Genomic DNA, 72089 nt, shown 5'->3' on the forward strand with positions numbered 1-72089 from the left:
GCTGCATAATGGCCACGTGTTCCTCAGATGCGAATCGCCAGGGGCACCTGTGTAATAACACTGAGCCGCCCCTGTCCCTATAAATACACGCCTCACCACAGTCATTATCTCTTCTTCCACTCTCGCACGAACCCTAGCTCCACCGCTAGCTCTCGACGACGCCGGCGACGAAGCGCTTAGCTGCCGCAACCTCTCCGACGCCGTCTTCACGCCGACCGCGGACATCGTCCTCTCCGCCGTCGCCGTAGGTGTCCTCTGTCGCCAAGTTAGGGCATGGACGATCGAACTGCTCAGCCTCCTCTTCCACTCCGTCTATCAGTTCTGTGTGTGGTAAATAAAACTTCCTTTTTACGGCCCCTTTGATCCTACAGATTCGTCACTTTCTACCAGAAGTAGTTTCTGTTCACACATGTTGGATCCACTTCACACTGCATCTCATATTATGCCAGGTATGTTCACTTATGCTTCACAAAGCAGTTAGATTCCTCACTTGTACTGATCTCTGGATTCGTACAAATCTGGAACCAACTCCTTATCTATGAGTGAATGTCTTCGCACGATGAGGTCAATATCTTCTAAACTGATTTATCTTCAAAATCTTTTGAGAATGCATATGACCTCTTCCCCTTCCCTCGCACCTTAATGCTGTCACAGGTACATGTCCGTGGGAGAATCCCTTGGTTCTCATAGTCTGCATTCATTTGCAGAATTCTTACAGCATCATATAAATTCTCCCGAAGCCAGTTCATGTTTGTTCAGCAAGCGAAAGCCTCTAAAGCCTTTGAACGTGTTGAAGCCATTCAGGTTAAAGTTCATGGCTACAGAGAAATCTGCAAGGAAGGGGGGCAGACAGCGTCATGGGGGAACATCAAGAGATTTGCCTGATGACCTCTCAGAGCTTTACAAGACAGATCCTAAAGAGGATTACAATCAGCGCAAGACAGGAATCCAATGGATTCGACGATATTGGGCAGAACAGTGGTTCAAGTACAGATTTGTGACAAAGGAATATGCTGAAAAGAGTGCCATCAAGCGACCATGGGGAGACATCCTCTACAAAAATCTTCAACCCAGGTCCAGAGATGAAGCCATTGAACAAGGCTTCTATCGCTGCATGGTCCGTGGACCACAGCCTGCGGATGCTGACCCATCATCACTGCTATGGTGTCGTGACGACAATCTGTTCAAGCGCAACTTCCAGTTTGCCCAGAACTCAGCGAAGCAGAACAAGAAGTCTTTGGGATTAGACTTCAACCCTGGTCCCTCTGCTCCCCGTGCCGATGGAACTCGCGAAGCTGAACCCAATCTTCTTGGGCCCTTCTACAACTTGGAAGGTCTCATCACTCATATCGTGGTTTAAGGGACAGCCGTGAATGAGCCTGCAGATGACGCTGAATCAGATGAAGCGCCTGCAGCGCCGAAGCCAAAGAAACTGAAGTAGCCAAAAGCTTCAAAGCCTGCCTCTGCACCAAAAATCTCACGGGCGAAGCCACTGGCCACTGCACCTCCTGAAGACAGTGTGTAGTCTGAAGACTTGTCACGCATCTCCAAGCCCCAGAAGGTCAAGATGCCTCTGCCACACACCAGCCAAGAACTGACAGCTGCTGCTATTCTGTGCAACGATGCCATTGATCTGTCCAGTGATGAAGATCTTGCAGATGACACTCTTGAGCAACTAATCAAGAGCAAAGAAGAAGCAGAAATCTTCAACAATTTGCCTCTATTTGACGTGGCAATCATCCACGACTTCATTGATGAGTGGTTTGAAACACCCAACCTCAGCTTTGAAGATCTGCAACTTCCCATTGGTCTTAGTGTCGCCTTCCATGGCGCCATTGCTTCAGAGCTAGCTCTAGCTCAGCGCATCGTCGAACTGAAGCAGAAGATTGACTTTGAGAAAGCTCAGTTCAAGAAGCATATGGCCAAGCTCAGCGTGCAAGAGGTCAAGAACTTCAAGATCATGCTGCACGAGCTTAAAGAAGCCTTTCTCAAGAAGCGTGAAAAAGCTCAAGGTTCTCGTGAGCGCATGAAGAGCCTGGCTGACAAGTGTGTGCAAGCCTACAATGAGGCTGAGAAGCGCAAGGCCCTTGGGCGTCCTGGCATCGACCCCAGGATGGCTGCAAAGAAGAAGAAGAAGCCCGCTATGGCCGAACCCGACGCACCAAGGCAGGAAGGAGATCCCATTGTCTTCCCAACTAGCATGACTGGCTCGAAGCCAAAGGCCAGGTCAACCGCTTCAGAACTGAAGAAGACGAGGACTGCTGAGGCTGAAGCCAGAAAGAGGAAACATCCTGAAGCCTCTGCTACTGCTCCCTCCAAGAAGAAGCGGAAGACCAAGAAGGAACGGGCTGCTCCCACAGAGCCCTTGATTGTTGAACCCATCTCCATGGTTCGCCCAACCACTGAACATCAAGAGCTCCAACTGACTGTCCATGAGCCTGCTTTCACAGAGGCTCATGAAGCTGAAGACTTTCCAGCAGCTGATCCCATCGCTGCTGAAGACATTGGTCACCATGACCATGTTGAAAATGATGCAGTTCTTCCTCAGCTCGAGCACCAACAGGTATCATCGCCTGTGCTAACGCACAGCGAACTCATCAGCATTGGTCGTCCTCTGACGCCAATTGCTCAGGATGCATCATGGGCTGATCACCCACAAGCACAAGAGGAAGATGACTTTGAGGCCCAGCCAACTCCAACTCCACAGGCGTCGCCAGCGTTACGCAGGCTTCGCAAAGGACCAAGGCCTCCAGTCTCTGAGTCTGAAGCTAAAGTTGCTGAAGACATTCCGGCTGCATCAGCCGATGAAGAAGAAACCCAAGCACTGCTACACCCCCGTCTCACCAAGAAGCTGTTCTCGAGGAGAATGTGACTGTGACCGACCCTCCAGCTCATCAAGTGGAGGCTGAGAATCGTGAGGCTGCCACCACCAACACCAATGAAGCCACTGACGCTGTCATGGCTGAAGCCAATGTGGAGCCTACACCATCAAAAGCACCAGAAGTCAGCGAAGCCAATGATACTACTGCTTCTGTTCCTGTGCCTGCTGCTGGTCCTCAGTTTGACTATCATGTTGAGCACAGGCCTCAGGTACAGAAGCCAATCCCAAGATTGCCCAGGTTTCTAGGACCTGCATCAGCACCTGGATCCTTCAATGTCAATGGCTTCAAAGCAGACAACGCCTTCTTCAATAGCTCCAAGAACCCCTACTCAAGGGAAAGAATATCTTCTGGTCGGTTCTGGAGCTATCCACAGCAAAGCTATTACTCCTGCATTCTGTACAATCAAGGTCGCATCTTCCCACATAAGCGTCTTGACATCAAAGCAATAGCTGGTCTGCCCTGTCTGGAAGAAGCTCTGGATTGCTTCAAAGAGGTTGGATTGCTGCCGTTTGTCACCGACCAAGAGCACTGGAATGAAGAGTTGCTACTCCAATTCTATGCCACACTTCACATCCGTGGGTACAACAGAGATCCGAAGACTTGGGTCCTGGAGTGGATGACATGAAATGTTCATCACGAAGCCAAAGCCTTTGATATCATTGAGCTCACTGGTCTGCCCACTCCTGGCGATCTCTACGAACCTGGCTGTCAGCTTCACAGTGAAGCTATGGAGAGCATCTTTCAGAAGCCTGAACCAAACATGATTCAGATGCTCAGTATGATGAAGCCATTGCCACAAGATGCTGCATATCCTAAGGAGTTTCTTGTTGAAGACCTTGAGTATCTGCCAAGGACTATTTATCACATCATAAGGCGAACTCTCTGGCCTATCAAAGGACATTCTCCACATGCCACGATGGAAGGTGCAATGAAGACTTTGGTCTTCTATATTCTTCATGGCAAATGCTTCAATACACAGGACTTCTTCATCCGCCAACTTGCTGCATCAGGCTCTGATCTTTTTGGCTTGAAGTTCTACGCTCCATGGATAATGCGGCTGATTAAACTCCACTCCGCTATCTCATATCAGCCATCTGCTCGCAATCATCGGATCTTTCTGCCTGATGTGGATATGTCCGTTGAAGCCTTTTATCCTGAGCCTGCCAAGGAGCCTCTTAGTCTTCAGAATGCGGAGCATCAAAGTTTTTCTCAGAACATTGAAGGAGTTGAAGCAGTCACTCATGTTTATCCTTTGGCTGGAACTACACGTGCACCACATCCTGCCCTTACTGAAACCACCGATAGCACAATTGCCAAACGACCCAAGAAGCGCACTCATGTCCTCAATGACCGAGAGCTTCTGGTGGCTCTTCATCAGAAACAGGATAGGCATCATGACTGGCTGAAGCGCCAAATGCAAAGCCTCTTGGTGGATGTCAACCGCATTCGCAATCTTGCCACCAAGAATGCCTTTGTTGCCCATGAAACCTCTCGACGCACCTGGAAAGGGCTGACACTTATGTGCTCTGAAGATGATCTTCAAGAGGATGGTTTCTCTGAACGCTTCAAGTTTGACTCCACACCTCCTCGAAGGGCAGTGCTGCGACGAACTCCATCTCTTGAAGACTCTGAGTTCTCTTCCTCTGCTGCAACTGTGAATGCCAGAGTGATCGAGGACGAAGACGATGCTACTTCACCGCCGCCTCCTTCAGCACGCTTCGACACTGCTCCAAGTTCTTCTGCACCGCCAAACACCACCGACAACCCTGCTGCTTCACCTACTCTTCATGGGAACGAGTTGATGCTCTATGTCTTCAAACCTTTTTGGTCCTTACTGACAAAAGGGGTAGAAGCATATGAGTTTGATAGTCTTCAAGCAGGTCCACATGGGCGTTGCTTTATTTTTTGCCTCGTGTTTACAACTCTCGTTTTGATACATTTGGTTCTTTGAGTTGTAACACCTAAACTCGATGGTCGTCTGCTACTTATTTGCTACTTCATGATGCGACGATAAATTTCGCATGTGCGACGATAAATTCCACACTTAGATCATTTTGAAGACGTCCATTTTCCATTATGAATGTCATTATCTTCACATACCTTCTCATGCATAATGAATTGTCATCATAAGTTGAAGAGGATCTCCATGAGTACAACCTGCCATGTGCATTTGCATTCCAAAAGCAAATTACTTATATGCACATCTTCAGGGGGAGCCCTTGCAACTTATGAAGACAATTCCTTATCCTTTACAATTTCACATATTATATTCCCCGTTGAAAACTTCAACTAGTTTGTCATCAATCACCAAAAAGGGGGAGATTGTAAGTGCATCTAGTGCCACCCCTAGTTGGTTTTGGAGTATTGACGACAAAACCTAGTTGAGGGACTAATGTGTTTGTGAGAATTGCAGGATAACACAGGTAGAAGTCCCTCATTGATTCGGTTTTCCTACCAGAGATGACCCCTAAAAATGTATGAAGACATTGATGTCAAAGGTGGTATATGAAGATATTCACATTGAAGACTATGACAAGAGAAGACATCGCATGAAGCCTATGGAGCTCGAAGACTTAGGTCCTTCGTAGTTCTTTTTCTTCTTTGTTGAGTCATAGGAACCACCGTACTATTAAGTGGGGTCCAAGAGAACCAGTCAGAATGACTGAAGTGATGCTTAACCAAAACCTATGTCTTCGAGTGAAGACTATGAGAGCGAATCTTGTCTAGAGTCGGACAAGTCAGCTTTGCTTGTAGCCCAAGTAAAGTTGCCGTGTGTGCTTGAAATCTGACCGTTGGAACACGTGTCAGTTCCTTAGTGACCCAGGGTCATTTCGGACAAATCAGGTCGGGTTGCCCAGTGGCTATAAATAGCCCACCCCTACAACCATAAACGGTTGGCTGCTCAGAGTTAGAGTACGGCTTTTGTCGTTTGAGAGCAACCCACCTCGAAGCCTTTGAGAGAGAATTCCTTGCGAGGATAAAGCCCTAACCACCCAGAGCCAAAGAGTGTTAGGCATCACTTAAGTCTTCTTGTCTGTGTGATCTGAAGACTTATTACACTTGAGGACTGTGAATCCTCCAGCCGGTTAGGCGTCGCGTTCTGAGCATCCAAGAGACATTGTGGATCGCCGGTGAACGAAGTCTGTGAAGGTTTGGGAGTCTACCTTGAAGACTTACCAGAGTGATTCGGCGAGGTCTGTGTGAACTTAGCTCAAGGGGATTACATTGAGGACTGGGTGTCCTGAGCTGCGTGTTCAGGACTGGGTGTCCGGGACTGTGTGTCCTCAGGTTTAAATACCTAGCCGCCCTAACCAAACGTATAGTTGTCACAGCAACTGGAACTGGTTCAACAAATCATTGTCTTCAACAAGTCACTGGTTTCATCCTTCCCTTCCCTTCACTTACTGTTGGTCCTGGTGAAGTCATTGTATGATTGCACTATCTTTTGTCTTCACTGAGTGACTGCGTGTTCTGTTTGGCTTCATAATATCTTCCTACCTGATCCTTACTACATTACTGCTATTAGTCGTTGTACTTTCACTTCATTGAATACTTGACTATGGTTTGCCTAGTGTAGTCTACCTTCCGCTGCATGGTAATAGGTTTATTTCTATCATTTGTCTTCGAAACCTCCACATTCGAAGACTTCCATAAAAATCGCCTATTCACCCCCCTCTAGTCGATATAACGCACTTTCAAGTCGACGTACAGATCATCTATATTTCTAAGACATCCGGTGATATCTATCTTTGTCTATTTTGTTAGTACATATTGTCTTCATCAAGAAAGATCAATTACTTTGATTCATATATGTTGACATGTAGGACAATTATTCATTATAAACGTGGTTTATACCATGGGTACGGAGTACGCGCTGGAAAACGTCCCGCCCGGTGTTCATCCGTGCCACAATACCTAGTAATGGACGCGTGCAAGACGCTGCCTTGACGGCCTGGTTTACACCAACTTGCTAGGACCGTGCCCGCGACCGACTCATCTATCTGTGTTGCCTGCACCGGCTTATAAAACTGCGACCGACTCATCTATCTGTGTTGCCTCTGAAGCCGTGGTCGTCTTTGCCGTCCGTCTCTCGCGGCTAGGTCTACATCAACACACCGGGGCGCACTTGTCTGCATGAGCTGTTTATTGAGTATGAGCAAGTCACTGCTTGGGTAGCCCGGTTTTCTTCTGACAATTTGAGGGAAAATTGTCATGTATTATCACCCGCCGTCTGCACTGGGTGGATCAATGGGCATGCGCACAAGTAACCGCCACTACAGTTTGGTTAATTTTAAGCAGCCGGTTGGAAGGAACCATTGGCCGAGTTGCTGACATGGCTCATATGGGATCATTTATAACCCGCCGCAGTCACCTCAACCTTATGTGGATTTACATCGCGTTACCAACACCAATGATATATACCTTCTGCTATGGTCATGTACGGAGAATCTCAAGACAACTCCTTGAGTCATTTTAAGACTCGGGGGCTACGATGATATGACTCAGCAAGTCTTGCCAGTTTCAGCAAATTCAAGTGCCCCAGGATGTTGAAGGGAAAGATAACCCGGTCCCGGAGGCTACTGTTATATTGATGAAAATTTAAAGGCCGTTAGAAATATTCTGGCTCACAATGATGCTTCCGGTTTATAGTCCGGTTTAAGGGAAATCCCTTATCCCACACAGTGCTGAAGCCCTTGTATCTGGTTTAAATCCGGTTTAAGAGGAAACTATCTCTTGCAAAGCTCTGACACTCCCAATATCCGGTTCAAAATCCCGGTTCAAGAAGAATTTATCTCTTTCAAAAAGTTAAAGGTTGCCGAAGAGGACCTGTTGCCATGATGCGCGGTTCAAACATGGGTATCCTGCCTTATTGGCTTATCATATTATTGATCACATGGGAGCTTTCCTGCTCATTGAAGCGAAGCTATGATTACCCTTTAATCTGGCTATCAAGCCAGTATTATCATAAGATCACAACTCTGGTTATTTCCGTAATCCGGCTATCAAGCCAATATCGTCACAAGGGGCCAAAGAGAGTCTGTTCCACAACACAACTCAAACATAGGCACCCACTGAGCACAACTCAAAATATTGCTTGGGGATTCTTTGCTATCACAATGAACAAAGAATCTGCAGTTGTAATAGGCTATCAAGCCACGGCTTGGAAGCCTGGTGTATACACCTAAAACCCCGGGTTAGCCTGCGTTTTTTAAGTAAGTCACTCCGTCCAGGTAAACCTGGTATGACCCGCCGAACTTTGACAAGTCAATCTCATAAGACCATGAACTTCTCAAAGTTAAAGCGATGATTGGTTAAAGATTGAGGTCCATCGTGAAAGGCTTTGTAAAATGGTTTAACTCAGTGGCATGGCAGCCCATGAAAAGCCTCGAATTTGGGGCCTTGCAGCCCGTGAAAAGCCTCGACTACAAGTTTTCATATGCTTTTATTTGCCAAATTTTTTCCTCCTTTGATGAGATTTATAACATTTTTGATAAACCGACGTTTATTGACCAGGCTTGGCTTTCAACTACAAGTTGTCAGTACCCGATCAGTTATAATCCGACGTTTATTAACCCGGCCTGGTTTCGACTATAAGTCGCCAGTATATATTTGGATTGCGCCATTGGAATCATGCGCTTATAAATCATTGGGTATGTTATTCAAATCTTTAATAGCCAATATGGCTGGATTTTTATTATGGTTATCAATAACCAGTATTATGATTAAGGTTTTCAAAGTCACTTTAGCGCAATGGCTATTATATTATCAATGAATACGATTTATTCTATAATTGAAGGAATAGTCCTGAGTCACCGCAGGCTTACGACCCGGCACTTGGGGGCTACATTATTCAACTTGAGATTATAACAAATATGCAAGTCTCATGTCGCTGCAAGCATGCACCATGACACTTGGGGGCTAATGCGAAGTCATTTTTTCATCACCTTATTGAAGACCCGACTCATCACACTGTAATGAGCCGGCCTTTGGGGGCTACCAATTGCTCATGTCAACAATTCAAGGCAATTTCAAGTCCCAGGTTGCTGCAAGCATGACAACCAGACACTTGGGGATACATATGTGGAATACTCAGTTCTGACTGGTGATTGAGATGAACAACCTAGATTTCTTCAAGCTTGTGACATTCATATTGAAGCAAATCTTAAGATGTTACTACGTTACCTTCTTAAGACTTGGGGGCTACAAGTGATAGGCGTATAAGAGGTTCTACATCCTTAAACCGGCGGAAGATCAGAATGTTAGAAAATTGATTATGATGCTGGCCTAGTGACTCGAATTTTCTAGAAGGAAATGACAAGGACTTAAGGATGATCAGAATCAGTTTAACATGGATAAATCCAAATTAAACTAGGGGCTAATGTCGGGGATATACCCCGCGGTATGACCCAGCCAGAGTTATAACCCGGCTGGTACTTGGTAAACCGGCAGGAGTTAAGTCAGATGATAACCCGGCAGGAGTTAAGTCAGATGATAACTCAGCAGACAATCATAAACCGGCAGACCATCATAAACCGGCAGACCATCATAAACCGGCAGACAATCATAAACCGACAGACCATCATAAACCGACAGACGATCGTAAACCGATAGATAGTGATAACTGGTTGACAGTCATAACTTAGCTGATAAGTCGCCTAGAGTTATGAAGCCCGAGACGTTATGAAGCCCAAGACGTTAAGAAGCCCATGAAGAGAAGTCAGAATAGTTTAATTCTTAATCCGAGTTGGACTCTACATGTAACCCTCCCCTTCAACATATATAAGGAGGGGCAGGGCACCCCAAGGGGAGAGAGGAATAATCTTAGGGCTAGACATAACTGGGAGAGCCGGTTTACGGCTACTCCCTCGTGATGATAATGAGACCTAGCCTCAAACAGCATGTAGGGTTGTTACCGGATGATGTTTCCCAGGGCCCGAAGCTGTCTAAATCCTTGTCTTGTGTTGCGTCTCTCGATTCCGCTGAACCCCTCTCAAGCTACCACATAGATGCGTTGGCCTCACGACTAAGTCCTCACACTAGGACATCTGCCATGACAAATCCACGACACGCCGGGAGTGCAGGGGCATTTCCCGGCGGTCGGGGAACTTCTTGGAAGCTTCCTTCTTCGCATGCGGGCACCCGGCGCGGCGGGTCGCACCGAGGGGCCGCGCGCCTTGGCGCCAGGATGCCGTCTTGAGGCGGTGATGGAGGCGCTCCATGAGCTGCGTCGCCCGCAATTGGAGGGGGGCGAGGTAGCGAGAGAGACGGTGTCGGGGAGCCTCCAGCGGCGCTGACGAGCTCGGCAATGTGGTCTAGCTATTCTTCGTAGAGGTCGTCGACCAGGCGGTAGAGCAGGAGCTCGCGGCCATAAGCAGCGCGGCCTGCCTGTCGGCAGGTGCGCAACGCGCGTGTGACGATGAGCCGGCCGGAGTCAGCGACGGGGTGGCGGTGCGGCCGTCCCGCCGCACCGAGGGGTGCAGCGAAGATGCTTGCTGCTCGTTTCCCGTTGGTCCGGTGATGGCGTTGGCAGCGGGTGATGGAGAACGATGGGGGGGGGCGCCGATAGGGGTTGTCTGAGCGACATGCGCGGCCAGGGCAGCCCGGCACTCGGTGCGAGCTCGACGCGCTCTGCCATGGACATGGTGGAGCGTGGATCGATGGAAGGAAAGCTTCGGCGCACCCCTACCTGGCGCGCCAAATGTCGGATTTTGGGTTCCGGCAAAACCCTCAAGGTTCGAACTCTAGGGTGCGCATGAAGATCTCTCCTCCGCCCTAGCTCACCCACTCACCACGATCTCAAAGCTCAACTCGTCTAACTCGAAGAACAAGGGACACAAGAGTTTATACTGGTTCGGGCCACCGACGTGGTGTAATACCCTACTCCAGTGTGGTGTGGTGGATTGCCTTGTAGGCTGAGGATGAACAAGTACAAGGGAATAACTACCTCCTGAGGAGAGGTGTTCTTGAGCTCAGTGAGCTTGTGTGGTTCAGGATGATCTGAATGATTCGTCCCCGGATGAGCCGATCCCTCACTACGGTGGTGGCTAGTCCTATTTATAAAGGCCCTGGTCCTCTTCCCAAATATTAGGCGGGAAGGGATCCCACAATGACCAATTTGAAGGGGGACAACTAGTACAAGCTATCCTGACAAAAGGTGGTCTTCGCCTGCCAAAGGCTCTAGTGGTGACGCCGTCATGGGCTCCGCGATGACCTCCGTCCTGCTGGTCTTGGTCTCGTTGCACCGATATGGAAACCTATGTCTGATGCCTTGGGACTCCTCGACTGCATCTGTTCCTTTAGTAACAAAGAGGCAACTGGTGCTCTGCGTCCACTGGCGTCCGCCTGGCACCCGCCTGGCCTTGGTCGTCATGGCTCACGTCACGGGAACCTCACGAGGTGCCCCTCACCTTGATCTCCCCGCTCCTCGCGAGATAGACTAGTGAGGCTGCCCCCGAGGAGGTCTTGTGTCGTCCACCTCGCGAGGCTTGGCCCCTCGCAAGGGTCTTGAGTGTTTGCTGGTGAAGATGGGCCATACCAGGCCGCTAGAGGAGCCATGTGTTGGGGAACGTAGTAATTTCAAAAATTTCCTACACACACGCAAGATCACGGTGATGCATAGCAACGAGAGGGGAGAGTGTGTCCACGTACCCTCGTAGACCGAAAGCGGAAGCGTTAGCACAACGCGGTTGATGTAGTCATACGTCTTCACGATCTGACCGATCAAGTACCGAACGCACGGCACCTCCGAGTTCTGCACACGCTCAACTCGATGACGTCCCTCGAACTCCGATCCAACCGAGCTTTGAGGGAGAGTTCCATCAGCACGACGGCATGGTGACGATGATGATGTTCTACCGATGCAGGGCTTCGCCTAAGCACCGCTACGATATGACCGAGGTGGATTATGGTGGAGGGGGGCACCGCACACGGCTAAGAGATCCAAAGGAACAATTGTTGTGTCTATGGGGTGCCCCCTGCGCCCGTATATAAAGGAGTGGAGGAGGGGGAGGGCCGGCCCTCTCTATGGCGCGCCCTACGGGAGTCCTACTCCCACTGGGAGTAGGATTCCTCCTTTCCTAGTAGAACTAGGAGCCCTTCCAAGTAGTAGGAGTAGGAGGGAAGGAAAAAGGAGAAGGAAGGAAGGGGGCGCCCCCCTCCCTAGTCCAATTCGGACCAGCCCATGGGGAGGGGTGCGGCCACCCTTTGAGGCCTTTCTCTCCTTTCCCGTATGGCCCATTAAGGCCCAATACGAATTCCCGTAACTCCCCGGTACTCCCGAAAATATTCGAATCACTCGGAACCTTTCCGATGTCCGAATATAGTCGTCCAATATATCGATATTTACGTCTCGGCCAATTCGAGACTCCTCGTCATGTCCCTGATCTCATCCGGGACTCCGAACTCCTTCGGTACATCAAAACACATAAACTCATAATATAACCGTCATCGAACTTTAAGCGTGCGGACCCTACGGGTTCGAGAACTATGTAGACATGACCGAGACACGTCTCTGGTCAATAACCAATAGCGGAACTTGGATGCTCATATTGGCTCCTACATATTCTACGAAGATCTTTATCGGTCAAACCGCATAACAACATACGTTGTTCCCTTTGTCATCGGTATGTTACTTGCCCGAGATTCGATCGTCGGTATCTCAATACCTAGTTCAATCTCGTTACCGGCAAGTCTCTTTACTCGTTCCGTAACACATAATCCCGCAACTAACTCATTAGTTTCAATGCTTGCAAGGCTTATAGTGATGTGCACTACCGAGTGGGCCTAGAGATACCTCTCCGACAATCGGAGTGACAAATCCTAATCTCGAAATACGCCAACCCAACAAGTACCTTCGGAGACACCTGTAGAGCACCTTTATAATCACCCAGTTACGTTGTGATGTTTGGTAGCACACAAAGTGTTCCTCCAGTAAACGGGAGTTGCATAATCTCATAGTCATAGGAACATGTATAAGTCATGAAGAAAGCAATAGCAACAAACTAAACGATCAAGTGATATGCTAACAGAATGGGTCAAGTCAATCACATCATTCTCCTAATGATGTGATCCCGTTAATCAAATGACAACTCTTTGTCTATGGCTAGGAAACATAACCATCTTTGATCAATGGGCTAGTCAAGTAGAGGCATACTAGTGACACTCTATTTGTCTATGTATTCACACATGTATCATGTTTCCGGTTAATACAATTCTAGCATGAATAATAAACATTTATCATGATATAAGGAAATAAATAATAACTTTATTATTGTGTCTAGGGCATATTTCCTTCAGTCTCCCACTTGCACTAGAGTCAATAATCTAGTTCACATCGCCATGTGATTTAACACCAATAGTTCACATCACCATGTGATTAACACCCATAGTTCACATCGTCATGTGACCAACACCCAAAGAGTTTACTAGAGTCAACAATCTAGTTCACATTGCTATGTGATTAACACCCAAAGAGTACTAAGGTGTGATCATGTTTTGCTTGTGAGAGAAGTTTAGTCTACGGGTCTGCCACATTCAAATCCTTACGTATTTTGCAAATTTCTATGTCAACAATGCTCTGCACAGAGCTACTCTAGCTAATTGCTCCCACTTTCAAAATGTATCCAGATTGAGACTTAGAGTCATGATCTGGATCAGTGTCAAAATTTGCATCGACGTAACCCTTTACGACGAACCTTTTGTCACCTCCATAATCGAGAAACATATCCTTATTCCACTAAGGATAATTTTGACCGCTGTCCAGTGATCTACTCCTAGATCACTATTGTACTCCCTTGCCAAAAAAACAGTGTAGGGTATACAATAGATCTGGCACACAGCATGGCATACTTTATAGAACCTATGGCTGAGGCATAGGGAATGACTTTCATTCTCTTTCTATTTTTTGCCGTGGTCGGGCTTTGAGTCTTACTCAATTTCACACCATGTAACACAGGCAAGAAATCTTTCTTTGACTGTTCCATTTTAAACTACTTCAAAATCTAGTCAAGGTATGTACTCATTGAAAAAACTTATCAAGCGTCTTGATCTATCTCTATAGATCTTGATGCTCAACATGTAAGCAGCTTCACCGAGGTCTTTCTTTGAAAAACTCCTTTCAAACACTCCTTTATGCTTTGCAGAATGATTCTACATTATTTCCGATCAACAATATGTCAATTACATATACTTATCAGAAATGCTGTAGTGCCCCCACTCACTTTCTTGTAAATACAGGCTTCACCGCAAGTCTGTATAAAACTATATGCTTTGATCAACTTATCAAAGCGTATATTCCAACTCCGAGATGCTTGCACCAGTCCATAGATGGATCACTGGAGCTTGCATATTTTGTTAGTACCTTTAGGATTGACAAAACCTTTTGGTTGCATCATATACAACTCTTCTTTAATAAATCCATTATGGAATGTAGTTTTGTTTATCCATTTGCCAGATTTCATAAAATGCGGCAATTTCTAACATGATTCGGACAGACTTAAGCATAGATACGAGTGAGAAACTCTCATCGTAGTCAACACCTTGAACTTGTCAAAAACCTTTTTGCGACAATTCTAGCTTTGTAGATAGTAACACTACTATCAGCGTCCGTCTTCCTCTTGAAGATCCATTTAATCTCAATGGCTCGCCGATCAATGGGCAAGTCAATCAAAGTCCATACTTTGTTCTCATACATGGATCTCATCTCAGATTTCATGGCCTCAAGCCATTTCGCGGAATATGGGCTCATCATCGCTTCCTCATAGTTCGTAGGCTCGTCATGGTCAAGTAACATGACCTCTAGAACAGGATTACCGTACCACTCTGGTGCGGATCTCACTTTGGTTTACCTACGAGGTTCGGTAGTAACTTGATCTGAAGTTACATGATCATCATCATTAGCTTCCTCACTAATTGGTGTAGTAACAGATTTCTGCGATGAACTACTTTCCAATAAGGGATCAGGTACAGTTACCTCATCAAGTTCTACTTTCCTCCCACTCACTTCTTTTGAGAGAAACTCCTTCTCTAGAAAGGATCCATTCTCAGCAATGAATAACTTGCCTTTGGATCTGTGATAGAAGGTGTACCCAACATTTTCTTTTGGCTATCCTATGAAGACGCACTTCTCCGATTTGGGTTTGAGCTTATTAGGTTGAAACTTTTCCACATAAGCATTGCAACCTCAAACCTTAAGAAACGACAACTTTGGTTTCTTGCCAAACCACAGTTCATACGCTGTTGCCTCAACGGATTTAGATGGTGCCCTTTTTAACGTGAATGCAGCTGTCTCTAATGCATAACCCCAAAACTATAGTGATTAATCGGTAAGAAACATCATAGATTGCACTATATCCAATAATAGTACGGCTATGACATTCGGACACACCATTATGCTGTGGTGTTCCAGGTGGCATGATTTTGTGAAACTATTCCACATTGTTTTAATTGAAGACCAAACTCGTAACTCAAATATTTGTCTATGCGATCAGATCGTAGAAACTTTATTTTCTTGTCACGATGATTTTCCACTTCACTCTGAAGTTCTTTGAACTTTTCAAATGTTGCAGACTTATGTTTCATCAAGTAGATATACCCATATCTGCTCAAATCATCTGTGAAGGTCAGAAAATAACGATACCCGCCGCGAGCCTCAACACTCATCGGACTGCATACATCAGTATGTATTATTTCCAATATGTCAGTTGCTCGCTCCATTGTTCCGGAGAACGGAGTCTTAGTCATCTTGCCCATGAGGCATGGTTTGCAAGCATCAAAATGATTCATAATCAAGTGATTCCAAAAGCCCATCAGCATGGAGTTTCATCATGCGCTTTACACCAATATGACCTAAACGGCAGTGCCACAAATAAGTTGCACTATCATTATTAACTTTGCATCTTTTGGCTTCAATATTATGAATATGTGTATCACTACGATCGAGATCCAATGAACCATTTTCATTGGGTGTATGACCATAGAAGGTTTTATTCATGTAAACAGAAGAACAATTATTCTCTAACTTAAATGAATAACCGTTTTGCAATAAACATGATCAAATCATATTCATGCTCAACGCAAACACCAAATAACATTTATTTAGGTTTAACACTAACCCCGAAAGTATAGGGAGTGTGCGATGATGATCATATCAATCTTGGAACCACTTCCAACACACATCGTCACTTCACCCTTAACTAGTCTTTGTTCATTCTGCAACTTATGTTTCGAGTTACTACTCTTAGCAACTGAACCAGTATCAAATACCGAGGGGTTGCTACAAACACTAGTAAAGTACACATCAATAACATGTATATCCAATATACCTTTGTTCACTTTGTCATCCTTCTTATCCGCTAAATACTTGGGGTAGTTCTGCTTCTAGTGACCAGTCCCTTTGCAGTAGAAGCACTAAGTCTCAGGCTTAGGTCCAGACTTGGGCTTCTTCACTTGAGCAGGAACTCGCTTGCCGTTCTTCTTGAAGTTCCCCTTCTTCCCTTTGCTATTTTCTTGAAACTAGTGGTCTCGTCAACCATCAACACTTGATGTTTTTCTTGATTTCTACCTTCGTCGATTTCAGCATCACGAAGAGCTTGGGAATTGTTTCCGTTATCCCTTGCATATTATAGTTCATCACGAAGTTCTACTAACTTGGTGATGGTGACTAGAGAATTTTGCCAATCACTATCTTATCTGGAAGATTAACTCCCACTTGATTCAAGCGATTGTAGTACCCAGACAATCTGAGCACATGCTCACTGCTTGAACTATTCTCCTCCATCTTTTAGCTATAGAACTTGTTGGAGACTTCATATCTCTCAACTCGGGTTTTTGCTTGAAATATTAACTTCAACTCCTGGAACATCTCATATGGTCCATGACGTTCAAAACGTCTTTGAAGTCCCGATTCTAAGTCGTTAAGCATGGCGCACTAAACTATCAAGTAGTCATCATATTGAGCTAGCCAAACGTTCCTAACGTCTGCATTTGCTCCTGCAATAGGTCTGTCACCTAGCGGTGCATCAAGGACATAATTCTTCTGTGCAGCAATGAGGATAAACCTCAGATCACGGACCCAGTCCGCATCATTGCTACTATCATCTTTCAACTTAGTTCTCTCTAGGAACATATATAAAACATAGGGAAGCAACAACGCGAGCTATTGATCTACAACATAGATATGCTAATACTACTAGGACTAAGTTCATGATAAATTAAAGTTCAATTAATCATATTACTTAAGAACTCCCACTTAGATAGACATCCCTCTAATCATCTAAGTGATCGCGTGATCCAAATCAACTAAACCATAACCGATCATCACGTGAAATGGAGTAGTTTTCAATGGTGAACATCATTATGTTGATCATATCTACTATATGATTTACACTCAACCTTTCGGTCTCCAGTGTTTCAAGGCCATATCTGCATATGCTAGGCTCGTCAAGTTTAACCTGAGTATTCTGCGTGTGCAAAACTGGCTTGCACCCGTTGTAGATGGACGTAGAGCTTATCACACCCGATCATCACGTGGTGTCTGGGCACGATGAACTTTGGAAACGGTGCATACTCAGGGAGAACACTTATACCTTGAAATTTTAGTAAGGGATCATCTTATAAAGCTACCGTCGAACTAAGAAAAATAAGATGCATAAAAGATAAACATCATATGCAATCATAATATGTGACATGATATGGCCATGATCATCTTGCGCCTTTGATCTCCATCTCCAAAGTACTATCATGATCTCCATCATCACCGGCATGACACCATGATCTCCATCATCTTGATCTATATCAATGTGTCTTCACATGGTCGTCTCGCCAACTATTGCTCTTGCAACTATTGCTATCGCATAGCGATAAAGTAAAGCAATTATTTGGCGCTTGCATCTTATGCAATAAAGAGACAACCGTAAAGCTTCTGCCAGTTGTCGATAACTTCAAAAAAACATGATCATCTTATACAACAACTTATATCTCATCACGTCTTGACCATATCACATCACAACATGCCCTGCAAAAACAAGTTAGACGTCCTCTACTTTGTTGTTGCAAGTTTTACATGGCTGCTACGGGCTTAGCAAGAACCGTTCTTACCTACGCATCAAAACCACAACGATAGTTTGTCAAGTTGGTGCTGTTTTAACCTTCGCAAGGACCGGGCGTAGCCACACTCGGTTCAACTAAAGTTGGAGAAACTGACACCCGCCAGCCACCTATGTGCAAAGCACGTCGGTAGAACCAGTCTCGCGTAAGCGTACGCGTAATGTCGGTTTGGGCCGCTTCATCCAACAATACCGCCGAACCAAAGTATGACATGCTGGTAAGCAGTATGACTTATATCGCCCACAACTCACTTGTGTTCTACTCGTGCATATAACATCTACGCATAAAACCTGGCTCGGATGCCACTATTGGGGAACGTAGTAATTTCAAAATTTTCCTACGCACATGCAAGATCTTGGTGATGCATAGAAACGAGAGGGGAGAGTGTGTCCACATACCCTCGTAGACCGAAAGCGGAAGCGTTAGCACAACGCGGTTGATGTAGTCATACGTCTTCACGATCTGACCGATCAAGTACCGAACGCACGGAACCTCCGAATTCTGCACAAGCTCAACTCGATGACGTCCCTCGAACTCCGATCCAGCCGAGCTTTGAGGGAGAGTTCCATCAGCATGACGGCATGGTGACGATGATGATGTTCTACCGACGCAGGGCTTCGCCTAAGCACCGCTACGATATGACCGAGGTGGATCATGGTGGAGGGGGGCACCGCACACGGCTAAGAGATCCAAAGGATCAATTGTTGTGTCTACGGGTGCCCCCTGCGCCCGTATATAAAGGAGTGGAGGAGGGGGAGGGCCGGCCCTCTCTATGGCGCGCCCTACGGGAGTCCTACTCCCACTGGGAGTAGGATTCCTCCTTTCCTAGTAGAACTAGGAGCCCTTCCAAGTAGTAGGAGTAGGAGGGAAGGAAAGGGAAGGAAAAAGGAGAAGGAAGGAAGGGGGCGCCCCCCTCCCTAGTCCAATTCGGACCAGCCCATGGGGAGGGGTGCGGCCACCCTTTGAGGCCTTTCTCTCCTTTCCCGTATGGCCCATTAAGGCCCAATACGAATTCCCGTAACTCCCCGGTACTCCCGAAAATACCCGAATCACTCGGAACCTTTCCGATGTCCGAATATAGTCGTCCAATATATCGATATTTACGTCTCGACCATTTCGAGACTCCTCGTCATGTCCCTGATCTCATCCGGGACTCTGAACTCCTTCGGTACATCAAAATACATAAACTCATAATATAACCGTCATCGAACTTTAAGCGTGCGGACCCTACGGGTTCGAGAACTATGTAGACATGACCGAGACACGTCTCTGGTCAATAACCAATAGCGGAACTTGGATGCTCATATTGGCTCCTACATATCCTACGAAGATCTTTATCGGTCAAACCGCATAACAACATACGTTGTTCCCTTTGTCATCGGTATGTTACTTGCCCGAGATTCGATCATCGGTATCTCAATACCTAGTTCAATCTCGTTACCGGCAAGTCTCTTTACTCGTTCCGTAACACATAATCCTGCAACTAACTCATTAGTTGCAATTCTTGCAAGGCTTATAGTGATGTGCATTACCGAGTGGGCCTAGAGATACCTCTCCGACAATCGGAGTGACAAATCCTAATCTCGAAATACGCCAACCCAACAAGTACCTTCGGAGACACCTGTAGAGCACCTTTATAATCACCCAGTTACGTTGTGATGTTTGGTAGCACACAAAGTGTTCCTCCAGTAAACGGGAGTTGCATAATCTCATAGTCATAGGAACATGTATAAGTCATGAAGAAAGCAATAGCAACAAACTAAACGATCAAGTGATATGCTAACGGAATGGGTCAAGTCAATCACATCATTCTCCTAATGATGTGATCCCGTTAATCAAATGACAACTCTTTGTCTATGGCTAGGAAACATAACCATCTTTGATCAACGAGCTAGTCAAGTAGAGGCATACTAGTGACACTCTATTTGTCTATGTATTCACACATGTATCATGCTTCCGGTTAATACAATTCTAGCATGAATAATAAACATTTATCATGATATAAGGAAATAAATAATAACTTTATTATTGCCTCTAGGGCATATTTCCTTCACCATGCCATGGGCCGTAGGCAGGCAAGTCTGGGGACCCCCGTTCCCAGAACACCGACAGCCACCACCGTAGAGGGGATCCGATCCGTTTCACTCTCACCACCATAGCCCCCGCAAGGGTGTTCATCAACTCTACCAGTTCATCCTCAACCCCTTGTGAGGCCAATCCACCACAAAGCAGGAGTTGGGTTTTACACCGCAAGGTGGCCCGAACATGGGTAAACTGTCGTGTTCATCTTCCTCTCTCACGTGAATCCGGGTAGGCTAGGCTATGGGGCAACGAGCTTGAAGTTTGAGAGGTTGAGATCTTCGCCCACACCCCTAAGTTTGAACCTTCTTGGGTCTGTGGAGCCCTGAATCCGAAACAAATATGCTCCAATGTGTGCTCCAAGAAATATAGGATCTGAAGGGTATCTTACTGGAGATGAAGGATGCATCATCAACTTCATCATCACCACCTCCTAAGAAGGAGACTTGAGTACATGGGTATCGGCACTCCCCTTGGCTTGTACCAAGCTTGGGGGAGGTTCCTTGGTATCGTATCACCATCACATCTTTATCATTATCATCTATTTTAGTTCGATCCTTTTGGTTAAATCGTGATCTAGTAGAATAAACGTTTTAGTATGACCTAGTCTTTAAGTTTTTGCTTCGTGTCTATCTATGCAATCGAGTATGAGAGTTATGTAATAAAGATTAGTTTTGAGTTGAGTGTTTTGCTTTCTTGCTTTGATCTTAGAGATGAAAAAGAATAAAGAAATAAAAGATTATATAATAATCTTATGGAGAGTGATGACTTCACATATAAGAGGTATAATGCATGAAATTTGTTGAAGGTTGACGAACATAGTATTGATCATTGTTGCAATTAATGAGAACCAATAAAGAAAGAGAGGTTTCACATATAAATACACTATCTTGGACATCTTTTATGATTGTGATCACTCATTAAAATATTATATGCTAATACGTTTGTCGGGGGGTGGACCCCGGGTAGCCTCATCCCCACCCAATGACATTTCAAGATAACGGGGCTGGCCAAAGCACCTCAAGCTGACTGGCCATGCGGCCGGCTCCTTTGGTTGGCTAGGGCTATGCGGCCAGCTTCTAGAAGATGTCGCACCTCCACAAGACGGCTTCGGGGACGGGCCGGCTTCCAGCAGTCGACCACCTTTTCCTCGGAGTCTGCACTCACCTACTATGACAAGACGGAGCGTAGCTACAGTGCCGCCTGCTACCCCTGAATCCCGAAGGGGCGTGGCTATAGTGCGCGCTGAGCAAGCGGCCACCTACCCACCTGGCGCGGGACTGTAGCCATACGACTCGTGATGTGGCCCTCGTCAGCAAGGACAGAGCTACAGCAAAAGCTAATTAGCATGGCCCGCAGGCGGCGGCCCTAGTAGTCGGCCGGATTCTCGACAGTCGGCGGGGCCCTCCAAAGGCCGGTCCCAGCAGCTGGGGGAGAACCTGGCGAGCCTAGCCACTGACACCCGAGTCCTACACCCGGACATATTACCATTGTACCCCTGGGGGTCGGCTTATAAGACACCCCCGGGCTCACCCATGCAAAGGGTTCAGCCTTCATTCCACACACACTCACCATAGCTAGGAGAAGAGGAGTAGCTCTACTCTTCTTCCTCCTCTAGCAACACAGCTCAAGGAGCAACCTTGTACACACTTGATCATAGTCATCATAGCAGGACTAGGGGTGTTATCTCTCCGGAGAGCCCCGAACATGGGTACGTCTCGTGTGCTACCGAGCTCGTGCTCACTCTCGCTTCTGGAACCCGACGACGTCCTCATGGCTCCACCCACGATAAGCCACCCCCTGGCATCTGACGTGAGATTACCATGACAGTTGGCACCCATCATGGGGCCGTCCACGGCATCGGCCGGAGTTGTGTTCCGGACGGGAACCACCCTTCCCTATGGTGAGCACGTTGCGTCCGGCCTGATCAGCCAGCCCGATGCGTTCGTTTACGCATGCACCAGCGCATCGCCCAACGCGGGAGCCATCTGCCCCGCGAGCTGCCTCATCGACCTCTTCGAGAAGCTCAGCCTCTCTGACGTGGTCGCTGCCGATGTGAAAGCCATCTGCTTCGTGAGCCACCACATCAACCTCTTCGAGAAGCTCACCCTCTCCGATGCGGCCACTGCCGATAGGTTCCCCGGCGACGTGGTGGTCATCGACGACCCGCTCCCTCCTGTCACCGGTAACGCCTCCGCCAGCGTCTTCGTGGAGGTGATGGTCACTGGTAACAGCCAAGACATTGACGGGGTTGCCCAGGATCCATTGCGAGCAGTAATGAAGGACCTGGCTGTTCCTGTCGGTGCTAGCGCCGACGTGGCAGAGCTAGAGGAAATCCGTGTCAAGCTCCTCGTCAGCGCCAACAAGATGGCGGCCATGAAGTGCCGCACTAAGGCCAACCAGCGCGAGATCGACCGCATAGCGGGCGGCATGCCGGTTGTAGGCTAGCCTAGCCGAGCCGGTGGATCAATCATAGTCCTTTTGATAAGTAAGAGTGTCGAACCCAACGAGGAGCAAAAGGAAATGACAAGTGGTTTTCAGCAAGGTATTTTCTGCAAGCACGGAAATTGTTGGTAACGAGCAGTTTGATAGCAAGATAATTTGTAACGAGCAAGTAACAGTAACGGTAAACAAAGTGAAGCAAGGTAGCCCAATCCTTTTGTGGCAAAGGATAGGCCAAAATGATCTCTTATGATAAGCAAAGCGTTCTGGAAGGTACACATGAATTTCAACTAGTCACTTTCATCATGTTGGTTTGATTTGTGTTCGCTACTTTGATAATTTGGTATCTGAGTGGACCGGTGCTTAGGTGTTTTTCTTACTTGAAAAAATCTCCTACTAATGATTAACCCCCTCGCAAGCATCCGCAACTACGAGAAAAGTATTAAGATAAAATCTAACCATAGCATTAAACTTTTGGATCCAAAGCAGCCCCTTATGAAGTAGCGCATGAACTATAGGGTTTAAGCTTCTATCACTCTAGCATCCCATCATCTAATAACTACTCCAAAATGCATTCACTTAGGCCCTAATAAGGTGAAGTGCCATGTAGTCGACATTCACATGACACCACTAAGGGAATCTCAACATACACATCATCAAAATATCGAACACATATCAAGTTCACATGATTACTTGTAACAAGATTTCTTCCGTGACCTCAAGATCAAAGGGGTATTAAATAGCATAATGGATCTGAACATATAATCTTCCACCAAATAAACCATATAGTAATCAACTACAAGATGTAATCGACACTACTAATCACCCATAAGTACCAATCTAAGGTTCCGGTACAAAGATTGAACACAAGAGATGAACTAGGGTTTGAGAGGAGATGATGTTGTTGAAGATGTTGATGGATATTTCCCTCCCAAAGATGGGAGAGTTGTTGGTGATGATGGTGACGATGATTTCCAAGTTCCGCCTCAACGCTTCATCCCGAAAGTTCTCCGCTTATTTTTTTTCTAGGTCAAAATGACTTATGTACTAGAAGATGGGCACCCGAGGTGGGCCGAGGAGGGCACAACTCACCAGGGTGCGCCTGGGTGCCCTAGCGCACCTAGGTGGGTTGTGCCCACCTGGTGGGCCCCCTCCGGTAGTTATTTGCTCCAATGATTCTTAAATATTCCATAAAAAATCTCCGTGAAGTTTCAGCTCATTTGGAGATGTGCAGAATAGGTAACTCTGACGTAGCTTTTTCAGGTCCAAAGTTTCAGCTGCCAGTATTCTCCCTCTTTGTGTAATCCTTGCATATATGAGAGAAGAGGCATTAGAAATACCCCAAAAAGCATTATTATGCATAAAAACATTATAAATAACAGTAGGAAAACATGATGCAAAATGGATGTATCAATATCATTCGTAGTAGTTGCAATATTTTCAATGATAGCATTAGAAGATTCAGCACTAGAGTCAGCATTGCATCATTCTAGACATTGTAAGCAAGGAGGCATAAAGTCATCAAGAACCGATTGGATTGCTCAATGAAGAGAGAAGCATTTTATTTCGTTAGCATGTGTTATGAGACTCTTTCAGCAACGCGAGTTCTTGATTCATGTTAAGGAGTTCATCTGACAAACTCTCGTAGTCAACTGTAAGGGAATCATATCGGTTGGAAAGATCATCAATAGTTGAAGATAAAGCATCATGCTTTTCAATCAACTTTTGATTCTTATCCATCTCTTCGACCACTAATCATTTGGTTTTCCTAAATTGTTCTCAAGTCTTTCAAGTTCATTTTGTTGAGACATAACAATCTTAACCAGTTTAGCATAGGCAATGTATTTGGGAGAATATTCACTCATAGTTTTTCAGTGCTTTGTTGATACCTGATACTTTGAAGTTTTTGCCATGAGACAAAATGCGATTGGTTCATCATCACTTGAAGCATCATCATCCGTGTCTGATTCGAATTATTTCTCAGATGATCCATGAGCAACGAATGCATTGCTTCTGCCTATCCTTCTGTGAAGCTCTTCATCTTCTGATTCTGATTCAGAAGTCACTTCTTCAGATTCCAGGGTCATATCAGCACATTCTTTATTCAGTTGTGATATTCTCTTCATATTTGATTCGGCGGTTGGTCTTTCTTTCACGCCAGTGACTGGTCTCATCGAAGAGGATGAGGAAGATTCATTTTTCTTCGAGAGCTTAGTATGAAGATCCATTCGAGTGAATCCACTGCAGTGAAGATATTTCCATCTGTTACTAGGTTTTCCTTCCCAGCGAGGACAGTCTGCTATGAGATGACCGAATTGTTTCCACTTGAAGCACTTCATTTCTTTTGAAGGTAACTTCGTTGATGATTCAGGCAAATCAAAATCATCATCATTCGTGAGGCACAAGTTCTATCTTTTGAGATCACTTAACCTTTCTGTGAGCATTTCCAGTTCCCTTATTATAATGTGTTGATTCTTGACATCTTCTTCTTCTTGTGAACTGCCATAATGTGAGAGAATTTCTTCTTCAATTTCAGAAGAAGATTCTTGATCTGCATTTTCTAGTTCCATTTTTTCTTCATAAATTGACAACAGCGTCATGATCTCTACATAGTGAAGTTCTTCATAGTCTGGTCTTTGCTTGATTTCTTCTATGATGGGTTCGAAGGTTGGATCAAGAGCGCTCAGCATCTTGTTGACCACATCTCTATCGGTGATGTCAGTTACTCCTTGTTGATGAAGTCTTTCAACAATATTTGTCAACTGATCACTGAGTTCCATAGTGCTTTCCTTGCGAAGGCTTCTGAAACCAGCAAACATGGCATGAAGCATTTGAGTGTGAGGGTCTGTTCTGGCAATGAATTCTTCATGAGCATTTTTATGGCATCCCAAAGTTGTTTTGCAGTGTCAAGCATTCAGAATTGAATGAAAATGTCTTTTGAGATACTTCCACAGATAATATCTTTTGATTGTGCATTTAACCGCAGCATAGCTTTGTCATCAGAAGTTGGAGCATCAAGTTGTTGAATGGTGTATACATTTTCCACAATCTGCCACAGTTCTAGGTTGATGGCTTGAAGTCGGATTCTCATTTGCTCTCTCCAGTAGAGATAGCCATTTCCATCGAAGATAGGAAATCTTTCAGAGAGCAAGGATCTACCTGCATGCGACATACTCAAACTCCAAGGTTGTTAGACCTTTAATAAACAAAGACAGGGAGAACCTGCTCTGATACCAATTTTTTAGGACCGAGAGTATATCGACCAGAGGGGGTGAATGGGAAACTCAAAAATTCTTTCGAATGTTTAGAATCAAATCCAACCATAGCAGCAGAAATAAAGATACAAAGAAAAGATCTTAATCAAATTCGATACTGAGGATCATTTCCATCGAGATAGCGAGCAACAATAGATCGAGCATAAGTTACCACGGGTTTAACAATAACTATTGTAATGCAATAAGCTAATAGATACAGTAACATGAGAGAGCATGAGGTATGAAATATGAGGGAAACATGCAAGAGAGATAACTATGATGAGGTGAAATAAAGATGGCACGGGGACAACACACCAAATATGGCAAGTACGAATGGAAATGAATGTACTAAACAAATTATATAGAATGATGAGAATACATCAGGATAAGTAATGAAAGATAATCGATGGGAATGACAAATAAGATGGACACAAATGATATGCAACAATTATAAATAGATCAGATAAGCTATCGTCACAGAGCACGAAAGTAAACTACTGAAAATAATGCAGTAAAATAGATTGAACCAGTGGTGCTTGATGGCGACAAAGAGATTTGGTAGACCATTTCACCCTTCTGCCAAAGGACTATGTCTGGTTGGAGGGGGTGTGACTTAACACGGAAGGTAAACTCTCTTCGCCCTATTCTCCTACAACTCTGAGCTGATCAGACTCTAATTGATTTCACTCATGGTAGATACTTGTGGGTGATCTCCAAACCTTTGGTTTACCTTAGTGAACCACAATCACTCTTGGTTGTTGAAGATCTAGCTCGGTGAAGACAACAACTCTTCAACACTCGAGTCAACACCTCTCCGTCTAGAGAGTGTGGAGCTATCAAGAGTAATAGGTACAAGAACTCTAACTCAGAACTGTTGTGATGCTCAACCATTGTCTAAGTTTGGGATCTTGATTTTTATCTCGGTGGATCTTAAACTCAAATCACTCGGAGAGGGGATGCTCAGTCAATCTTCTCAGAAATCTTAAGCGGAGCAGCCAACGAGCAACGTTGGAGCAGGGTGGTTGTCGGTGTCAAAACCGGCGGATCTTGGGTAGGGGGTCCCGAACTGTGCGTCTAGGCCGAATGGTAACAGGAGGCAGGGACACAATGTTTTACCCAGGTTCGGGCCCTCTTGATGGAGGTAAAACCCTACGTCCTGCTTGATTAATATTGATGATATGGGTAGTACAAGAGTAGATCTACCACGAGATCAGAGAGGCTAAACCCTAGAAGCTAGCCTATGGTATGATTGTATGTTGTGGTTGTTGTCTCCTATGGACTAAAACCCTCCGGTTTATATAGACACCGGAGAGGGTTAGGGTTACAGAAGGTCAGTTACAAAGGAGGAGATATCCATATCCATATTGCCTAGCTTCATAGTCCGGTTGTCCGGAGACCCCCTAATCCCGGACTCCCTCAGTAGCCCCTGAACCAGGCTTCAATGACGATGAGTCCGGCGCGCAGTATTGTCTTCGGCATTGCAAGGCGGGTTCCTTCTCCGATTACATCACAGAAGAATTTGAATACGAGGAAAGTGTCCGACCCTGCAAAATAAGTTCCACATACCACCGTAGAGAGAATAATATTTTCGCAAATCTAATTTGCTGACTTGTCTTGACAGTATGACGTTATGTCATGGCCCGGTGATTATTCGAACCGTTTCCTTTAACTAGCCCCGCACATAACGCGAGGCAGTTTTTCGACACGTCTTTATCAAAGCAGAGATCGTGTCCCCTTATTACGGGATTCTCATCAATACGGACGTGGATAACCCAACCGCGCCATCGATTACGGCACTTGGGGGATAAGCAAGTTTTACCAGGCAAGTGGGGATGCTTAGTTTCGTCCGCCCATATAAAGGGATAAGGATTCACCTTTCTATCCACGCCTTCTTCCTCCTTTGCTCATCCGTTTTCGCACACTCGAGCTCTAGCGCCCAAGTCCGCACTTCCCACCTCAACCTTCTCCAACCATGTCCGGAGCGGGAGGCAGGTGGATGGTCTCCTCCGTCACGGATGGAGACATCAAGAAGCTGAGGAGAGCCGGATACCTGCCCAACGACATCGCGCACCGGCTCCCATATGAGGGGCAGCTCATCCCCACCCCCAGGCCCCATGAGAGGGTAGTGTTCCTCACCCATTTCCTCCGCGGACTGGGATTCCCTCTCCACCCATTCGTCCGGGGGCTCATGTTCTATTACGGCCTGGATTTCCACAATCTGGCCTCGAACTTCATCCTCAACATTTCGGTGTTTATCGTTGTGTGCGAGGCCTTCCTCCGCATCAAGCCCCACTTTGGCTTATGGTTGAAGACCTTCAATGTCAAGTCGAAGGTTGTGGGCGGCCGCCAGGCGGAGTGCGGAGGTGCCATGGTGGGCAAGATGCCCAACGTAACATGGCTCGAGGGCTCCTTTGTGGAAACCATAAAGGGGTGGCAATCAGGGTGGTTCTACATCACCGAGCCGCGCGACCCTGCATGGGCAGCTGCCCCCGAGTTCCGATCTGGCATCCCCACGCGGCTCACCTCCTGGAAAGAGAAGGGCCTGTCCTGGGGTAGTTCGGGAGAGCTGGCCGGACTCCAAACATGTATTCAAAACATGGTGAACAAGAAGCTCAAACTTGTCAATGTGGTACAGGTCATGCTCCACCGCCGGATCCTCCCGTGCCAACAACGGGAGTTCAACTTGTGGGAGTTCGACCCGGCGCAGCACCAAACTCTGAACAGGCTCTTCGACATGACTCACGAAGATGCCTGGAGGGTGCTGTTCAAAAGCGCCGAGGTCCCCCCTCCCATTACTAAGGATTGCGGATTTAGCACGAAGCGCCAAGCCAGTGCGGTAAGCTGCTTTACCTTTCACAGGATACTTATTTTTTATAGATTGACTCCATGCAGGATCTAAACTCCCGTACCTTTGACAGGACTGGCAGGAGACGGCCGGACAGATCGACTGTCCGTCTCCTTTGCCCGAAGGCCCAGCAGACGCTCTTCTGGCGAAGATGCTGACTCCGGCTCCTTATACGGTGCCGGAGAAGACCATGAAGGCCAAGGGAACCCGAAAGAGTTCCCGACGCCAGGCGTCGTCGGACTCACCGTCCGATGACTCTACGGCGCACTCCTCCCCCGAAGACGAGGAAGAAGAAGAAGATGCTCCCCCTCCGGCTGGGGGAGATAAGAAAAGGAAGGCCACCCCAACTGGGGGGGCGAAGGGTCCAAGAAGGGAAGGACTCTCCTTCTGGACAGTTCCACCGCTGCCGACGAAGGCAAAGACGAGTGGTTTCCCAGGGCCAAGCCCCTAGGGAGATTGTAAGTATTCGGATACCAGAGTAACTCATAGCATTCCTTTGTCGCACTGCTTTCCCTAACGCCGAACATAATTATGCAGGCCGCCACGAGCCAGTATCGATGTATCATGGAACGGCTCCCTGGTCTCGTCGGACATGGATAGCGATCCAGTCCCGACTGCCACTTCCCCTCATCCTGCCGACGATGCCGAGGTGCTGTCCCAAGAGGCACCGGATCGAGGGGAGACCGTCCCCGAGGCGCCTCAAGGCGACCTTCCGGACTCCGGGAGCCGGGGGGACGGGGCCCCTAAGAGCTCCGGGTTCAGCCCTCAGCCAAACACCGCGCCGGAACCTCTAGTGGTTCCGGGCTCGGGCAGGCGGCCTCCTTCTAAGAGGGGCAAGACGCCTGTGCCGGTGACCTCTGTCCATCCAGAGGCGCCGGACAATCTGCTGGAAGCGCTTCGCAGCGCTTCCATCAACGAGGAGCACCGAACTATTATGAGTGCGGTGGTCGAGAAGGTTCAGTCCGCCAAGAGCGGGTTGACTGAAGCCTATGCCAGCCTTCTAATAGGCTTTGAGGTAAGTGTTTTAAAATGTAGTAGAAATATTACCACATAGACAGTAGCCCCTGATGCTTTGTTCGGTGTTCACAAAGAAAAGCCGAACAGAGGATCAAATAATATCGCAGGAGTCTAATATAAGTATGCCAATATGCATATGCAGGCTTCGCTGCTGGCGTCCGCCGCACTGACTGCGGAGGTCGCCGTACTGAAGCAGGACCTCGAGGGGTCCAGGAAAGAGCTCGGCCTTGCCAAGAGGCAGCTCGAGGAGAACAAGGGTAAGTAATACCCTGTCTATAGATATGTATATATAAAAGAAGACGCGATTACAAAATGACAGGATCATCGTATATTTGCCAGGGGCCACGACCGAGGTGGCGACCCTGAAGCAAGCGCTAACCAAGGCCGAAGATAAAGCGTCCAAGGAGCGCACCGAGCGAGAGAAGCACGAGGCTCGGGTGGGCGAGGTGCAGCAAGAGCTCCAGGCTCTTGTGGCGAAGCACGAGGCATTGGAGCTTGACTCAAAGACGCGGGAGTCTGAGCTTGCCGCTGCCCTCGAGAGCGCAAAAAGTGCCAAGGCCGAAGCCCAAAAGGCCCTCCAGGAGATCGACGCAATGAAGAAGATAGCGGCGGGTAAGGCTTTCTATATGCAAAGCAAGCATGTAAAAGTAAATTACCGATTACTTACCCGAATCCGGAGCTCTCCAGGAGCATTCGCAGATTTTCCCCGCAGCGTGTCCGATGCCGCACAATTTTACCTGGCCGAGGATGGAAGCTCAACGGAGAAGCTGTTCTGGTCTTAGTATGCTGAGGCCGAACACCCGTTGCCAATGAGCGACCAGCTGAAGCAGATGGTCGAGCTACATAAGGTGGCCGATCAGGCCATGAAGGGCTTTATAGTCCGGCTGTGGCCTGGCGACGCCCTTCCGAACAGCTTATTCGGCCTGGTGAGGCGGCTTGTGGATGCCTACCCGCGGCTGGAGGTCGTCAAGCGATCTGTCTGCATTGAAGGTGCACGCCGGGCTTTCGCCCGTGTGAAATTGCAGTGGGTCAAGCTAGACGTCGTGGAGCTGATCAAGGAGGGGCCGCCGGAGGGCAAGGAGCACCGCCACCCCGAGATGTACTATGAGGGTGTTCTGCCGGGTGCCCTTCTCATAGCGGACGAGTGTTCAAAAGATGTAATATTTGAGTGAGACTTGCTCGTTTTATCCTGTATTTATGAAAACTTGTTTCATATGCGCTATGCAACGCTTGTTTGAATTTAAAATATTACCTTCTATTTGGCTGTTTATCCAATCTGAGAGATGGCTAGTCCTCGGCTTCTGCCCCCATGCCACGAGTGCTGGGGTGTTCGGGATAAACCTGAGCACTCTTGTTCCCATGTTTGGATCCTTTGAGGGAGGTGCTCAGCACAGCGAACAAGGCAACCAGACTAATAATGCTTTATCACTCTCACTTAGCCATAGAATTCTATAATTTTAAATTTTGGCGAAGCCCCTGGTATTCAGAAGGCCGAATTTGGGGCGCGATACACGCCTTTAAGCCGGACAGGGCCGGCCCCTCGCTCTAAGCGGCATAAGTCTTTAGGGACTCGAAAACCTCGCCGAACAGCGACCAGTCTCTCGCCTTATCATGACAGTCAGTTTTAGCTTTCTCTACTGAGGTGCTGAACCCAGCAGAACCGGGGCACAATCGTAGTAGTTCTCCTAGCGCTACCTTAGCCGATAGAGCGGAACGTAAGGTACCAAAACATAGGAGCCGGGCAAACCCAACATTTGATCAAAGACATGATTCGGAGCTGATGCATATAATGCTATAAGTTCGGGGTGCCGCACTTGTGAAAGTGTTCGGACTTTTCACACCGTATTGTGGGGTACGTAAGCCCCTGGTGTATTGGTTGTACCAAAGTGTATGGTTGCAAGGCATCATTAATGAACACACACACACATATATATATATAACAAGAATGCGATAATAGTCGTAATGTCATGCATTATTTATTCAAAAAATTGCGTTAAAGCAGAGTGATACAGATAGTGCGATAAGCAAAGAGTAGGACTATGTCCCTTCCAAGGGCAAGCTGAGGAATGATATTAAATCGAATATTTCGCTTGTTACTGTAATCCACCTGGAAATTCCGTGGTATGACGTAGCTGTCTGCCTCCTTGGTTGCTGCATCATGTGTTCGGCAATAGTGCTGCCGGACAGTGTTTCCAGAGATTAAGGTCCTGAAAAAAAGAGAAAAATAACCAAACGGGAAGCCTCTAGTGCGGTTTAAGCCGCGTCTTGGGGCATGCCGCAGTTGTGCCCCCCTCCCCACCTGTGCCCATGGTATTTTTAATGCGTAATTATGTACGTGTGGCACGAGTTTCGCCGTTGGGCTGGGATTGGGGTGGCCGCCGTATTGCTACGCGAGCTCAGATCGCGCCAGGCGGTCTATTTGCCGATTGCTCCGAGCGCGCTTGAAGGTGTCCAGGCTTTGAAGCGCCGAACTGGTTGATTGCCTTGAGAGGCTGCTTTGCGCTTCTGCTGCGAGGGCCACGGTGTGCTCCTCTGTTCGGAGAGAGCGCTCTGTGTTTCCATTGACTGTAATAACTCCGCGAGGTCCTGGCATCTTGAGCTTGAGGTATGCATAATGCGGTACCACATTGAATCTAGCAAATGCAGTTCGCCCGGGCAGCACGTGATAACCACTGCGGAACGGGACTATATCAAAGATTAGCTCTTCGCTTCGGAAGTTATCCGGGGATCTGAAGACCACTTCCAGTGTAATTGAGCCTGTGCAATGGGCCTCTACACCTGGAATGACGCCTTTAAAGGTCGTTTTTGTGGGTTTGATCCTTGAGGGGTCTATACCCATTTTGCGCATTGTGTCCTGATAAAGCAGGTTCGGGCTGCTGCCGCCATCCATAAGGACTCGAGTGAGGTGAAATCTGTCAATGATTGGGTCTAGGAACAGTGCGGCGAATCCGCCATGACGGATACTAGTGGGGTGGTCCCTGCGATCGAAGGTGATCGGACAGGAGGACCAAGGGTTGAACTTTGGGGCGACTGGCTCCAATGCATATACGTCCCTGAGCTCACGCTTCCGCTCCCTCTTGGGGATGTGGGTTGCGTATATCATGTTCACCGTCCGCACTTGCGGGGGAAACCTCTTCTGTCCTCCGGTGTGTGGCTGCCGGGGCTCCTCCACGTCGTCGCTATGCGGCCCCTTGTCCTTGTTTTCGGCAATTAACTTGTCGGCCTACTTGAACACCCAACAATCCCTGTTGGTGTGATTGGCTGGCTTGTCTGGGGTGCCGTGTATTTTACACGAGCGATCGAGTATACGGTCCAAGCTGGACGGACCCGCGTACTTTGTTTGAATGGCTTTTTCCGCTGACTGGGTTTAGAGCCTTTGAATCCGGCATTGACTGCCGTATCCTCGGTATTTTCGCTGTTAATGTGGTGCTTATGTTTGTTGCGACGTGACCTGCTATTACCGTCCTTGGTATCCGAGGTACCATGATTCTTTGATATGTTATTACTGCGAGCCAACCAGCTGTCTTCTCCCGCACAAAAGCGGGTCATGAGCGTCGTGAGAGCTGCCATAGATTTCGGCTTTTCCTGACCAAGGTGCCGGGCTAGCCACTCGCCTCGGATGTTGTGTTTGAAAGCCGCTAAGGCCTCTGCATCCGTATAGTCGACGATTTGATTTTTCTTTGTAAGGAACCGAGTCCAGAATTGTCTAGCCGACTCTTCTGGCTGCTGAATTATGTGGCTCAAGTCATCGGCGTCTGGTGGTCACACATAAGTGCCCTGAAAGTTGTCGAGGAATGCGGCTTCCAGATCTTCCCAACAGCTAATGGAGTCCACTGGCAAGCTGTTAAGCCAATGCCGTGCTGGTTCTTTGAGCTTTAGTGGGAGGTATTTGATGGCGTGTAAGTCATCACCGCGGGCCATGTGGATGTGGAGAAGGAAATCCTTGATCGATACTGCGGGATCTGTTGTGCCGTCGTATGATTCAATATTTACAGGTTTGAAACCTTCTGGGATTTGATGATCCATTACTTCGTCTGTGAAGCATAAGGGGTGTGCGGCGCCTCTGTATTGGGCTATATCGTGACGCACCTCGAATGGGTCTTGCCCGCTGTGTTCGGCCCGGCCAGATTTGCTTTTACTGTATCCGGCGTGACGTTTATCGTCTCGCAGAGTGGTGCGCCTTCGTGATCCGTAGATCAATCTTGCATGCTTTGCTTTGTCCTCCAATATGTCTCGCAGGTCTGGCGTATCTCCCCATGCCTTTTTATTTGAATGGCGTCGGGGTGGAGGCTGAGTTTTTGGCTGGAATGCCTCTCTATCGCGGCCACGAGGTGGCCGATCAGCCGTATCATACGCTTCTTCCTCCAGTCGGGGTAGTAACCTGCACTTTGGGTAATTCTTGGAGGGGCGCTCGAGTTTATATTCCTCGGCCGCGAGGACTTCAGTCCATCTGTCAGCTAGCAGATCTTGATCAGCTTGAAGTGCTGCTGCTTTTTCTTCAGGCTATTTGCCGTGGCCATAAGCTGGTTCTTGAAGCGCTCTTGTTCGACGGGATCCTCTGGTAGGGCGAATTCATCGTCGCCGAGGCTTGCCTCGTCTTTGGAGGGGGGCATGTAATTGTCATCCTCCTCCTCTCCGTCTGCCGCTCTCTCAGGAGGGCTGGCTCCTCCATCCTCCTGCTCTAAATCTTGCTGGAGGGGATTGTTGTTGTCTTCGGCACTATCTGGAGTGTTATTATCTCATGTGCCGGTATCACCACTTTTGCTTTGGCGGGACTTAGAGCGGCGCCGCTGACGTCGGCGCTTGGGTTGCTTCTTGGAGGGGTCATCCTCCGCTATCTTGTCGCCATTGCCTTCTTTGGGTGTATCCACCATGTATATGTCATATGACGAGGTGGCTTTCCAGTGCCCTATAGGCGCTGGTTCATGTTCGTCTCCTACCTTGTCGTCCATACCGTCGATGTCTTCGGAGTCGAAGTCGAGCATGTCGGTTAAATCATCGATAGTGGCTACGAAGTGGCTGGTGGGTGGGCGTCGAATTTCTTCTTCGTCCGCGTCCCAATCCTGTTGGCCATAGTCCGGCCAGGGCTCTCCTGACAAAGAGAGAGACCTTAGTGAATTCAGAATGTCGCCGAAGGGCGAGTGCTGAAAGATATCCGCGGCGGTGAATTCCATGATCGGCGCCCAATCGGATTCGATTGGCAGGGGCGCGGACGGGTTCGGAGTCCGGAAAAGAGTCCGGCACCTTGGAGTCACGGGCTTCGCAGAGGATTAGGCTGGTGTTCGGCTCGATCACCGTTGAGACTGCAGCCCCTGAGGCGGTGTCTAGCCACCCGTCCTCGATTGGCATAGTTGTCTCCGAGCTAAGGGTCGGAGCTGATGCGGCCGCGGCCTCTGGGGTACTGTTCGGCGGCAGAGCTAGGTCATACCCATCGTAACAATGCAGCGCGCCCAGCTGTGGCTCGAATCCAGCGAAGATCAAGTCTCCGCGGATGTCGGTCGTGTAGTTCAAACTTCCAAATCTGACCTGATGGCCAGGGGCGTAGCTTTCAATCTGCTCCAGATGGCCAAGCGAATTAGCCCGCAGTGCAAAGCCGCCGAACACAAAGATCTGTCCGGGGAGAAAGGTCTCACCCTGGACCGCATCATTGTTGATGATCGGAGGAGCCATCGGGCCTAAAGGTGACGACACAGAGGAACTCTCAATGAAAGCACCAATGTCGGTGTCAAAACCGGCGGATCTCGGGTAGGGGGTCCCGAACTGTGCGTCTAGGCCGGATGGTAACAGGAGGCAGGGGACACAATGTTTTACCCAGGTTCGGGCCCTCTTGATGGAGGTAAAACCCTATGTCCTGCTTGATTAATATTGATGATATGGGTAGTACAAGAGTAGATCTACCACGAGATCAGAGAGGCTAAACCCTAGAATCTAGCCTATGGTATGATTGTATGTTGTGGTTGTAGTCTCCTACGGACTAAAACCCTCCGGTTTATATAGACACCGGAGAGGGTTAGGGTTACACAAGGTCGGTTACAAAGGAGGAGATATACATATCCGTATTGCCTAGCTTGCCTTCCACGCCAAGTAGAGTCTTGTCCGGACACGAGACGAAGTCTTCAATCTTGTATCTTCATAGTCCGGCTGTCCGGAGACCCCCTAATCCCAGACTCCCTCAGTGGTTATTTATAGCCGCAGCCTTCCCTAAAGGAAAATGACCAAATTGGACTTGTGGAGCAGCCAATGGCCGAACGACACGAGTCAAACAGTTGGAAATTGAGCACAATGTTAACATTACTTGAAGAGCAAGTAACACTAACTCGTCAGTTCGAAAGATATCTCCTGCAGCATGAAGAACAACGTCTAATGCTGCCAAGTAATCATTCGAAGCATAAAGAGATTTCTCTCGCATCTTTCATAGGTTTTGGGCTAAGCATCATAGTGGATCTAAGCTTTGAGAAACCATACCCCTCTCAATAGTACGGAGGTCCTATGACTCAAATTAATGAAAGAGGAACAATGAAATGAATACTACGTCTTCACTTTGTCTTCGACTTCCATTCGCTGGAATCAATTTCTTCGAACAGAAACCCCGAACCAAATGCTTCATGTCAGCAATAAATTTTTGAGGGCTAACTCCTTCAAATCAATCTTTTCGCCTACATGTCTCCAACAGATATAGCTCATTCTTTTCTGCAACACAGATATCCTCCGATGAAGTTCCTCGGACTTGACACCGAAGACATAATTCTCTTCGGTTCTGCATGGACTATTTCTCTCTGCATGCACTAGCAAACAAATCAGTCCATGCCTGTTTCTATCAACAATCTCCAAAACACGGGAGGGCAATTATTGCACCAATGCCACTATTATCATACTTGTGTATTGGGCATGGCTAATATTTGAGTGTGTTTCATGAATGGATCAGTGATTGAGCATAATGGGCTAGGGATAGATTTCTTTAGCGTTGATATTTTGAATGACATGGTTGCTTATTGATATGCTTGAGTATTAATGCCCTCATGTCAATTATAGACTATTGCTTTGAATCATCTAAAGTCCAAATGTCCATGCTACAAAAGAAAACAATATAATATGAACATGTTAGGCAACACTCCACATCAAAAATTCTGTTTTTATCATTTACCTACTTGAGGACGAGCAGGAATTAAGCTTAGGGATGTTGATACGTCTCCAGTGTATCTATAATTTTTTATTGTTCCATGTTGTTATATTATCAATCTTGCATGTTTTATATTCATTTACTAGCAACTTTATATCATTTTTGGGGACTAACCTATTGACATAGTGCCTAGTGCCAGTTGCTGTTTTTTGCTTGTTTTTTACTTTGCGGAATATCAATACCAAACGAAGTCCAAATGCCACGAAACTTTTTGGAGATTTTTTCCGGACAGAAGACACCCAGGGAGCCAAAGGAGGACATGGGAGGAGTCATGTGGGGCCCACTAGGCACTAGGGCGCGCCAGGGGGCCCAGGCGCGCCCTGGTGGGTAGTGGAGCCCACTGGAAGCTTCCTGACCTACCTCCACCTCTATAAATACTCTAAAATCCCCAAAACCCTAGGGGAGTCGATGAAACACTTTTCCAGCCGCCACAAGTTCCAGAACCATGAGATCCAATCTAGAAGCCTTTTCCTGCACTTTGCCGGAGGGGGCAACGATCACGGAGGGGTTCTTCATCATCCTTGCTGCCCCTCCGATGATGCGTGAGTAGTTTACCACAGACCTACGGGACTGTAGCTAGTAGCTAGATGACTTCTTCTCTCTTTTTGGTCTTCAATACAATGTTCTTCTCGATGTTCTGGGAGATCTATTTGATGTAACTCCTTTTTGCGTTGTGTTTGTTGGGATCCGATGAATTGTGGGTTTATGATCAGTTCTATCCATGAATATTATTTGAGTTTTTCTGAACTCTTATATGCATGATTGTTATAGCCTCGTATTTCTTCTCCGAAATTTTGGCTTGGTTTGGCCAACAAGATTGATTTTTCTTGCCATGGGAAGAGGTGCTTTGTGTGTTGGGAAACGTTGCATGGAAAACAAAAATCTATGCACACGCAAGATTTATCCATGGAGATACATAGCAATGAGAGGGGAGAGTGTGTCTATGTACCCTCATAGACCGTAAGCGGAAGCGTTTATTAACGCGGTTGATGTAGTCGAATTTCTTCATGATCCAACCGATCAAGTACCGAACATACGGCACATCCGCTTTCAGCACGCGTTTAGCTCGGTGACGTCCTCGCCTTCATGATCCAGCAAGACGGGTGAAGTAGTAGATGAGTTCCGGTAGCACGATGGCATGGTGACGATGGTGGTGATGCTATCTTCGCAGGGCTTCGCCTAAGCACTCCGAAAATATGACCGAGGGACAAAACTGTGGAGAGGGGCGCCACACACGGCTGAGACATTGTTGTGTCCTTGTGTGGCATCCCCTCCCACATATATATAGGTGGGGGAGAGGGGAGGCGCCCCAAGGGAGGCCGAATCCCCCTTGGGCTCCTGCCCTTGGTCGCCCCCTTTCATTGTTTGTGCGAAGGGAGGAAGGCAGGGGGAGGTGCCCCCCCCCTTCCGTTCTCTCATGAGGAGGGAAAGGCGGGAGGGGCCAACCCTCCCCCCTTTACTTCCCCTAGGGACGGAGGCCAGGGAGAGGGGTGCACCAGCCCCTTGTTGGCTGGTGTGTTCCCGCTTTGGCCCATTAAGCTCATATAGCCTCTCGGGGCTTCCCGGAACCCCTTTCAGTGATCCGATGACTACCCGATACCTCCCGAAACTCTTCTGGTGTCCAAATATCATCATCCTATATACCAATCTTTACCTCCGGACCATTCTGGAGCTCCTCATCATGTCCGTGATCTCATCTAGGACTCCAAACAACATTCATTCACCAAATCACATAACTCATATAACACTATATCATCGACGAACATTAAGCGCGCGGACCCTATGGTTCGAGAACTATGTAGACATGACCGAGACACCTCTCCGCTCAATAACCAATAGCGGAACCTGGATGCCCATATTGGTTCGTACATATTCTACAAAGATATTTATCGGTCGATCCTTATGATAACATACGTAATTCCCTTTGTCTATCAGTATGTTACTTGCCCGAGATTCGATCATCGGTATCTTCATACCTAGTTCAATCTCGTTACTGGCAAGTCTCTTTACTCCTTCCGTAATACATCATCTCGTAACTAACTCCTTAGTCACTTTGCTTGCAAGATTCTTGTGATGTGTATTACCGAGAGGGCCCAGAGATACCTCTCCGATACTCAGAGTGACAAATCCTAATCCCGGTCCATGCCAACTCAACAGACACCTTCGGAGATACCTGTAGATCATCTTCATGATCACCTAGTTACATTGTGAGGTTTGATAGCACACAAGGTATTCCTCCGGTATCCGAGAGTTTCATGATCTCATAGTCGAAGGAATATGTATTTGACATTAAGAAAGCAATAGCAATAAAGTGAATGATCATATGTTAAGCTAACGGATGGGTCTTGTCCACCACATCATTCTCCTAATGATGTGATACCGTTATCAAGTGACAACACATGTTTATGGTTAGGAAACCTTAACCATCTTTCATCAACGAGCAAGTCTAGTAGAGGCTCACTAGGGACACGGTATTTGTTTATGTATTCACACATGTATCTAAGTTTCTGATCAATACAATTCTAGCATGAATAATAAACCTTTATCATGAATAAGGAAATATAATAATAACAACTTTATTATTGCCTCTAGGGCATATTCCCATCAGTCTCCCACTTGCACTAGAGTCAATAATCTAGATTACATTGTAATGAATCTAACACCCATGGAGTCTTGTTGTTGATCATGTTTTGCTCGTGAAAGAGGCTTAGTCAACGGGTCTGCTACATTCAGATCCGTATGTATTTTGCAAACATCTATGTCTCCATCCTTGACCTTTTCACGAATGGAGTTGAAGCATCTCTTGATGTGTTTGGTTCTCTTGTGAAACCTGGATTCCTTCACTAAGGCAATTGCTCCAGTGTTGTCACAAAAGATTTCATTGGACCCGATGCACTGGGTATTACACCCAGATCGGATATGAACTCCTTCATCCAGACTTCTTCGTGTGCTACTTCTGAATCAGCTATGCACTCCGCTTCACACATAGATCTCGCCACAATGCTCTGCTTGGAACTGCACCAACTGACAGCTCCACCATTCAATATAAATGTGTATCCGGTTTGTGACTTAGAGTCATCCGGATCAATGTCGAAGCTATCATCGACGTAACCATTTATGACGAGCTCTTCGTCACCTCCATAAACAAGAAACATATCCTTGGTCCTTTTCAGGTACTTCAGGATATTCTTGACCACTTTCTAGTGATCCACTCCTGGATTACTTTGGTACCTCCCTGCCAAACTTATGGAAAGGCACACATCAGGTCTAGTATACAGCATAGCATACATGATAGAACCTACGGTTGAGGCATAGGGAATGACTTTCATTTTGTCTCTATCTTCTATAGTGGTCGGGCTTCGAGTCTGACTCAGTTTCACACATTGTAATACAGGCAAGAAAACTTTCTTTGACTAATCCATTTTGAACTTTTCAAAACTTTATCAAGGTATGTGCTTTGTGAAAGTCCTATTAAGCATCTCGATCTGTCCCTATAGATCTTGATGCCCAATATATAAGCAGCTTCACCGAGGTCTTTCATTGAAAAATTCTTATTCAAGTATCCTCTTATGCTATCCAGAAATTCTATATCATTTACAATCAACAAAATTTCATCCACATATAATATCAGAAATGCTACAGAGCTCCCACTCACTTTCTTGTAAATACATGCTTCACCATAAGTCTGTATAAAACCATATGCTTTGATCACCTCATCAAAGTGTATATTCCAACTCCGAGATGCTTACACTAGTCCATAGATGGATTGTTTGGAGCTTACACACTTTGTTAGCACCTTTAGGATCGACAAAACCTTCTGGTTGCATCATATACAATTCTTCTTCAAGAAATCCATTAACGAATGCAGTTTTGACGTCCATTTGGCAGATTTCATAATTATAGAATGCAGCAATTGCTAACATCATTCGGACTGACTTAAGCATCGCTACGGGTGAGAAAGTCTCATTGTAGTCAACCCCTTGAACTTGTCGAAAACCTTTTGCTACAAGTAGAGCTTTGTAGATAGTAACATTACCATCAGCGTTTGTCTTCTTCTTGAAGATCCATTTCTTCTCAATGGCTTGTCGATCATCGGGCAAGTCCACCAAAGTCCATACTTTGTTCTCATACATGGATCCTATCTCAGATTTCATGGCCTCGAGCCATTTATCGGAATGTGGGCTCATCATAGCTTCTTCATAGTTCGTAGGTTCACCATGGTCTAATAACATGACTTCCAGGATAGGATTACCGTACCACTCTGATGCAGAACGTGCTCGGTTTGACCTACAAGGTCCAGTAGTAACTTGATCCGGAGTTTCATGATCATCGTCATTAGCTTCCTTTCTAGTTGGTGTAGGCATCACAGGAACGGTTTTCTCTGATGTGATACTATCCAATTCGAGAGAAGGTACAATTATCTCATCAAGTTCTACTTTCCTCCCACTCACTTCTTTCAAGAGAAAATCCTTCTCTAGAAAGGATCCATTCTTGGCAACAAAGATCTTGCCTTGGGATCTGTGGTAGAAGGTGTACCCAATTGTTTCCTTAGGGTATCCTATGAAGATGCACTTCTCCTATTTGGGTTCGAGCTTATCAGGCTGAAGCCTTTTGACATAAGTGTCGCATCCCCAAACTTTAAGAAACAACAGGTTAGGTTTCTTGCCAAACCATGGCATGTTGCTGCTGCGCTAATTGCTACTTTTGTCGCTGCTAGTTCCCCCTACCCCACGCGCCCGCCCAGGCCGGCCCCGCTCGTCACCTCTGCCCACGGCCGCGCGCCCGCCGCAGCCGCCCTAGCCCGTTGCTTCTCCGCCGGCCGCTACTGTCGCACAAGTCGAGGGCCGCCCTTTGCCCCGCTACCAAGCGCCGCCACCCGCCTCTGATGCGCACACGCGGCGCTCGCATCGCCTGCCCGTGCCGGCTACCGCTACGTGGCCTTGCCCGCCGCCCGTACGGCTTGTTGTGCCCACGCGTTTTGGCCGACCCCCTGCGCCGCCTACAGCACGCTCCTAGCCGCCCGCCTGCGTGCTGCCCCCGGTGGCTGGCCGTGCCTACTAGGGCCGCCACCGCCCGGGGCTCCCCATCCTATGTTGTTGCCAAGCGAGGCCGCCGGCACCTTGCGCTCGCGCGAGCCCAAGCGACCCCCTACCTCGGTTAATTAGCATGCTAATCGCCCCTCCTAATTAGTCAAATGGCCCAATGATAGGTGGCCCCCACCTCTAATTATCCATTAAAAATATAAAGTTTAAACTATGTCTATGACACCTGGGCCCGGCTGAATAGTGATAGTTGACCGGTCAAACATTGACCAGGTCAATAGGGCCCCTTCTACCCCACCTGTCATACCCATAGTATAAAATGTTGGGTACACTTCAGTGTACCCATAGCATTTTTATCTTCATTAATTTGTGAATTAAGTTAAATCCAGAAATTCTAGAATATGTTTAGAACTTCATAAATTCATGTAAAATAATCCATAAGTCAGATGAATATAATTTATATATGAAAGTTGCTCAGAAAAATATGACGAATCCGAGTACGCACCCCGTTCGTCTATCACACGTCTCTAGCATAGTGAACATGGAACCGTCCCCCTCCGTTTCACCTGTCCGAAATTACCAAACTTCAGGAAAAAAATCCCAGATGTTTTCCCCTTTGCCGGTATCATGTAGCACTGCGATAGAACACCCCTAGCACCGCATTTCGTCATGTCATGCTTAGTGATGCAGTTGTTTGCTTGTATTTACTATTTCTTCCCCCTCTTCTCTCCGGTAGACCTCGAGACCGATGTTGCCCCTGTGTTCGACTACGTCACCAATGACCCCTCCTCCTCGTCTGAGCAATCAGGCAAGCAAACCACCCTTGATCATTCCGGTATCGCCCATTCCATTCTCTCTCATGCTTGCATTAGATTTTGCTACTGTACTTGATTGCTCATATTCTGATGCATAGCCTGCTTTTGTAACATGTTGTTCTACCTTACCTGATTATCCTAAACTGCTTAGTATAGGTTGGTTCATGATCCACAAGTGACCCCTCACCTTGTCCCAGTTGCCCCGACTTGATGACCGGTGACTCGATCAACGTGATCAACGTGCAGAGCCCGACACATCACATCACGACCCCCTTTTGTTGCTCGACTCTACAGAGCTACTATCGAGTGCCGAGGGTGATACCTCGTAACGCACTCCTGATGATTACTTTGTAGTGTAGATTTTTGGTCGTGGTCATCGAGGGTGATTCCTCCTTCACCACTCCCGATACGACTCTGTCGTGCAACACCTCAAGTGTGAACCTCGAGGGTGATTCCTCATATGTTCATCTTGACAATTACATCAGGTGGATTCCATCGAGGGTGATTCCTCGGGTTTCCCCCTTGATGTTACGGACACACAATTACCTTTACCTGTAGCCCCCATGAACTGTTAATACGGGACTGAAGGGACAGGCGGTACCAGCCTGGTTGAGGTGGACCTGAGTTGCCGACAGTCTCTAGTTAGTCGGGTCGGCCCTGAGGGGTACTCGTGAGTTGATGTGAAAGTTGGGCGGGCCCGGAGAGCACCCGCGAGATAATTATGAGGCACGGCCGGGCAGGTAGACTGCCCTAGAGAGAGAGAGGGTTGGGCCTGGCGCTTGCCGTATTTCCTCGAGACGGGGCGACGGGGTCACATTATCGTGAATCTCTGCTCGTCTCCGTGAGCTCCTAATACACTAAGGGTTTGGGTATTTGTTCTGAGTTGGCCACTGGCCTTTATGCACTAACCACCATGCGGGAACAGATATCGCACTCGGCGTCGCAGTATCAGCCGAAGCTTTGTCAGATATCCAGTTCAGCATTGCAGGACGGGCGGATCGCGTCGACCATCCGAGGTAGCGCTGGTATTCACCCTGCGTACAATGACCCGGAGTGCAATGGGCGATGGACCCAAGACCCCGGAGCACTTAGGATGTAGACCGGCGGGGACCTCTCTGCTGTGCCTAGGTAGGTCTGCAACGTGTTGATCTTCCGAGGTCGGGCATGGACCCAAGAAAGTGTGCCTAGCCAGAGTAATTAAGCGTGTTGGGTAATGTGGTGCACCCCTGCAGGGAAGTTATCTATTCGAATAGTCGTGTCCTTGGTAACGGACGCTCGGAATGGTATCGTGATCTATTACAACTAGAAATGGTTACTTGAGATCTGTGATGGATCGACGTTTTTGATCGTGGGCTATTTGATTTAGCGCCAGCTTTTTCTAGCAGCTACAGCCGCTATAGCGGGCTATAGTGGCAGCTAAGCCATTTAGAGGCAGGTAGTACATGTGCTTATTTAGTAGAATTGCAGTGCATATTCAGTAGTAAAATAGGGTATTTTCAGCAGGAAAATAGAGTACATAACTATATATTCAGTTATTTACGAGTTCACAAACATGGGAAATTAAATCAAACATGCATCAGTTCATTAGTCCACAACACATTGGAATCAAACAAGCATCGGTAGTCACAGCAAAGTATCACCAATTCACTTTTAGGACGCTGCAGGGATAAAGTTCAGCAATCCCCATTCACAAGAGATGTCATTTCTATTAGGATTACACATGACAGCTTGTCCATGTCCGTTCCGTGCACGTGTATATGCACGTGTCAAGATATCCCCTATAATCTGTACAGCGAAAAGAAAATCAATAGAAAGAAAAGATTAACAGGAGCGACAAGCCCCTGTAGAGACAAGCCCCTGGCAGATCTATAGTGCATTGGAGAGCCATGTTGAAAATCTTAGCTACAAGCAACAAGCTATGACCTGAACTACAAGTCTCCAATCCCAAGAGCATGCCATGGTGCTTATATTGAATCAACAAACAGGTAAATGATGGATAGGATCAGAGGAATCTGTACCTCCTGGAGATGTGCTGGAACCATGATAAACTGGGATTGGGATGTCATTGTGGTCGCGGAGGCCTTGCTGCCTTGCCTCCTGGTCACTGCATCCGGCTTTCCAGCCGGTCCATTGACCATAGCTGGGAAAGAGTTGAGCAGCCGCCGCAGGTGGGAGGGAGAGAAGGAAATGGATAGGATTCTAGGTTTCCTAGGGTGCAGCTCTCTCTATTGAGTAAATTTGGGCCAAGCTCTATTCGGGCCTCTATTTCAGACTTTCGGCCCATCCCAGTGAAACTACCGCGAACGCTAAGGCAAACCGCGCCCTTTCGCGCACCAATGGCATGAGTAGCGGCAGATCGTGTTTTATAGGGATTGTGTCACGGGGAGGCTTCAAGCCAGCGATTGCGCCGCGATAGAGCTCATTTTGCATGTGATTTAAATCTTTGTGATGGATATGTGGCCCCGGGATTGCTTCCTGATAGGTCTCCAACGTATCTATAATTTATGAAGTATTCATGTTGTTATATTATCATTCTTGGATGTTTTACAATCATTTTATAGCAATTTTATATCATTTTGGGGGACTAACCTATTGACCCAGTGCCCAGTGCCAGTTGCTGTTTTTTGCTTGTTTTTTACATCGCAGAAAATCAATATCAAACGGAGTCCAAACACCATGAAACTTTATGGAGAATTTTTATGAACCAGAACACCTAGGATGGGCTAGAGCAGCACCTAGGGGTGCCCCAAGGGGGGCACAACCCACCACGGCGCACCTGGGCAGGTGGGTTGTGCCCACCTCGGTGGCCTCCTGCACAACCTCTTTACCCTATAAATTCACAAATGTTCCAAATACCCTTGGGGTTAACCTAGATCAGAAGTTCCACCGCCGCAAGGCTCTATAGCCACCAAAAACCAATCTAGACCCTTTCCGGCACCCTGCCGAAGTGGGGGAATCATCTCCGGTGGCCATCTTCATCATCCCGGCGGCCACCACGATGTGGTGGGAGTAGTCCACCCTCGGGCTAAGGGTTTGTACCAGTAGCTATGTGTTTAATATCTCTCTCTCTCTCTCTCTCGTGTTCTTGAGATGTCACGATATTGATGTATCGCGGGCTTTGTTAATATAGTCGGATCATATGGTGTTGTCCCCTCTCTATCTTGTTGTGATGAATTGAGCTTTTCCCTTTGAGATTTCATTGTTATCGTATTGAATACTTTTATGGATTTGAGAACACTTGATATATGTATTGCAATTTAATACTTGTGGTGAGAATGGGGCATCGTATTGATTCACTTGATATATGTTTTGGCACTCAACTTGCGGATTCCCAAGGTGACATTGGGGTAATCTATGCATAGGGGTTGATGCACGTTCATGTCTTTGTTTCTCCGATAGAAATCTTGGGGCACTCTTTGAAGTTCTTTGTATTGGATTGAATAGTATGAATCTGAATTTGCTTTGGTGTTATTTTAGTATGAACTCTTGGTTAGATCGATCGGAAAGAATAGCTTCGTGTTATTTCAGTACGAACTCTAGGATAGATTGATCGGAAAGAATAGCTTTGAGGTAGTTTCGTACCATACAAATAATTCTGTCTTATGTTCTCCGCTAGATAGGAACTTTGGAGTGATTCTTCGTTGCACATTGAGGGACGGTTATATGATCCAATTATATTAGCACTGTTGAGAGATTGCACTAGTGAAAGTACGGACCCTAGGCATTGTTTTTAAGCATTGCAATACTGTTTTTATGCCCGTTTACTATTTTCTACCTTACTGTTTTTATTTATTCAGATTATAAAAATATATTTCTACCATCCATATTACACTTCTATCACCATCTCTTCGCCGAACTAGTGCACCTATACAATTTGCCATTGTATTGGTTGTGTTGGGGACACAAGAGATTTCTTGTAGGGTCGTTTGAGAGAGACCATCTTCATCCTACACTTCTCACGGAATGATAAACCTTAGGTCATCCACTTGAGGGAAAATTGCTACTGTCCTACAAAACTCTGGGCTTGGAGGCCCAACACGTGTCTACAAGAATAAAGTTGCGTAGTAGACATCAAGCTCTTTTCTGGCGCCATTGCCGGGGAGATGAGTGCTTGAAGGTATATCTTTAGATCTTGCAATTGAATCTTTTGGTTTCTTGTTTTATCACTAGTTTGGTTTATAAAAGAAAACTTCATAAAAATGGAATTGAGGTTGCATCATATTATTGATCATCTTTATAACATCTTTCTTGAAAATGATGGATCGGAAAATTGTGCTCAATTGTTAGAAGAAGAAGTCAATAAAATGTTTGGCACAAAATATTTTAATGATGAGCATGATTGCAATGTTGTTAGTATGAATTCTTTGAATATCCATGATGCTAATGATATGCAAAGCCATAAGCTTGGGGATGCTATATTTGATGAATATGATATTTTTAGTCCCCCAAGTTTTGATGAGAAAATTTATTATGATGAAAGCATGCCTCCTATTTATGATCATTATATTGATGAAAGTGGATTTGGAGAGGCCATGACTTTATTTAATGATGATTCCACTATGTTGGAAGAAGTCACAATTGATTATGAAAACAAAGTTCCTATCTATGATGATTATGGTGGTGACATGTATGCTATAAAGAATAATGATAACCATGAAACTTGTCATCATGATTTTAATTTTCAATCCCATGATGGTTATTTTGTTGAGTTTGCTCCCACTACTATTCATGAGAATAAATTTTCTTATGTGGAGAGTAATAAAATTTCTATGCTTGTGGATCATGAAAATAATGCTTTATGTGATAGTTATATTGTTGAATTCATTCATGATGCTACTGAAAATTATTATGAGAGTGGAACATATGCATCTACATATCTCAATAATATCAAGTTTCCTCTCTATGTGTTGAAGTTTTCGAAGTTATGCATGTTTTGCCTTCCTATGCTAGTTGATTCTTGCTCCCATAAATTGTTTGCTCACAAAATCCCTATGCATAGGAAGTGGGTTAGGCTTAAATGTGCTTGACATGTGTTTCATGATGCTCTCTTCATGTTTCAATTCTTATCTTTTATGCGAGCATCATTGAAATCTTCATGCCTAGCTAAAAGGCAGTAAAGAAAAGCGCTTGTTGGGGGACCAACACTTTTAACTACTGTTTTTTGTGTGCTCACATGATTAGGTTACTGTAGTAATCATGTTTTATTGCTTTCGTTACAATAAAGTGCCAAGTAAGACCTTTGGGATGGCTTGCGGTGATAGTTGATTTGATCTTGCTGAAAAACAGAAACTTTTGCGCTCAGGAAAACAATTCTAATTTTTAACAGGAGCGTGATAAAAGGCTGAATATTTTTGCAGAAGATTAATAGAGAAATTACACAACTGTTCCTATTTTTCAGAATTTTTGGAGTAGCAGAAATATGGTTGGACTACAGATTACTACAAACTGTTCTGTTTTTGACAGATTCTGTTTTCAATGCATAGTTTGCTTGTTTTATAGTTTCTATGGATTATATTACTCAATATAAATTGTGGAAATGATATTCTAAAGTAGGCATTGTGTGAGAACAATTATGGATCTTGTCTTTGACAGTACCAAAAGTGAAATGGTTTGCTCTTTATCATACTAACCTATCTCACAAAGTTCCGTTAAGTTTTGTGTGATTGAAGTTTTCAAGTTTTGGATGAGATGTCGATATGAGGAGAATAAGGAGTGAGAAGACCATAAGATTGGGGATGCCCAAGGCACCCCAAGGTAATATTCAAGGAAGATCCAAGCAACTAAGCTTGGGGATGCCCCGGAAGGCATCCCCTCTTTCGTCTCCAACATTATCGGTAACCTCACTTGGAGCTATATTTTTTCATTCATCACATGATATGTTTTTTGCTTGGAGCATCATTTTATTTTGTTAGTATTTGCTTGCTGTTATTTATAATACTGCTTTTCATCTTCCATTTCAATAAAAGTGGCAATGATAGCCTTTGCCACGCTTATTTTGCAAGTATACATGTTGCTGTTTGAAAACAGAAAGTTTACGGCTGTTGCAAAAATTCCCTAGAAAAGTCAGAATGTGATAAAATGTTGGAACTTTTTGAAAAATCAGCTATGATAAATCTTCTACAATGTGGTAAATTTTCATAATCTTTTTAGTTTAAGAAGTATTGATACTCTTGCATTCTTTACAAACTGTACTATTTTGGCAGATTGATGTTATGTTCGCATATGTTTGCTTGTTTAATGATTCTATTTGAGGACAGGAGTATTAAATATGCAGAGGCATTTAGTGTGAAATGTTGAATAATAATTTTAGTGATTTTCTACAGTAGAGAATGATAAGGTTTTTGCATTGGTTTATACTAACTTATCTCACGAGTTCTTGTTAAGTTTTGTGTGGATGAAGCTTTTGAGATTTAGGAAAACCGTGATATGAGAAGAATTAGTGAGACACAAAAGCTCAAGCTTGGGGATGCCCAAGGCACCCCAAGATAATATTTCAAGAAGTCTCAAGCATCTAAGCTTGGGGATGCCCCGTAGGCATCCCACCTTTCCTCTTCAACAATTATCGGTTAGTATCGGTTGAGCCTAAGTTTTTGCTTCTTCACATGAGTTGTGCTATCCTTGGGATGTCATTTTATTTTCATTTTGATTGCTGCTTTAATAAAATACTTAGATCTGAAAGTTCTTAAATTAAATAGAGTCCTCAAATAGTTGCCAGGGAGGCTAGGTAAGTGGCATTCACATCCCGTCGATGAAGCTCTTTTCTATGGAATTGCTCTAGTGCTTCACTTATATCTTTTTGATCACGGTTTGCTTTAGTATTTTTGAAGAAATTATCTCTTGCTTCACTTAATTTAATTTGAAAGAAAGAAATATTATTCTCATGATCTTCATTTATATCTTTTTGGAGTAGCTTGTCATTTACTCTTGTGCTTCACTTATATCCTATGATTAAATTGTTGAATAAATTGAATGTCATGAAGTTGAAATCATATCATGCCTAGTGGTAGCTTCACATTGGGTTTAGAAAGTGAAATCTTTTGAGGCTTGACAATCACAATATTGGTCGTACAAGCAATTCACAATAATTAGTATAAGGAAGAGAACTTTCACATGCAAATACACTATCTTGGAAATCTTTTGTGATTGTGAGCCCCCATCAAAATATTATATGCCAAAATTGCTGACATTGGACAAGGAAGAAAATGTAATGGTTTATGTTTGTTCATATTCACATAGAAGTTATATTGCCATAGATCCTTCAACATGTGGTGCTTGCCCCCCATCTTTGCTAGCCAAAAATTCCGCACCAAGTAGAGATACTACTTGTGCATCCAAAAAACCCTTAAACCCAAATCTTATCTTCAAGAGTCCGCCATACCTACCTAAGGATTGAGTAAGATCCTTCAAGTAAGTTGTCATCGGTGCAATAAGGCAATAAAAGTGTTAGATCATTTAGTGTAAGAGAAAATTGAGCATTGAACGAACTTGTGATGGCAAAGAATAAAAGTGACAGACTCATAATAAAGGTTGCTATCATAAGGGGCAATACAACGTGACGTTCTTTTGCACTAAGGGGTTGAGCATACAAACAAATAAGTGCATGCCAACCTCTACTTCCCTCTGCGAAGGGCCTATCTTTTACTTTTATGTATTTATTTTTATGCAAGAGTCAAAGTTTTTCTCCCTATTCATTTTTATTTTTCTCCTTTGGCAAGCATCATGTGGTGAGGAAAGATCTAGGCACATATGTCCAGTTGAATATTGGTAGCATGAGTTATTATTGTTGACATCACCCTTGAGGTGAATACATTGGGAGGCGAAATTATAAGCCCCTATCTTTCTATGTGTCCGGTTGACACGTTTTGCTCATGTGTATGCGGTGAGTGTTAGCAATCATAGAAGACTATATGATGGTTGAGTATGTGGAGCTCTTACTTAGACTCTGTTGAATAAGTTGAATTGAAATTGCTTGGCGACTGAGAACATAGGTTGTTGAGTTTCAAGAGAATTCATTGTTTAAACCTTAACATGTGAATTGGTTGCTACTATAACATGAGAAGTTTTATAAGAAAGAGTTGTTGTCATGATGCTAGAAAAAGTGATTGAAATTATCATTGATCAAACTTATGCACTTTGCTAACATTCACAGTTCATAAATTATTTCTTTTATCATTTACCTACTCGAGGACGAGTAGGAATTAAGCTTGGGAATGCTGATACGTCTCCAACGTATCTATAATTTATGAAGTATTCATGTTGTTATATTATCATTCTTGGATGTTTTACAATCATTTTATAGCAACTTTATATCATTTTCTGGGACTAACCTATTAACCCAGTGCCCAGTGCCAGTTGCTGTTTTTTTGGCTTGTTTTTACATCGCAGAAAATCAATATCAAACGGAGTCCAAACACCGTGAAACTTTTTGGAGAATTTTTATGGACCAGAACACCTAGGATGGGCCAGAGCAGCATCTGGGGGGTGCCTCGAGGGGGGCACAACCCACCAGGGCACGCCTGGGGTCCCAGGCGCGTCCAGGTGGGTTGTGCCCACCTCGGTGGCCTCCCGCACCCCCTCTTTACCCTATAAATTCACAAATATTCCAAATACCCTCGGAGTTAACCTAGATTAGAAGTTCCGCCGCCGCAAGGCTCTGTAGCCACCGAAAATTAATCTAGACCCTTTCCGACACCCTGCCGGAGGGGGGTCATCTCTGGTGGCCATCTTGATCATCCCGGCAGCCACCACGATGAGGTGGGAGTAGTCCACCCTCGGGGTTGAGGGTTTGTACCAGTAGCTATGTGTTTAATCTCTCTCTCTCTCTCCTGTTCTAAAGATGTCACGATCTTGATGTATCGTGGGATTTGTTAATATAGTCAGATCATATGGTGTTTTCCCCTCTCTATCTTGTTGTGATGAATTAAGTTTTTCCCGTTGAGATTTCGTTGTTATCAAATTGAATACTTTTATGGATTTGAGAACACTTGATATATGTCTTGCAATTGAATACTCGTGGTGACAATGGGATATCGTATTGATTCACTTGATATATGTTTTGGCACTCAACTCGCGGATTCCCAAGGTGACATTGGGGTAATCGATGCATAGGGATTGATGCACGTTCTTGTCTTTGTTTCTCTGGTAGAAATCTTGGGGCACTCTTTGAAGTTCTTTGTGTTGGATTGAATATTATGAATCTGAATTTGCTTTGGTGTTATTTTAGTATGAACTCTTGGTTAGATCGATCGGAAAGAATAGCTTTGTGTTATTTTAGTACGAACTCTAGGATAGATTGATCAGAAAGAATAGCTTTGAGGTGGTTTCGTACCATATAAACAATTCTGTCTTATGTTCTTCGCTAGATAGGAACTTTGGAGTGATTCTTCATTGCATGTTGAGGACGGTTATATGATCCAATTATATTAGCACTATTGAGAGATTGCACTAGTGAAAGTATGGACCCTAGGCCTTATTTTTAAGCATTGCAATACCGTTTTTGTGCCCGTTTACTATTTGCTACCTTGCTGTTTTTATTTATTTAGATTATAAAAATATATTTCTACCATCCATATTACACTTTTATCATCATCTCTTCGCCGACTAGTGCACCTATACAATTTGCCATTGTATTGGGTGTGTTGGCGACACAAGAGATTTCTTATATTTGGTTGCAGGGTAATTTGAGAGAGACCATCTTCATCCTACACCTCTCATAGATTGATAAACCTTAGGTCATCCACTTGAGGGAAAATTGCTACTGTCCTACAGAACTCTGTGCTTGGAGGCCCAACACGTGTCTACAAGAAGCGTAGTAGACATCACTTCCTCGCAGGGAGTCGAGGAAGGATCTTTGGACATTAATGCTACAACATGTTTGTTAATTATAATATGCTATTATGTACTCTTCTGAATGTTGCAAGATGCTTGAAGATGCTAGTATTCGATAGGCTACGCCTTCCACTCTATTCTGGCTTGCTGCAGTTCAGTCCACAGTACAACCCTTCCATTTGATACCAATGCATACTTAGTATAGATCTGATGCTTGCGAGTACTTTGGATGAGTACTCACGATTGCTTTGCAACCTCTTTTCCCCTTCTTTCTTCTTTCCGGTTGCTGTGACCATATTGTCGATCCCAGGAGCTAGATGCCACCCCCATCGACTACCGCTACTACCCCGAGGGTGCTCACTACTACGTGGAGACCACCAACGACCAGGAGTGTTAGGAGGTCCCAGGCAAGAGGCCTTGCCTCTTCGATCGTTGATGTTTGTGCTTGCCTTCTTAAGGCATCCTTGTTTAACTTATGTGTGTTCTCAGATATTGTTGCTTCCGCTGACTCTTGTGTATCGAGCAATGTATTCGAGCCCTCGGGCCCCTGGCTTGTAATATAAAGCTTTTTTATTTTATTTTGGTCTAGAGTTGTGTTGTGATATCTTCCCGTGAGTCCCTAATCTTGATCGTACACATTTGCATGTATGATTAGTGTACGATTGAATCGGGGGCGTCATAGTTTGACTTTGAGTTTTGGACATATTTGGAATGAGAAAGTGGTTGAGGGATTTGGAGCAATATCATTAAGCACTTCAAGCAAGTAGACCATTAAGCAACACCTCATCCCCTTTTAATAGTATTGGCTTTCCTATGGACTCAATGTGATCTTGGATCACTAGAATAGAAATGAAGAGTCTTGAGCTTTTGCCAATGTGTCCTTAGCATTTTGAGGGGTCCACATCTCTAGTCCATGCCATGCCATTGATTGAATTTCTAAAATATTAAACTTGAATGGATATTAGTTCAACGAGCTATATGTTGTTATGAATTACCAAAACCACCCAGGGATTAGTTGCACTTTCAATCTCCCCCTTTTTGGTAATTGATGACAACATATAGATCAAACCTTCGAAAAATGATAATATGAATGAAATACATTGTCGCTTTGAGAAGTATGTGATAAGAAATAGCTCCCCCTAAATTTGTGCATTATTTAAAATTTGCGTTTGAATGCAGATGCACAATTGATTAGGGTCATGGGTCACTCTTCCATGTCACATACAACTTGGTGGAGCACTCAAAATGATAAGAATCAAATAACATGCACTCATCACCAAAGATACAAGATTGATCATACATAAACATTCATAGATATAACCATGCAAGCACATATTAAGCGTAGTATGATCAAGCACATGATCACATAAGTATCTCACGAGCATAACACAAATGTAGCAAGGGTAGCAACAACCAAACAAACCAAAGTAGCAAGGCAAATAAGACCAACAAAAGCAAAAGGCACTCTCTCTCTCGAAGCCTATGATCTATACACTTTCTCCCCCTTTGGCAACAAGTTACCAAAAAGTTCAAAAACGTATAGTGCTATGCGGCACTCTAAGCACGATCTTCGGGAGTTCCTGAAGGGGTCTTCTGGGTTGTCGCTCTGGTGTGCGTAGGCGGCGTGGAGAGGAGTCCATATGCAAATGTCTCTGCTGAAGTCTATGGAGCTGGAGGAGTTAACACTGGAGGGGCAACTGTGGCAGTGGCTGCAGGTGCTGAGATGGTAGTTCTGGAGTCTGCAACTGGCACAGCCGATGATCTTTGTGCCCTTGGCACTCTCTGGAATGTATCTGTTGTGGATCTAGGATCATTATCCTCAGCATCATCCCTTAACTTCTCCACAATGGTTTGAATCTTTATGACCTTCACATCAGGGTCATACATCTTGGTCTCAATGATCCTCTCAAGACTCTCCTGATTCTGAGATAAGGTGGCCAGGCTCTTCTCAATCCTCACGGTAGCCTCAAGCAGATAACTGAGCTGATCTTGCTTGGTCTTGAGATTCACTATAGAAGCATCCGGAGCACTAGCTGCCTTTGCTGCTTTTGCAACCTTTGCTCTCTCAATCTTCTCCTCGGCCTCAGCACATGTAGGATGTGAAGCATCCATGACAACCTCATTGTCCTCAAAGTCTGGCCTCGAGGGTAGATGCTCTTTGTCCAGCAGATATGTCCTAGTTCCAACATTGGAGTTGATCAACATATGGATGTGGGGGCATATCCACAAGATCTCTTTTGGTCGGTTGTTGTCCTCTTCACTGTCTCAACAATCAAGCTCATGACTTTAAACTTCTAGGGAATGTCAAACAGATGAAGCAAGTTGATGGAGTGACCACGTATCATCGTGTCATCTCCAAACTTGGAAAACAGAGTATGCCTCAAGATAGTGTTCATTATGGTCAAACCTGCAAGCAGATAGTAGATTGATCCTAGCTTGTGTATAGGCTTGTACATGTTAGACATGGAGTTGTGATACTTCCTGGGTTTGCTGTAAACATCAAGATCATCTTCTCCTTCCTTTGGAGCATTAATAAGCTTGGCCCATTCAGAAATTGATGACTGGTATCTGGTTCCCTCAGTCATCCACACAATCTTCCGATCAGGGAAGAAGTAGGCAGTGGAGTAGAACTGCATGATCATTTCATCGTTCCATTTTGTCAACTTCTGTCCAACAAACTTGTCAACTCCATTGAGCCTGAAGCTCTCATGCACATGGGGAAAATAGTCTTCATTGTCATCAATGTATTCCCAATCAACCCATTTCATGTCACATACTATGGGCTTCTTGTCCAACAAGACAGTCTCATACAAGTACTGATGTTCTCTGGTATGAAAATGATGGTCCACAGCAGTCCTTCTCCTTGTGGCATATGGACCATTCTGTCTCCGTAGTCTCATACCATGATCCTTCCTCAACTTCATGTTTTCTGCCACTGGATGATCATCATTATGATCTGGAATCTTGGGCTTCAATTTCCTGAGCACTTGTGGCTCATCATCTTCCTGAACCTCAGGCACTGGGCCTTGTTCTTCTCTGCAGCTGAGATATTCCTTGTTGATCTCTTTGGAGCAGTTGACTTGGGTGCTTGAGCTGGAGCTGTGAGCTTGGGGGAAGACTTGGGCTTTGAAGGAGCAGTACCAGTCTTGATAGCATCAGGCATCAACTTTTGTGTCTTGGCAGGAGGTGCAGCAGGCTCTTCCTCCTCATCTTCTTCTTCCTCATCCCTCATCATGGATGGTCTTCCAATCACTCTAGCAATGGTCTTTCTGGCCCTTTCATTCCTCTTCTTTCCACCAGCAGCAACTTCTTCTTCCTCTATGGGCTCAAGTGTAAATTGCATAGTCTCTTGAGTTGAAGCTCTGGCTTTGGACATTGGAGTCCTCTTAGCAGGAGCTTTCTTCTGCAGTCCTGGCTTGGTGGCAGCAGCAGCACCAACATATTCCTTCTTCACAACTTTCTTCTTGGAGGTCACTTCCTCCTCAATCACAAAGCCCTCATCCTCACTTTCAGAGTTCCTTTTCTTTCTCTGCCTAGTAGCTGCCTTTGGAAAGTTGCTAGGAGTGCTTCTGCTTCCCTCATCATAGCTACCAGAGGGACTAGTGCCCTGACTGAGATTGACTTGCTCTTCAAGCTTGTTCTGGCTGTCACAGGCCTCTGACATCTCCGCAACTGACCCTGTGAATAGATGGGTGTAGGTAGAGTAGATGGGCATCACAAAATACAACTAGTTTTTACAAAAAGTGATTCAAAATCTTAACTTTAGTTTTATATAGAAAGCATTTCGGAGCTACCGGTATGATAATCTCGATGACATCGAAGCACTAATAGAGTCTAAACACGCAGTTTTGGTCAGACCGAGTTGCAGTACGGTGACTCCGAGATGCTAGGGTTTCACTAAGAAAGTGCTTTCGGTCTCACCGATTGGTACACTTCGGTCAGACCGAGGTGTACTTAGTGCAATGGCCAGGGCCAATCGGTGTGACCGAAAACATCAATTCGATCATTCCGAGATGAGTTCGGCGGAAACCTAACCCTAAGATTTTGCATCAAATCTAATCTAGAGGAATATTTGCGTGGATAAGAAGCTTTCAATCATGGCAAGAATACTGGCATAAAGGGGCCGAACCATAACCTAACTTGGCGGTGGTTCGCTACGGCGGCAACGGCGGGGGCGAATCCCGTTGACGGCGGCGGAGACCTGCGACGATGGCGCACAGGCGGAGACGGCGACAATCCGGAGAACAAGGGGCGGCATCACTGGGGAGGCACGGGCGAGAGTGTTTGAAGAAATTTCCAAACTTCGAGCCGCGGTATATGTACCCAGTAGCTGTCGGTGGCGCCGAGTGGAACGGTTCGGTGGCACCGAGATGCAAAACTGCTTGCAGTTACTTCAACTCGGTGAGACGGAATTTTTCTAATCGGTGGCACCGAGGTGAAAACCTAGATCAACTTAATGGTTTTGGTGAGACTTAATAGGAATGAGTTGGTCTGACCGAAATGCACTAAGAGGTTTTGGAAGTCAGCCCTTGACGGATCGGTGGCTCTGAGTGCTCCTCACTCGGAGGGTCCGAAAAGTGACTTGTTCAAATTTTTTCATGTAGCATGAATAGAGTTTGAGAAGAGAACAAGCATAGATAGCTAGAGGGAGTACTTAGGCATTCTTGTCCATCCATTTGGTCAAAAGAACCAAACAATCAAAACTACAAATGGATGTCCTCGAATGGAGAAAATCATGCAACCAACATGCTCACACAATAAGATAGAAAATGAAACATGTGACAAAGCATGCACATACACTCTAGCATCTATCAAGCAATTGGTGATGACTAGGTCATCTATATATGAGTATATTGACTGAGGAGTCAAATGAGAACATTTGATCGTAGGTCATACTCATCGTTTAAGCACAAGTGGGGTTACCACTTTTACATAAAGCATTGTTATGTTCACACCATTAGAGTTGCTTTAGCTCAATTCTTAGAGTAAAGCTCCCCCTAGATGTGATATCCCCCCTAAGAATGATGAACTAACCTTGGGTTTTGTCGATGATGACTTCATGTAGATGTTGAAGATGTGGATGCTCAATGTTGATGTAGATCTTTTAGAGCAATCCATTGGAGTTTTGCACTTTCAATACCTACATGGGTTAGTCCCACAAGGAGCATACAAGGATATCCATAGACATAGAGTGAAACACACATATGATGATGTCCATGAAAGCATTAGGTTACCTTGTCCCTTCGTCTTACCAACAAGAGGGTTTGTGACTCATTGAACTAGTGCAAGATATGAAAGTTGATTACACATGTCCTTGCCAAAATGAATATGAGTGAAGTATGTTGGCGGAGTCACCCTCAAGAATACTCTAGTTCTTCTTCTTTGGGATCCACATCAACTTGATGGGAATCCTTGGATTTGTAGTCATACATGATGAAGTAGAACTTGATGTAGTCTTGGGAACCCACTTGAACATGGCCCTTAGGAGCTTCTTCAAATGAATCAATCTCTTCTTGAAGCTTTTCCTTGCCTTTTAGCTTGTGGTCTTGTGGTGGAAAATCATCTTGAGCTTGTGTTCCCTTGAAAGAAGTGGGGTCATACTTCTCTTATTGAGGAACAAACTTCGTCTTGGGATATTGATCTTCTTCCCACTCAACTCCATTGGCATTTAACTTTCATTCAAAACCAACACCTTGATTCTTCTGGTGCCTTCCTTGCTTGCGTACAATTTCCTCAAATTGCTTACTTCTGGCAAGGCTCTTGTAAACACCTTTCTCTATAATTCCCTTCAATAAGCTATTTTCTTACTCAAGTGTAACTTGGCTAAGAGAATCAATAGTGGAATCAAGAGAACAACTAGAAGCAACAATATTGGATTTAACATTGTTATTGTTACTACTAGAGGAAGAATATTTCTTGTTCTTATTGCTAGATTTTACTTGTGTCATATAAGTAGACAAGAGGAGTCGTTTAGCAAGATAATAATAACTCTTCTTTTAAAGATCATCATTGATAGCTTTTAGGAACTCGTGCTCTTGCTCTAAATTTAGCTTGTTGAAGCGTAGCTTCTCATGAGTTCTTTTGAGCTCTCTATGATCCTCTAGAGTTGTTTCATGAGCTAACTTAAGAGTGTTTAGTTCTTTAGTTAGACGCTCAATCTCCTTCTTATCATTGTCATTCGTTTCATCTTGATTAGCATGAATACTAGCAATTGCATCATAGCTTTCATCACTAGTGTTTTCAACAAGTAAATCATCATCACCTAGCAAATCATCTTCATCACTATTGAAATCAACATACTCAAGGTGTGATACCTTAGGGCCTTTAGCCATGAAGCCTCTTCTAATTCCTTCATTTGGTGAGTCAAATATGTCGTAGGAGTTGGATGACACAAGTGCAAGACCGGCAACACCTTCATCTTGAGTATATTCGGAGTCGGAGTGATAGCTTCTCTCGGAGTAGTTGTCGGAGTCGGAACCGGATACCCATTCACCAACGTGAGCTTGATGTCTTCGTCTTGTGTAGCTCTTTGATGACTTGTCCTTACTTTCTGAATCCTTGCTTCTACGAGAGGGTCTTTGTTCATAACGATCATCTCTACTCCTTCTCTCTCTTGGAGGTGATTCATCTCTTCTACTTCTCGTTTTTGGTGAGTCTTCTCTTTTCTTGTAGGGAGTTGTACATTCATTGGAGTAGTGTTCGGGTCTTCCACAATTGTAGCAATTATGATCACGACTAGACGATCTTTTGTCATTGTAGGATCTTGACTTTGGAACTTCTCTCTTTGCTTCTATTCTTGTAGAATTTGTTGAAGTTCTTCACCGCTAAGCTCAATTCTTCATTGGAGACTTGCTTCTCACTTGATGTTGTAGGAGCATCACTTGAAGCTTTGTAAGTTCCACTTGACTTGTTGTGGAGCTCTTCCTTATCCTTGAGTGACATCTCATGAGCAACAATTCTACCAATGACTTCCGTGGGCTTGAGATCTTTGTAGTTGGGCATCATTTGGATCAAGGTCCACACGGTATCATATTTTCCATCCAAGGCTCTTAGGATTTTCTTGATGATGAATTTGTCGGTCATCTCTTTGTTTCGTAAGCCGGCAATCTCATTTGTGATGAGAGCAAGCCTAGAATACATCTCGGTAACTCCTTCACCATCCTTCATCTTGAACTTGTCAAGTTGACTTTGAAACACATCCAATTTGGATTCCTTGACGGACTCGGTACCTTCGTGCATATCAACCAAAGTATCCCAAATTTCCTTTGCATTCTCAAGGCGGCTGATTTTGTTGAATTCGTCGCGGCACAATCCGTTGAAGAGAATATCTCAAGCTTGAGCATTGTATTGCAACATCTTCATTTCTTCCGCAGACGCTTCATGATCCGATTCTTTTCCATCCTCGAAGAAATCACCTTGCAAGCCAATGGTCACAATAGCCCAAACGGCGGGGTTATGACCAAGAATATGCATTTTCATCTTATGCTTCCAACTAGCAAAATCTATACCATCAAAGTAAGGACCTCTCCGGTGGTAATTTCCCTCGCTAGACGCCATACTCTCCTAGGTTGTGAAACCAAGGCTATGATCACCAAAGCTATGGAAATCAAGGCAAATGGAGACCAAATCTTTGATACCACTTGTAGGATCGAAAGTAGGTCTAGAGGGGGTGATTAGACTACTTGTCCAAATAAAAATCTAACATTTTCCCAATTTTAGTTCTGGGCAGATTTTAGCAACTAGCACAAGTCAAGCAATCAACCAACACATGCAATTCTAAGAGTATAGCAGCGGAAAGTAAAACATTACATATGAAGGTAAAGGGAAGGGTTTGGAGAGTGTAAATGCAATGATGACATGGAGATTTTTGGCATGGTTTTGATAGGTGGTGCTATCGTACGTCCACGTTGATGGAGGCTTCAACCCACGAAGGGTAACAGCTGCGCGAGTACACGGAGGACTCCACCCATGAAGGGTCCACGAACAAGCAACCTTGTCTATCCCACCATGGCCATCGTCCACGAAGGACTTGCCTCACTTGGGTAGATCTTCACGAAGTAGGCGATCTCCTTGCCCTCACAAACTTCTTGGTTCAACTCCACAATCTTGACAAAGGCTTCCAAGCGACACCTAACCAATCTAGCAGGCACCACTCTTCAAAGGGAAATAGATGGTGTGTTGATGATGAACTCCTTGCTCTTGTGCTTCAAATGTTAGTCTCCCCAACAATCAACTCTCTTTCACAGATTTGGATATGGTGGAAAGATGATTTGAGTGGAAAGCAACTTGGGGAAGGCTAGAAATCAAGAATCTTGTGGTAGGATTGGAATATCTTGATCTCAACACATCAGTAGGTGGTTCTCTCTCAGAAAATGTATGCTGGAAGTGTAGGCGTGTTTTGATGGCTCTCTCACATATGGAGAAGGGGGCGGAGGAGTATATATAGTCTCCACACAACCGTTACACACATTTGACCCAACTCGGTCAGACTGAATAGAAGAACTCGGTGAGATCGACTTAATCCAAAATGTGAACATTAGGAATCTCGGTGGGACCGACTGGAACAACTCAGTGGGACCGATGTGCTAGGGCTTAGGGAAAACATCAACTCGGTGGAACCAATTGCATCAATTCGGTGACAATGAAGTGAAGCAATAGGGCAACAGAGAAGATGTCAAGCAAACTCTATGGGACCGATTGCACATTTCGGTGAGACCGAAATAATTGCAACAGGCAATAGAGGGTTTGCAAGGCCATCTCGGTGGGACCGAGATCCGTATCGGTGTGACCGAACTGTTTAGGGATTCTGGCAGTGGCTATGTCATATTAACTCGGTGGCGCCGGATAGGATGATTCGGTGGGGCCGAGTTTGACTTTGAGTTTTGGACATATTTGGAATGAGAAAGTGGTTGAGGGATTTGGAGCAATATCACTAAGCACTTTGAGCAAGTCGACCATTAATCAACACATCATCCCCTTTTAATAGTATTGGTTTTCCTATGGATTCAATGTGATCTTGGATCACTAAAATAAAAATTAAGAGTCTTGAGCTTTTGCCAATGTGTGTCCTTAGCATTTTGAGGGGTCCACATCTCTAGTCCATGCCATGCCATTCATTGAACTTTCTGAAATATTAAACTTGAATGGATATTAGTTCAATGAGCTATATGTTGTTATGAATTACCAAAACCATCCGGGGATTAGTTGCACTTTCAGGAGTTTAGTATCTCAGGTTGTAGGAGTTCATTTTCCCTGATGCAAAAGAAGAAGAAGTTAGGTGATACGTCTCCAACGTATCTATAATTTTTTATTGGTCCATGCTATATTATCTATTGTTTTGGGCAATATTGGGCTTTATTATCCACTTTTATATTACTTTTGGGACTAACCAATTAACCGGAGGCCTAGCCCAGATTTGCTGTTTTATGCCTATTTCAGTGTTTCGAAGAAAAGGAATATCAGACGGAGTCGAAACGGAACGAAATCAACTGGAGAAGTTATTTTTGGAAGGAAACACACCTGATGGACTTGGACCCCACGTCAGAAGATACGGGAGCTGCCCACGAGGGTGGCGGGCGCGCCCACCCCCCTAGGGCGCGCCCCCTGTCTCATGGGGCCCCTGTGGCTCCCCTGACGTGCTACTTCTGCCTATATAACTCCATATACCCTAAAACTTCCAGAACACACAATAGATCAGGAGTTCCGCCGCCAGAAGCCTCTGTAGCCAACAAAAGTCAAGCGGGGCCCTGTTCCGGCACCCTGCCGGAGGGGGCAATCCTTCTCCGGTGGCCATCTTCATCATCCCGGTGCTATCCATGACGAGGAGGGAGTAGTTCTCCCTCGGGGCTGAGGGTATGTACCAGTAGCTATGTGTTCGATCTCTCTCTCTCTCGTGTTCTTGAGATGATATGATCTTGATGCATCACGAGCTTTGCTATTATATTTGGATCCTATGATGTTTCTTCCCCCCTCTACTCTCTTGTAATGAATTGAGTTTCCCCTTTGAAGTTATCTTATCGGATTGAGTCTTTAAAGATTTGAGAACACTTGATGTATGTCTTGCCGTGGATATCTGTGGTGACAATGGGATATCAAGTGATTCACTTCATGTATGTTTTGGTGATCAACTTGCGGGTTCCTCCCATGAACCTATGCATAGGGGTTGGCACACGTTTTCGTCGTGATTCTCCGGTAGAACTTTGGGGCACTCTTTGAGGTCCTTTGTGTTGGTTGAATAGATGAATCTGAGATTGTGTGATGCATATCGTATAATCATGCCCACAGATACTTGAGGTGACATTGGAGTATCTAGGTGACATTAGGGTTTTGGTTGATTTGTATCTTAAGGTGTTATTCTAGTACGAACTCTAGGGCTGTTTGTGACACTTATAGGAATAGCCCAACTGATTGATTGGAAAGAATAACTTTGAGGTGGTTTCGTACCCTACCATAATCTCTTCGTTCGTTCTCCACTATTAGTGACTTTGGAGTGACTCTTTGTTGCATGTTGAGGGATATTTTTATGATCCAATTATGTTAGTATTGTTGAGAGGACTTACACTAGTGAAAGTATGAACCCTAGGCCTTGTTTCCTATCATTGCAATACCGTTTACGCTCACTTTTATCACTTGTTACCTTGCTGTTTTTATAATTTTAGATTACAAATACCTTTATCTACTATCCATATACCACTTGTATCACCATCTCTTCGCCGAACTAGTGCACCTATACAATTTACCATTGTATTGGGTGTGTTGAGGACACAAGAGACTCTTTGTTATTTGGTTGCAGGGTTGCTTGAGAGAGACCATCTTTATCCTACGCCTCCTACGGATTGATAAACCTTAGGTCATCCACTTGAGGGAAATTTGCTACTGTCCTACAAACCTCTGCACTTGGAGGCCCAACAATGTCTACAAGAAGAAGGTTGTGTAGTAGACATCAAGCTCTTTTCTGGCGCCGTTGCCGGGGAGGTTAGCGCTTGAAGGTATATCTTTAGATCTTGCAATCGTGTCTTTTAGTTTCTTGTTTTATCACTAGTTTAGTTTATAAAAGAAAACTATAAAAAATGGAATTGAGTTTGTATCATACGCTTCACCTTTTTAATATCTTTCGTGAGTATGATGGAAAGGATAATTGTGCTCAAGTGCTAGAAGAACAAATCTATAAAATGTTTGGCACCAAATATTTGAATGATGAGCATGATTGCAATGTTGTTAGTATGAATTCCTTGAATATCCATGATGCTAATGATATGCAAAGCCACAAGCTTGGGGAAGCTATGTTTGATGAAGATGATATTTTTTGTCCCCAAAGTTTTGATGAGAAAATGTATTATGATGAAATCATGCCTCCTATTTATGATGATTATATTGATGAAAGTGGATTTGGAGAGGTCATGACTTTATGTTGTGATGAATCCACTATTCCGGAAGAGGTTCCAATTGATTATGAGAACAAAGTTGCTATCTATGATGATTATTGTGACGACTTGTATGCTTTAAGGAATAATTATATCCATGAAACTTGTCATCATGATTTTAGTTTTCAATTGGATTATGCCTCACATGATAATTATTTTGTTGAGTTTGCTCCCACTATTATTCATGAGAAGAATTTTTCTTATGTGGAGAGTAATAAATTTTCTATGCTTGTAGATCATGAAAAGAATTCTTTAGGTGCTTGTTATATTTTTGAATTCATTCATGATGCTACTGAAAATTATTATGAGGGAGGAATTTATGCTTGTAGGAATTGCAATAATATCAAGTTTCCCCTCTATGTGCTTAAAGTTTTGAAGTTATGCTTGTTTTGCCTTCCTATGCAAGTTGATTCTTGTTCCCACAAGTTGTTTGCTCACAAAATCCCTATGCATAGGAAGTATGTTAGACTTAAATGTGCTAGTCATATTCTTCATGATGCTCTCTTTATGTTTCGATTCTTATCTTTTATGTGAGCATCATTGAAATCATCATGCCTAGCTAGGGGCGTTAAACGATAGCGCTTGTTGGGAGGCAACCCAATTTTATTTTAGTTCCTTGCTTTTTGTTCCTGTTTCGTAATAAATAATTCATCTAGCCTCTGTTTAGATGTGGTTTTATGCTTTTAATTAGTGTTTGTGCCAAGTAGAACCTTTGGGAAGACTTGGGGAAAGTCTTGTTGATCATGCTGTAAAAAACAGAAACTTTAGCGCTCACGAGAATTGCTGCCATTTTTATTTGGAGAGTGATATTTAGTTAATTATTTTTGCATATGATTAATAGATAAATTACTCAGGTCCAGCAATTTATTTTATAATTTTATGAGTTCCAGAAGTATACGTTTGATCCAGATTACTACAGACTGTTCTGTTTTTGACAGATTCTGCTTTTCATGTGTTGTTTACTTATTTTGATGAATCTATGGCTAGTAAAATAGTTTATAAACCATAGAGAAGTTGGAATACAGTAGGTTTAACACCAATATAAATAAAGAATGAGTTCATTACAGTACCTTGAAGTGGTGATTTATTTTCTTATACTAACGGAGCTTACGAGTTTTCTGTTAAGTTTTGTGTTGTGAAGTTTTCAAGTTTTGGGTAAGGATTCGATGGACTATGGAATAAGGAGTGGCAAGAGAATAATCTTGGGGATTCCCAAGTCACCCCAAGGTAATATTCAAGGATAGCCAAGAGCCTAAGCTTGGGGATGCCCCGGAAGGCATCCCCTCTTTCATCTTCGTTCATCGGTAACTTTACTTGGAGCTATATTTTTATTCACCACATGATATGTGTTTTGCTTGGAGCGTCAATTTATTTTGTTAGGATTTTCTTGATGTTATTTAGAACAATTTTTTGCATCTTTTATTTCAATAAAAGTGGCATTGATAGCCTTTACTATGCCTATGTTACAAGTATACATGTTGCTGTTCGAAAACAGAAAGTTTACCGCTGTTGCAATAATTCCCTAGAAAAGTAAGAATGTGATAAAATGTTGAAACCTTTTGAATATTAAGCTCTGATAAATTTACTACAGTGTGAATTTTCTTTCATAATTTTTGGAGTTAGGGAAGTATGGATGTTGCAGCATTCTTTACAGACTATCCTGTTTAGGCAGATTGCTGTTATGTTTGCATATGTTTGCTTCTTTAATGATTCTATTTGAGGATAGGACTATTAAATATGCAGAGGCATTTAGTATTCAATGTTGAATAATAATTTTAGTGATTTGCTACAGTAGAGTATAATAAGGTGTTGGCAATGGTTTATACTAACTTATCCCACGAGTCCTTGTTGAGTTTTGTGTGGATGAAGCTTTTGAGATTTAGGGAGACCGTGATATGAGAGGAATTAAGGAGACACAAAAGCTAAAGCTTGGGGATGCCCAAGGCACCCCAAGATAATATTTAAAGAAGTCTCAAGCGTCTAAGCTTGGGGATGTCCCGGTTGGCATCCCACCTTTCTTCTTCAACAACTATCGGTTAGTATCGGTTGATCTTAAGTTTTTGCTTCTTCACATGATGTTTGCTATTCTTAGAATGTCGTTTTATTTTGCTATGCTTGATGTTTAAATAGAGTACCAAGATCTGAAATTATTAAATGTTAGAGAGTCTTCACATAGTTGCATAATTATTCGACTACTCATTGATCTTCACTTATATCTTTCGGAGTAGTTTGTCATTTGCTCTAGTGCTTCACTTATATCTTTTAGAGCATGGTGGTAGTTTTATTTTGAGGAAATAGATGAACTCCCATGCTTCACTTATATTATTTTGAGAGTCTTAAATAGCATGGTAATTTGCTTAAAATCCTAATATGCTAGGTATTCAAGAATAATAAAATTCTCTTATGAGTGTGTTGAATACTATGAGAAGTTTGATACTTGATAATTGTTTTGAGATATAGAGATGGTGATATTAGAGTCATGCTAGTTGATTAGTTGTGAATTTGAGAGATACTTGTGTTGAAGTTTGTGATTCCCGTAGCATGCACGTATGGTGAACCGTTATGTGATGAAGTCAGAGCATGAGGTATTTATTGATTGTCTTCCTTATGAGTGGCGGTCGGGGACGAGCGATGGTCTTTTCCTACCAATCTATCCCCCTAGGAGCATGCGCGTAATACTTTGCTTTGATAACTTGTAGATTTTTGCAATAAGTATGTGAGTTCTTTATGACTAATGTTGAGTCCATGGATTATACGCACTCTCACCCTTCCACCATTGCTAGCCTCTCTAGTACCGCGCAACTTTCGCCGGTACCATAAACCCACCATATACCTTCCTCAAAACAGCCACCATACCTACCTATCATGGCATTTCCATAGCCATTCCGAGATATATTGCCATGCAACTTTCCACCGTTCCATTTATTATGACACGCTTCATCATTGTCATATTGCTTAGCATGATCATGTAGTTGACATTGTATTTGTGGCAAAGCCACCGTTCATAATTCTTTCATACATGTCACTCATGCATCATTGCACATCCCGGTACACCGCCGAAGGCATTCATATAGAGTCATATCTTGTTCTAAGTATCGAGTTGTAAGTAAATAGAAGTGTGATGATCATCATTATTAGAGCATTGTCCCAGTGAGGAAAGGATGATGGAGACTATGATTCCCCCATAAGTCGGGATGAGACTCCGGACGAAAATAAATAAATAAAAGAGGCCAAAGAAGCCCAAATACAAATAAAAAAAGAGAAGGCCCAAATAAAAAAATAAAAAAATGAGAGAAAAAGAGAGAAGGGGCAATGCTACAATCCTTTTACCACACTTGTGCTTCAAAGTAGCACCATGATCTTCATGATAGAGAGTCTCCTATGTTGTCACTTTCATATACTAGTGGGAATCTTTCATTATAGAACTTGGCTTGTATATTCCAATGATGGCCTTCCTCAAAATGCCCTAGGTCTTCGTGAGCAAGCAAGTTGGATGCACACCCACTAGTTTCTTTTGTTGAGCTTTCATATACTTATAGCTCTAGTGCATCTGTTGCATGGCAATCCCTACTCACTCACATTGATATCTATTGATGGGCATCTCCATACCCCATTGATACGCCTAGTTGATGTGAGACTATCTTCTCCTTTTTTTCTCCACAACCACCATTCTATTCCACCTATAGTGCTATGTCCATGGCTCACGCTCATGTATTGCGTGAAGATTGAAAAAGTTTGAGAACATCAAAAGTATGAAACAATTGCTTGGCTTGTCATCGGGGTTGTGCATGATTTAAATATGTTGTGTGGTGAAGATGGAGCATAGCCAGACTATATGATTTTGTAGGGATAACTTTCTTTGGCCATGTTATTTTGAGAAGACATAATTGCTTAGTTAGTATGCTTGAAGTATTATTATTTTTATGTCAATATGAACTTTTGTCTTGAATCTTTCGAATCTGAATATTCATATCATAAGTAAGAAAATTACATTGAAATTATGCCAACTAGCATTCCACATCAAAAATAATCTTTTTATCATTTACCTACTCGAGGACGAGCAGGAATTAAGCTTGGGGATGCTTGATATGTCTCCAACATATCTATAATTTTTGATTGCTCCATGCTATATTATCTACTGTTTTGGGCAATATTGGGCTTTATTATCTACTTTTATATTACTTTTGGGACTGACCTATTAACCGGAGGCCCAGCCCAGATTTGCTGTTTTATGCCTATTTCAGTGTTTCGAAGAAAAGGAATATCAGACGGAGTCGAAACGGAACGAAATCAACTCGAGAAGTTATTTTTGGAAGGAAACACACCTGATGGACTTGGACCCCACGTCAGAAGATACGGGAGCTGCCCACGAGGGTGGGGGGCGTGCCCACCCACCTAGGGCGCGCCCCCTGTCTCGTGGGGCCCCTGACGTGCTTCTTCTGCCTATATAACTCCATATACCCTAAAACTTCCAGAACACACAATAGATCGGGAGTTCCGCGGCCAGAAGCCTCCGTAGCCAACAAAAGTCAATCGGGACCCTGTTCCGGCACCCTGTCGGAGGGGGCAATCCTTCTCCGGTGGCCATCTTCATCATCCTGGTGCTCTCCATGACGAGGAGGGAGTAGTTCTCCCTCGGGGCTGAGGGTATGTACCAGTAGCTATGTGTTTGATCTCTCTCTCTCTCTCGTGTTCTTGAGATGATACGATCTTGATGTATCACGAGCTTTGCTATTATATTTGGATCCTATGATGTTTCTTCCCCCCTCTACTCTCTTGTAATGAATTGAGTTTCCCCTTTGAAGTTATCTTATCGGATTGAGTCTTTAAAGATTTGAGAACACTTGATGTATGTCTTGCCGTGGATATCTGTGGTGACAATGGGATATCAAGTGATTCACTTCATGTATGTTTTGGTGATCAACTTGCGGGTTCCTCCCATGAACCTATGCATAGGGGTTGGCACACGTTTTCGTCGTGATTCTCCGGTAGAACTTTGGGGCACTCTTTGAGGTCCTTTGTGTTGGTTGAATAGATGAATCTGAGATTGTGTGATGCATATCGTATAATCATGCCCACAGATACTTGAGGTGACATTGGAGTATCTAGGTGACATTAGGGTTTTGGTTGATTTGTATCTTAAGGTGTTATTCTAGTACGAACTCTAGGGCTGTTTGTGACACTTATAGGAATAGCCCAACTGATTGATTGGAAAGAATAACTTTGAGGTGGTTTCGTACCCTACCATAATCTCTTCGTTCGTTCTCCACTATTAGTGACTTTGGAGTGACTCTTTGTTGCATGTTGAGGGATATTTTTATGATCCAATTATGTTAGTATTGTTGAGAGGACTTACACTAGTGAAAGTATGAACCCTAGGCCTTGTTTCCTATCATTGCAATACCGTTTACGCTCACTTTTAGCACTTGTTACCTTGCTGTTTTTATAATTTTAGATTACAAATACCTTTATCTACTATCCATATACCACTTGTATCACCATCTCTTCGCCGAACTAGTGCACCTATACAATTTACCATTGTATTGGGTGTGTTGGGGACACAAGAGACTCTTTGTTATTTGGTTGCAGGGTTGCTTGAGAGAGACCATCTTCATCCTACGCCTCCTACAGATTGATAAACCTTAGGTCATCCACTTAAGGGAAATTTGCTACTGTCCTACAAACCTCTGCACTTGGAGGCCCAACAACGTCTACAAGAAGAAGGTTGTGTAGTAGACATCATTAGGCATCATATGTAGCGACTGAGCTTTGGGCTCGTTCTTTTGTTGTAGCATCCTGTAGGGGCAGTTTGAAGTGCCTCAAGATGTAGGAGTAGTTTTTCGTGATGCATATGTTAGGCATCAAAGATAAGTTTGTATGGGACTTGGTTTGTATGTTGTGACTCCATTTTCGTAATGAAAATGGGGGCCGTGTGGCCCCTCTGATAAAAAAGCAATTACTTGTGTGCACACTTAAAGTCCAGATGTTGTAGATGGATCTTGATCTATGGACGGGTTATTTAGCTATAAGATGTAGAGGGTATCTTTATCTAATAGTATTATGGACGTATTGTGTATGTAGAATCAACAAATTTATATGTTTGACATGAGCATGAAATATTTCATTATGTACCTTTTCACATGGTTGTGTTACTCACCGCACTTTTATATATTAGACAAGTGCACTTGGTGAACTTATGAACCTTGGTCTAGTTTTTAGCATAAGAATCACCTTCCAACAACTTTTACACTCATTTTTATTTTCAGTTTTGTTTTATTCCGAAATTACAAAAATATTGTCTACTAATTTAACTTTTAATTTCGTTGTGCAACTAGCAATACTAGTAAGGTTGACACCCTTGTTTGAATTGTTGGGGACACAGTGAAGTTTTATTTGTGTTGCAAAATATTAAACTGTTCCGGGATACCGATGCCTCCATGGATTGATACCTTGGTTTCTCACTAAGGATAAAGGCTATTTCCTATTAGCAGTCATGCCCATTAGGCCGAGGCATGATCCTTGCCTCCAATAGTCGGTGCTCCATTTCAAGGACCGCCACCTTGCGCGTCGACACCATCGAGCATCGCCTTCAATGCCTTGATGGAGATGTCCACTTGCGCCATCCATAGCCCCATAGCCCTGATCGTATCTTTCATGGACTTGATGAGGCCGCAACCAACACACCATGCGTCTTCATCTTGATGATGTCGACTTGAGGTTTCTCAGTCGTTCCCCTTCACTGGCACATGGATAGGGACAACCATTCGACGCCGCCCTATATGTACCCGAACGAGGTCTCCGTCGCCAAATCATCACCTGGGAAGAACAAAACGTGTGGAGAAAAAATTGACATAAAGAGGACGATCGGTAAGCCTTAGGTACCAAATGTACAACTCACGGTAGTAGCAAACACTAGTTCACTCTCGGAGGTGGATGAATTCCTCGGTATCACGCCAAGATACAAGATCTGAATTCCAGTCCTGTGGAGGAAGAATAGGTAGGTGAGGAAGAGGTCAACAATTATTGATTACATCACATGCCAGCACTATCTTTGCAAGGACTATTTAACAGAGATCTTGAATTACATGCTTTCTTCGCAATGAGGCTCTTCGTGGGCTGTGAATCCAGCCTAGAGGTTTGAAGATCATGGTTCTTCCTGCTGTCAGTTCGCTTGGCCCATTTAATCTTCTTCTGTTTGATCCTAAGTGTCTCTTGTCTTCAAGAAGGTCGTGACAACTTGTTTCACGCCTCACCAAACAAACCATATTACCCTTTTTATTTAAGTCACTTGTTTCGATCATGACCGTTGATTTGCACTGAAATCCATGAACTATCTATCAAAGCAAACCTCTTTGAAAACTTGTTGAATTGTTTGATGTTGAAACATGATAATATTATGTTTGATGCAAAATTGAAGAAGAGAGTTTATATCTGGACATACAAAAGAGAAATAAGGCCGAAAATTGTATAGGCTGAAGTTTGGCGAGTCTAAGTTTACGCATTGCTTCCGCAGCCTCCTAAACTTGGCATGCTCCAAACCTATTTTGGACGGCTGATTTTGAAACATCTTCTAGAGTTGCTCTTACCGACATCTCACCCACCGGCCACGGTATGCATGTTGTAGTCACAACAAAGGGTTGCAAAGTGAAGTCATCGCCACGAATTGTGGTAGTGAGGCAATGCGAAATGGATTGGACGGCGGCACAAGGAGGAGACACTAACCAGATGTGGAGATGGTGGAGATGCACACGAGGAAGCTCAAGTGCAACAAACACCATTGAAGGTGGACTCGGAATCGCCTATCGCGGCCACGGTGGGGATGGGTAACCATCACACCATGGCACAATTTACCTTCCCAGGAGGCACTTTGTTTGAAGGGGGTCGCTACGCGTTGGCCGGCGGATCTTTTTTAAAGATCCGCCGCCTCGCGAGCCGTGAGATCTAACACAATCAAGTGATCGAGCGTCTTATTTTACTTTGCAACAGAGGGCTTGTTGCGGAAACATTTACAAACAGTCGTTATGTTGCATTTTTTTGAAACATAGGTTGTGTTGCGGGATTTGTTTTGCAACATAGGTCGTGTTGCAGAATTTTTTTCTGTCTTCACTTTTTTTGCAACTAAGGTGGTGTTGCAGATTTTTTTTTCTTTGTCTTCTCCTTTATGCGGTGTTAAGAAG

The sequence above is a fragment of the Triticum urartu genome, chromosome 2A (genome assembly GCF_056163025.1).
Source record: "Triticum urartu cultivar PI428250 chromosome 2A, HENAU_Tu73, whole genome shotgun sequence".
NCBI lineage: Eukaryota > Viridiplantae > Streptophyta > Magnoliopsida > Poales > Poaceae > Triticum > Triticum urartu.